We start from the raw sequence: 70,746 nt of genomic DNA, 5'->3' as shown, positions 1-70,746 counted from the left end.
GTGCCTGCGTGCACGTGCGCATGAAGAGAGAGAGAGAGAGAGGCAGGGGGGCGTGAGAGTTGGGAGGACAGACTGATGGACAGATGGATAGACAGGGATCAGGATCCATCTTTGCCATACAGTCTCACAGCCAAGACACACAAAGAGCCTCAGAAACAAATGACACAACAAACACTACATCATGCGTGTCTCCCTATTGTAACATAATGCTGCTCAGATAAATTAGCGTTGGTTATACCCGTCACCATCATTATGTTATCGACTTATCGAACAATATGTGGCCATGACCTTGAGGATTTTAGCTGACCTTGATTTTGCCCATTGTGTTACATGTGTGTTTTTCAAATAGTCCTTTTGACTTTGAACGTGATTGTTAGCTATAAATAAAATAAAATCATGTGATCTGTTCGACCAATCATTGGCATCTGGTATCTTTGTCATAGTCACCATAGTCACTGTACATGTAGTAGGACATAGTGGAGGTAACAGCCTATTTACGTTTCTCAACACACAGCCCCCAATTCACATATAGTGGTAAACAACATTCATGGATAATTATCGCTATCTGTTTATGTTTCAATCATTCATCTTGATAGCAGTCAATGCTACCCTATGCTAACCCTAAGCGAATGTTTTCTTGCACTTCAGTATGTGAACACGGGTTGCTTTTGATAACATGACAGTGTGCAGTTGTATCACAACACATTCAATTTGGAAACTAACTTTCTCAGAATAGATCTTTTCATTTTTAAGCGAGGAAAAGGCTTCACAACCTCTCCAAAACACGGATGTATTATAGAATGCACACCGTCTTATCCCCCTCATCCACATTTGCTTCCCTATTTTACAGCTCCATTGTAAATAATCCTCTAAATACATTCATACATCAAATATTTTGTGAAAGTACTAAGCACTACTTCACTACTTACTTGGGTGGAGGGTTGAATCTATCTGTCTTTTTCGCTAGCATGATTCGTTGGGTTTGATGCTGAATGGATGCGTTGTAAACGAGATACATAGTTGACGTGATTCTGTTTGTGGTTTATTCATTGCGTGCCTGATGTAAAAGGCAGTTAAGAGTGATAGTCGCCCACGTTGGCACAGCTTCTGTCAGGGGTCTGCTCTCTGTTTGGAGGCTGGGCTTCCGAGGCCCCTCCACACACACACACGCACACACACTTTGAAAGGATGTACTCATTATGCTATTATATTATCATATCAGTGGCATAAAATGGTCTTAAATGGTCTCAAATGCTATACCATACCATACTACACTACCCTGGACTGTACTATGCTGTACAGCCCTTTACTATTCATACACTGTAATATACTCTTCTATACTATACACTGTTACTAAACAATACTTTACTGTACTGTAGTATACTATACTACATATTACACTGTACTGTGCTATACTCCGCTACACTATACATTATACTATACTACACTGTTCTGTACTGTACTATGCTACTGTAACGGATGTTTGTATAATATAAATAAATATATATAGATATATACAACAAATATATTATAATTTGCACAGTTGGACCACGTCTTACTTCCCCTTGCCTTTCAAAATAAAGTGTAATCATAATGCTGCAGCTCCTCTAATGCAGATCCGTAGCACTCCTCTTGTGAGTGTGAACGGATGTGAATATGACATCAGGTCATGGGGCTGGTGCACCAGTAGCTCCACCTTCCTGGCTGGTAGGGTGCATTCACAGCTCTGTCCCGGGGAGAATATGTCCGCTCGCAAGGGTGATTACAGTCGTCATGGCGACAGACTCCGAAGCCCTTGTGGTGCCGACTCGTGTGTTTAACTAATTAATCAGCTCAGGTCAGCCCCTCTGTTTACGCAGCGTGTATGAGAAGGTGTGTGTGTGTGTGTGTGTGTGTGTGTTCATAAATGTGTATGTGTGTGTGTTTGGGTGTATGTTTATGTGTGTGTGTGTGTATTCATAAATATGTGTGTGTGTGTGTGTGTGTGTGTGTGTGTTTTTTCGTCTATAATAAAAGCCTGCCTCTTTGGTTTGATAATCCCCCCTCGACGAAGTTACCAGCTGCCTCACACTGGGAGCATTGCATTGTGGGTTAAAAATAGGCCGACGCCCTCTGCCTACGCTCTTGGTAACCGCTCGTACATGCTGGTGACACACGTGCACATCACACACACACACACACGCACACACACACACACACTTACAGATGAGCACACTCTGACAGATTGGGAGAGCAAGAGGCGAGCAGCGGAGGCGGCAGTCACGACAGATCAATATGTTTTAATGAGTCTGTGTGGTCATGATGTACTGTGTGGACATAGACTGTGGTCTTGTTCACTATTTACATTTGTACTCCAGTTCTGTCACCAATTAAGTGCATTAGCTTAGCCCCACACAGCGGACTAAGCAAACAGTGACACAGAGAGGCAGAGCGCGCGCGAGAGAGAAATATAGATAGATATTGAGATCAGGTTGTGTGCTTGAGGTTTGGTGAGTCTTGCAGCTGTCGCAGGAGCCTCTCCCCCCCGCTGTTATGGACCCAGCACAAGTACCCGGCCGCAAAGGTGTCCGCACCGCACAAAACAACTGAACAAACCAGTCTCAGACCTTTCAGTCAGGTTCCTAACCTACGAAGAAGAATGGACCTGTTCCTGCAACCGTAAATATGGTTTCACCCTCGTCCATTTCTGATCCCCCTCCCTGCCCGCCCTCTGTCTCAAACCCTTTTAGGGGAGTTGACCAGGAAGCATTTGATGGATCAGGATTAATATCAAATAGCCTCTCTTTTATGTAGCACTCCGACAATAGACCCTCCACTGACCACACAGATTGGTGTGTGTTCCAATCTCACCCGGGTATAACATCCCGCCTGTTGATCCATTTAGAGAGGGAGACGGCAGTTTGTGATTGACTTCTAGAATCAAGGGTAACCCAATAGGGGGGTGGCACCGCTTTGTATTGTACAAGCTATAGAACGGCGATTAGAAGGCCTCCGACTGGGCTGCCCTCGCCATGTGTTATGAGATACTGTTGTTTGTTGTGAATGAGCGAGAGAGTAAGAGGAGAAGGGATTAAGAGAATCAACCATGTAGCAGGATGAGGCTGGCTGACGGGGTATCCTGCGGAGGCACGCAAATGGAGGATTGAACATTGAAACTTGGCTCTGTTTGAAACCACACCTATTCCAGTGATCATCTCCAGTCCCCCTGGAAACCTTCAACCAAATCTTAGGGGGTCACATCTCAGCCCACACCCCTGCTCTGTACTTGTCTGCTGGGTATAGTGCGAGTATATCTTCGGTTCCCTAAAGCAATTGTAGGACGTATACTTGTATAAATCCTGTTGCTATGAGTGTATTTATGATTTTCAACTTCACACTAATATCAATACTTTTTTATTTACAAATGTGTATGAGAATGGCTGGATCATCTGGATGTAATGTTCATGTATATGTTCATGTGCGTGTGCATCATGTGGGTAGTGTGTGTGTGCGTGTGTGTGTGTATGTATGTGTGTTTGTGTGTGCAGGCAACCACCAATCACGCTCTCTAGATTACCAACGCAGATCCCCTCACTCTCAGAGAAGGAAAAACCGTTGGCTGAAATGTGCTGCTTGTTAAAAACAATAGCAAACATTCCCCTTTCCTCCCGCCACAGAGCGACAGAAAAACCCAAGTGGAAACCAGCTCTTTGTGTCATCTTTCCGTACGATTAAAGTCTTAGAGAGCGTAGCGCAGCGGGTCCTGGTGGAGGCTGGGGCCAGGTGGGGACCGGGGAGCCGGTGCCCCTGCCAGCACGCCTCGTTCTGGGGCTTCTCTCTTGAGGACGCAGGGCGTGGACCGGGAGGAACCCTGGAGGTCCCAGCGCAGCTTTAAAGGACAACATGTTGACTGGTGGAAATAAATCAGTGTGGGTGTGTCAGGTGGCGCACATGTGAGGAGAGGACGGGACGTGATCCAGTCCGTTGGTGTCTGTTGATTGCCTTTCATTTTGATTTGCTGATGTGAGGTTGCTTTTTGCGGGCGGTGGTTTGATTTGATGATGAGCGGTGTGGATGGCTGGTGGTCCTGGGTCCTGTGTGTCACCGGTCACGTGGTCTGTCGGTGTCAACGCTCGGACAGATGCTGATCGACTGGAAGCTCATACCAGCCAGCGCTCAATGCGGTGCCCTCATTCCCTTATGAGAGGTGGTGAAACATGTGTGTGCTTGTTTGTGTGTTTGTGTTTATGTGTCTGATTATGCACAAGCTCTGTGTGTGTGTGGGTGTGTGTGTGTGTGTGTGTGTGTGTGTGTGTGTGTGTGTGTGTGTGTGTGGGTGTGTGTGTGTGTGTGTGTGTGTGTGTGTGTGTGTGTGTGTGTGGGTGTGTTTGTGCGTATTTTACTCTTGTCAAACTCCACAGTGTTATCATTACAAAAAACTACAAACTGTGAAAAAGCCCACATCCCAACCCAGAGTTCCTACTCCACGCTCTCTGACTGTAACAGGGAGCTGGACTCTGCCTCCGCCGCCGCTGCTGCTGCTGCTGCTGTGTGGGGATAACCTACATACCACCAGGATCGTTAATAGAGACCCACTCGGACCACCGCTGTGCCCCCATGTCCTGCCCTGGTTTGTGGTTGGCTGCAGGGTGCTGTCCCCCCACGTTCAGCCTGGTTAAGCCTGTTCGACCCAGGCTCGTTCTTGTGTACTCCTTGGTGGGTTTAGTTTTCAGGAGAAAAAAAACAGAGGCAAACTACACACAAACACACACGCAAGCATGCATGCATGCACACACGTAAGCATACATACACGTACATACAGACACACACATAAACACACAGGAATGAACGCGCGCACACACACACACACACACATACACGCACACCACCACGACGCACATGATTCACTCGATGACTTTGTGAAAGTGACCTTTCACCAACTTCTCTATACGCCACTCTTTCTCAAACGCCACCGGTTGAATCTCGCTGACGGTGTGGGGAAAAGGTTCAGAGAAAGGGTTCGAAAAAGGGTTTAGAACCGAAAGGTTAAACGACCGCCCGACCTCGCAGTGCAACCCTGGAATATCCCTGCGAAAGGTTTCCATCCAATGACCGTCTCTTTCCAAAGAATGCGATCGCTCGACGGCGCGGTCCCATTATGTGCCGTACCCAAGGCCTCGTGAAGACGGCTGCGTGTCTTTACACGGCCCCAGCCAGTGGAAATATGGTGTGCTTGTCATTCCCCCTTTTCAGGCAAATCTGGTCCTGCCTGCTCCCTCTAAGTCTTTTCCACATGTTGTCTTCATTTGCTACTCTGAACAATCTCTCCCAGTCTTCTGGGTTTGCTTGCTTATACTGGCCTGCCGGAGTAAGATTATGTGTTGTTGTTTTTTTTATAAGCGCATATCTTGGTCGAGGAAGCTGTCAAACGTACATTATTATTATTCGAATTACTCCTTTTCCATTTTGACAGCGGACATGTTTATTATCACGCTAAACGTCCGTCGGGCCCCCCCGTTCCCTTCTGTGTCGCGTTACGGGAGGTTTCCTGACCTTTTCTTGATGTAATGGAGAGGTGATGCTAGCCAGTCACAGTAGATGTAAAATAGATCATTCTTGGAAATGGATGAATAGGAAAACCAGACTCCCTTTAATTATGCAAATGTGACAACTGACAGAATGAGTAAAACGCAGATCTGAGCTGTTGACACATTTTGCGCAATGGTACTCAGGGTGTGGGTTTCAAAAGAGAATGTACATGCTGTTGATCCACTTGTCAGGCTGTAGTGGTATGCATGGAGGTTATTACCTTGGTCACAGGAGGTAACACTAAACTCTCATGGTATAAGACTTCTCTCTCTATATCACCCTTGATGCCATTAAGCAACAACGCACTAAGAAGAAAGGACCTAATTCAGGTAAAATATAAAATTAACAAAAGACAGAATGAATGAATGAATATAAATAGTTTAAACTGTTGCACTACCTTCCTCTTAAATACAATAAAACCTAAACAAACTGGTTACACAAAATTAAAAGAAGGAAACCAGATGGAATAGAAAAATCTGTAGTACCTACAACTACTAATACCTAGTATAGTACCTACTTAATAAACAAGAAAAAGAAGAAAGACGCTATCGATAAGGTTCACAAAGTAACAGAGCCTACTTCATAAAAAGGAATATATTCAAATTAAGAAAATATGAATGTGAGAAAGAAGGAAGGAATACAAAAAGTCAGTGTTCTGGAGCAGGACTGGATGTGGGCTTCCAGCTACAGTCAGTGTTCTGCAGCAGGACTGGATGCGGGCTTCGAACAGACAGTAGTGTTCTGCAGCAGGACTGGACGTGGGCTTCCAACAGACAGTAGTGTTCTGCAGCAGGACTGGACGTGGGCTTCCAACAGACAGTAGTGTTCTGCAGCAGGACTGGACGTGGGCTTCCAACAGACAGTAGTGTTCTGCAGCAGGACTGGATGCGGGCTTCCAACAGACGGGCTTTAATCATAAACCAGCGACTTACATGTCGGAAGAAGGCCAGGAAAAAGTGAACAGCTCCCTTCTCAAGTCACAGCCACCACCAGCACTCGACTCATCTCTCTTGAGCCTTTTATTCTGCAGATTTCTGTCCCGAATCATTAAGTGAACGCAGCTGAATGCAGCTTATGTGAAGAGTCCTAGCAGACAGCGACAAACACCAGAATCGGGGCCATTGTGCCACGTACGCTTTAGGTTGACAAACATGTTCAATCTGCATTTGGCCATCTTCTGCCAAAGTTCTCTAGTTGGGTGTTAGTGTCTGTTGGCGTGCGGTGTGCACGCATCTTAAGGAGGCTAAGATGTTGTGCGTAACGCTTGTGCATCTCGGGGTGATGTATCTGAATGCATAATACAGGGGGGTTGAAACGTGTTGAGTAATAGTATTGATGTGAGTTTGTGGAAGTGCAGAAGTGTAGTGAGGGATACACGGGGAGACCCCTGCCAGTCATCCAGAGAGGATCTCCCTCATGCCCCAGCCACCACAACAGCCTCTGTTAGCCGGTAAGCACTGACTCACCATCCCCTGTGCGTCAGCAGGGGAAGGGTCTTTAGCGGTGCAAAACCTATTCTCTCTCTCACTCACTCACTCACTCACTCACTCACTCACTCACTCATTCACTCACTCACTCCCCCTCTCTTTCTCTCTCTCTCTCTCTCTCTCTCTCTCTCTCTCTCGCTGAATTGAATTCAATAAAGCTTAATTGGCTTGACATTTTGAATGAACAAAACGTGTTGCCAAAGCATGGAAATAGACTGAGTATATACGGAAATAAATGGTAATGCAAGGTAATGCATGAAACCCGTGCATTGTTAACAAATAACTTAAAATACAGAGATTAATTGTAGAATACAAAGAGACATACACAATCAATTCCATACATTAAATGAAAAAATATATATTTTTCTCTGTGACATGCCAACACAAACTCCCTAGCTAGTTGTGCTGTATTTACAATCTTGCCAAGTAGGAGTTAGTTATATCTGCTCTCTGTCTCTCTCTCTTTTTCACTCTCTCACTCACACACCTCTCATGTGTGTCTTCCTATGCTTGTGTCACTACATAGTTACTCGTAAAGGGTGGATGGGGTGACTGTTTTAGCTTCTCTCACTTTGACTATTCAACAGAGGTGTGATGTGTGAACAATCTTCTGTAATTTCAGTTTGTTGATGCTTTTTAACATAAGATGGTAGTCGGTAACATGGTTTAGTTTCATTGCTCTATATTCTTCTCTAGTTATTCGAATGTGCTCTCTTGAGTGGGTGTGTGTATGAGTAGATGTCTGCAGGTGCATGTGTGTATGTGTATTTGGGTTTGCTTGTGTGTGTGTGTTTGTGTGTGTGTGTGTGTGTGTGTGTGTGTGTGTGTGTGTGTGTGTGTGTGTGTGTTTTATTGTGCCGAAGGCCTTTATATGACAATGCATACTTTACTAATGGCAATGAGAGATGTTTGATTCATTATGATATTAAGTAAATGTATTGAGTCACAAATAAATACATTGTTGAGCCATGGATGTAAACACAGATAAGTTACAGATTTGTGTATGTAAATATTACAATATTTTTATATTTCAATACACAAATGTGTATTATATATTTATATTATAGCATATTTATATTTTGTTGCAATGGAAGAAAAGCAGAACAAATACACAACAGATACAATTGCCAGCTAGAAGCCTGGAGGGATCAAGACTTTGTGCGTGTGTGTGAGCGTGTGCGTGTGTGTTTGTGTGTACATGCATGTGTGTGAGGCTAGTTGACAGAGCAGAGGAAAAGCCTCCCACGCTAACAGGATGAGTGACAGCGGTCACAGAAGCTCTCTGTTCACAGACTGCCTTGGAAAATAAGTGATAAAACCTTTTTTTTCATGGGGGGGGGGGTGCTCTCTGCAAACACTGATAGACGTGTGCATATTCACTAGTACGTTCACATGTTTCACTAAATGATTATTAGTTATTGGTTAAAGTACTGATATGTTGTCATTTAGCTGCTGTCACTGAACAACACTGAGGGAAGTGTGCACATTCACTAGTATGGTCACATGTATGTTCATGTTGTCGTTCACATGTATTGTTTGTTTTTAGTTAATAAGTGATAAACCTTGCTTTTATTTTACTGCTGTCACCAATCAATGCTGCAATATGTGCAGCACACATTCACTACTATGTTGACTCGTATTGCTCACTAAATAACTATACATGTTTACATATGTGAGGCTGCAGAAATATATCATGTCATTTTGTGTCTAATTGTGCAGTTCAAATGTACAAGAGTGTTTGCTTAATCGAATACAACAATATCTTAGATCATATAATATTTATAATTTGAATGATTAGGGGTGGCTGAATAAAAAAAAAAGAAATATATATATATATACAGTATATATATATATATATATATATATATATACAACAAACCTCAGCTTGTTTTAAAGCAAGGCAGCATGAAACATCTATCACCTATCACTTTGCAGGCGTCTGAACTGTGACAATATAGTATCTATAGATTATATGAACATATACATATAGAAGTCAAGCCATGAATTGAATCGGCTTGTTTTTCTGACCCTTCCACCTTGTAATTCCCTCGTGTTGTTATTCACCATCCTAAGTGTTTGACGGTGAATACATGAATGGTTGTACTACTTCTACTTCTTGTGTGATCTGGCTCCCCCGGACAGAGCTGGCCGGTTACAGACAGTCTCCCCAGCCACTGGGAAACAAAGATTCCAGTGTTGGAGGCGGGCTGCCGACGTAAACACTCACTCTGTCATGTATCTGTTAGTCACCTAACACCAGCCCCATGCAGAGCTTTACCACCACCACACACCTCCCAATAAATACCATTACTTGTATATGGGCCTGTTTGATACGCTCGTAGCTGCTGATGAAGCAGCCCTAATGAACTGAAAGACAAGCTTAGGGGGAGTCTGGCTGGTGGCCAGCCATTAGGAGCCAGGGAGTTTATTTTGGACTGCAAAAAGAGTTTGATGGGGTACTATAATTAAGGAGGGAATCCTGACAAACATGGGACATTCAAGACAATGGAATGGTTGAGTTTAGGTTTTTAATTCGGGTGTGATTATATGTCTAATGACTGAACAGTACTTTTATAGTTTTTCCAGGGCTGTTGTTATTCAGGTCCTGTTCCATATAGCCCAACGTAAACTTCTTCACGTCGCTGGGAGGCAACTGCAGAGTGGTGCAACAGCGCCCTCTGCTGGATAGAACTAGGGACAGTCGCGTTTCTCCTTGTTTACCCTGAAACGTTCCTAACCAATAGAACCAACCAAAACAATCTTCTTCCCCTCTGCAATACAGACATCAGATCCACAACAAGTTCTTCCATCCAGATGCAAAAACAATATTAAAATGACACATTTCCAAAACACAAATCCGAGTACCTCATAGAGTCAAACAGTTCCACTTGTTGTCTCATGTCTATTCACGTGTTGAGTCAAACGTTGTTGCACTTGTACTTCTCTTTTTGTTCCTACATTGAGCTGATGAAGACGTGCCGCACTGAGAGCTAATTCCACCCCTGAAAGTGAAGAGCGACCAAAGTGCAGCCTCTCCAACGTCTCCCTCTGTCTCCCCTTGTGCTCCACAGTGAACGAGATCATCGGCAGGGACATGTCGGAGGCGCCCGGGGGGGCCCACGCGTCTCCAGACCCTCCGCACGGCCAGTCCTAGCTCCCCCGGCCCGCCCACCGCGCCGTGCAGCAAGGCAACACATCCTCCACCCCCTGCTCCCCAGCCAGACCCTGACCAGCCCTGTCCCCACCACCCCCCCCCCCCCCACACACACACACACACACACACACACACACACACAAAGACACACAGACTCCTCTACTCTCCGGGAAACCTGCCAGATGACCAGGAAGACGTAGCCCAGGGTCTTTCCTGCGAGAGCTCATCTGCACGGAGGGACACACCCACAACGCCCTTTTTGACCCCCCCCACGTGCACGTGCAGAGGAGGAGGAGGAGGAGGAGGAAGCTGCAGGCTGACAGACTGGGTGTTCATAGTATTATAGCTCTGATTATGTCTCCGTCTTCCTCTCTGTATCTGTCTCTCTCTCTCCACAGCTCTTCCTCAAGCCCGCGCCTTCACCGTATCACCACATTATGCAAGTCCCCGACGCCGCGCCAGCCCCCCCCCCTCCCCTATTCGCCATGTATGCAATGCAATCTCAATGTAAGCTCGGCCCAGGGTGGTCTACAGGGCAGCAGAACTGAGAACCCCCCCCCCCCCCCGCAATTGTGGACCTTCTGCTCTCTATGCAATTTAGATGTCTATTTTTTCGTTTTTACTTTTTTTTGGTGGACTACAATGAATCAGAAAGATCACATGCCAGGGACAGCACCAGTCCACCGAAACAACGGTTAGTTGTAACGGCTAACCTGATTGGGTGAAACTGTGCCATGTGAGCCCAGTAACCTGTGCTCGGTTGCTGTTCTGTGGGGTGGTGTTTTGGTGTCTGGCTAGTCATTCAGTAGCCACATACACACACAAACACACAGCTCACAGCACAAACACTAACTCCACCACAAACAGCACTGACCTTCAGCAGTCAAGACAGGTTTAACTGTTCATTTACGGGCCTTGGTTAACATGGCAGCCATCTAGGTTCCATCGTGGCTCCAAGCGCCAGCAGGGTGATGGAACTCAATCACCCAGCTGGTGTTTAGAGCGGGAGAGAGATGGCCACCAAGTGAATAAGGCCCGTGGATGTCCTTTTGGTTAACAATAGCTTCTGTTTCTAATGTATTGCACGCGGCTAGGGCTTTGCGTGCAAAACATTAAAACAGAACGTTGACGCGGAAGTGAGATTTCTGACTGATCCGGCTGAAACCCTTTGAGTTGAGTGAGTTTAGTGATCGTGACTCATGATGTATTTCCCCTGCGAAAGCGTCACCCCACTCAGGGCCTGAGCAGCACTGGCCCAGGGTGGCTTTCTGGTCTGGACTAGAATCCCTATGACAACGACATTCCACTACTTCTAGTGACCTCTCCTCCCCCCTCCATGTAGATACCTGTACATTAACACAACCTTCCCTCCAACCCCCTTTATACCGTTCTCCTCCTCTCCCCTTTCTCAAATCCCACATGTTTTTATTTTGATCCTCCATGTTTTGTAACTTTTCTTCAATTTTAAGCGAACAAATGCCTTATTAACACTTAGCAGCAGCAGCAGCGTTTGATGCTAGGTGCCAGACCACTGAGGGGCTAGGTGGAGTCCCCGGTGTGGACTGACTGTAGATGCTTCAAGAGCCTTCTAGTGTCTAGTTCATGTGTCGCTATTCCTGCCATAGATTGAATGGTTTGTGAGGCTTATAATCTCACAATAGATTGTATTTTAAATACGCCCTGAATTATGTGTTGAATATATAAAGTTTGTTTCGATTCTCTTTTGAATGGCCCAAACAGAGAGACAATCTCTCACACACCTCAACCCCCAAAAACTAAAAGATAAGATACTGTAATGATGACAGATGAGCGGTTTAGAAATTTCGCTTCGCAATATTCCCAACTTTGGGGGACAAAAAGGTATTTTTACAAAACTGAAATGTATTAATCCACTCATATTAATCGTATATTGAAAATCAAATAATTGACAAGTGAAGACAGGATCTTGAATGTGTTTTTCAGACAGGGTTAGAAAGTGCAAACAAACATGAACGGTAGATAGATATCGCTTCTCTGTGAGCCCTCTAACAACTCCTAACATTATATGGACGTTTTTTTTTATCTTAAACTTTGCTTACACTATAATACGCTTGCATGTGATTTATGTTACTTTACTTTACTTTAGTTGCTATGGACATGTCCAGGTAACAATGATGATTCTGCTATGCACTAAAACCTTTTGCCTTTAACATGAGAGAGGAGAGGGAGACCTCATTGCCTATAGATGTAGACTGTAAACATGCGTTTTGGGTCGGATTCAATGGAGTGATGGAGAAAGCTGCTGGCTACATAGGGATTGTTGCAGAGAGTGTGTGTGTGTGTGTGTGTGTGTGTGTGTGTGTGTGCACACGCAGGGTTTAATACCAAAATGTGCTGAAAAAAGAGAAAGGAAAAAAATACAAGAATTTTGACTGTGCCCAACCCCTTCCGTTAAACCAAGCACATTGAACGTTATTTTTTTTAGGCTATGCAAAACCACAAGAAGCCAGGGATGTCTGACATCGAATAAAAACTGTAAATATTCCTAATGAACTCCGTCGTGTATAAAGGATACACTTTAAAAGAGTATAAAGTGACGGTGTGTCTGCGTGGTCAGGTAGAATGCCTTAAATCCTTCCTTGTACAACAGTTCCCTGAAGTCTGTATTGTATTCCCTTCCCAGAGGACTTCCGTCTCAGAAATCATTCATTAGTAATAATACGAAACTTTGTAGGAATTTTAGGGATTTGTCTTTTTTGGGGAGGGGGGGGGGGGGGGGGGGGGTGACGTGGAGAAAGGTGTCTTTTCGGAATACGAGCTGGTGGTGTGATCTGAAAGACTTCAGGAATTAACGAATGAATCAATAATAATATTAACAACACCAGCATTCACAGGAAGCGCTTGCTGCCGAGCTATCCTCTGTTGTCACAACCAAAGATTGAACCTTTGTTCCCATTTGACACGATGGTAAGAACAGCAAAGACTGCAGAACTCTATTTTTGATATGTTTGAAATGGATGTCATTCCTAAAAAAAAGAAAAGAAAAGTTGGGGACATTTAAATATATAAATATATAAATATGTTTTTGTAAGATAAAAGGGAAATACAGGTTTAGCTGATGTTTACCAAGCCTTGTTTTTTTTTGTCATTTCTTGTACATTTTGTATTTTAAACATTTTTGTAATTTTTAAGACTGCAGTGCTTTTTTGAAAATATTCAAAATATGCATCATAGGCTGTTAAGTTGTGTATCAATAAAAAAAATAATGTTCATTGCTTTGTGTCGCCATTTTCATGCACTACATTACACACTGACTATTAGGGCTGGGCATCTTTGAATGGTATTGTTTTGTCATGAAATGAAGACATTCACTTATGATAGCCAGTTTTATATAATAAATGAATAATGTTGAAAAGATATGCCCTTAGATTGATCAAAATAGGTGTGAAACATTGGAAAACTAGTGTGATACCATACTTCAATGTAAGCCCCCCCACTCTTTAAAGCAGTGTTTTGAATCAATAGACATAATGCAACATTATCCTGTCGTGTTACATTCCCCATGATAAGTCATAATCCATTTGCTTATATCGTCCATCCCTACTATGTGTTGGAGATTTCAGACCAAAACCAGCCAACTTACCCACTCTCGTCTATGAACTGTTAAATATTCGGAGAAACCCATTAAAACGGCAGGCCAACCAGCTTCCCCCTACACTAAGGTCAGGGCGGCCTGGAACAGGTCCAACTGACTGAGCAAGGCAGCCCAATGCAAAATCTAATCTAATCACAATTGGGGTGTGGGTATAAGTGGTATACGGTATACAAGTGGGTATACCGTTCAGAAGGAACATTAATCCATGCGCACACACAAATAACGTTTTCAATTGATCCTCAACCGCTAGGCCAAAGACAGGTTGCACTTGAAATGGTTCTTTTGTGCCCTATGTAGGGCACCCTTTGGGGAGTCACCGTTTTGTAGTTGCATCTTAAATTTGAGTTGGCAACTCTGATTTCCTATATATACACACACACTGCGATACTCAACACCCATAATGCACTGAAACATACGTGTTCAACTGCTGCACTCATTTCCACACTTGATCTCAAGATGCATGGATCCAATAGTCAGTCATCCGAAAAGATGGTCGGCACATACATCTTCTGGCCACTCAACCGTCACAGAATGACTTACAGGTTTGTTGACCAGATTAACTGCCGTTTATTTTCTGTAGGTCGCATAATAAATGCATGAATTGCCACAATTTCCTGTCTTGCTTGTTTCACATGTAGTGTACCATGTAGTGTTCACTATTAAGGCCTTATCGAACATGTGAACCAACTCCAACACATCCAGTCTTGCAAAAACATGCATCTAAAACACATGTATATTGTATATTGTATAGATATAAGAAAGGGCTAAACAAAAAAATGGGTTCAAGAACAAAGAAATTGATCACATCTTTATTGTTAAATTTTTTTATACACTTATCTAAATTCTTATCTGAACAAGTCAAAAACTTGTGCCCAAGAAACAAAATCCACTCTCTCTTGCCACCAGAGGTCGGCCTGCCCGCATATGCGGGCCAGCACTGCACTCTGGGAATTGTAGTCACAGAAAAGACAAGGAAACAAAAAAATAAACATGAACTGCATCCTTGGAACACAACACTAGCATCATACACAGCTATACGCATGTTTTTTTGTTTTGCCAAAACGCAGATATGGATCTAGAGTGCGGTACAATCAGATTCTACATAAATAGACACCATGAACTGAAGAGGCGTGGCCAAGTTCAACCATCTCTGGATATGTCTCCGTACTTTCACATTTAAATAAACACAAAAACTCCACTTCTGCGAAGGACAATCCATTCAATAATAGAATCGATTGATTGCGCCATTTTAGTCGACACTTGGTTCCTTTTGTTTACAACTACAGTGCTTATTGGTCTAATTTGGATGGCAGTATGCCATACATCAATGCTTTTTACAACAAGCAGAACATAAAGAAACAAAAACAATTATACAGCAGTCAGACGCTCAACCCAATTGGAACAGGGCTAGGTGAACTTGAAGCTAGCTCAAGCCACTAGCATTCCCTCCGCTGGCTAGGTCAGTAGTACAAATCCGAAGTGGACGATATGGCTTTTTTCATTGGCTGTACAGGGAGTCCTTGCAGTACTTGTATCAAAATCGAAGGCACATAACTTTTATATATTAGCAAATTACAGGCACATACATGCAGCTCGAAGCTGGGAAGACAGAAAAAGAAATAAGTAGGCCTATAGCATTTTTTTTTTGTGTGGCCAATAGGGACACTACAAAACACTAACTAAAGATATGGCCTTTCAAAGCAGAGCGGCGGTTTCCAAAGGGACTATGGTTGTTTAATCATAATCTTGTCATATTTAAATCCTGAACGCTGACATCGGTCTCTAGTGTGCACCGCCAGTGAAATTCATGCAAATTGTCCTTTTGCCATAAGTTCTAAGCAACAGACAAAATGGCCACCGGTCACTTCCCCTCTCCGACCCCGAAGGGCAAGATAGCCAAAACTCTTGATATCGGACCAACGTGTTCACAGCGATGGCTGCGGTCGGGCTTTCAGCGAGTTCTGTGAGGCTGACATTTGATATTGAACAAAGCACTTTACGTACATCGTACACTGGGAGAAAGCCGACTAGGAGGGACAGCAGACGGGGCTCACGGGAAACCGCTGGATGGATCCCCTGGGCGATGATAGCTAGCGTGGGGGGTTAGGGGGTCCGTGGAAGGCTGGGGGGGGGGGGGGGGGGGGGGGGGGATCAGGTGCAGAAGGCCAGGCGGATGGGGTGGCCGTAGAGGAGGTGGTGGGAGCGCTCCAGCACAGCCTGCCCAGCCAGCTCCTCGCTAGGGAAGGCAACGAGTGCCTCGCCGCTGCACTGCCCACTGAGGTTGTACAGGACAATGACGCCCTCTGCTGGAAGCTGTTGACACAAAAAAAAAAACAGACACACCGCACACGAGGACGCACACCATCAATTGCAAGCTGCTCCATGGAAACATCCCAACACCAGGGGGCGCCAGAAGGCACAGAAGAAGCCTTGGGGTCAAGAGGGAAGGACTCTTAACCAGTATGCGTCTAGCACAATGGGGCAACGGTTTGGAGCCATTCACAGACATTGGTTTGCGTCACTATACGTTTGTGATTAAGTTCAATCGAAACCTCGGCATGTATAGTGTTATGTTTCAAGATCATGGGGGAAATGCAGTATTTGACGACACAGCGACCAAGTTCTAAGCAGGCATTACTGCAAAAAATATTAATAGTAAGAAAACCCATGTGCCCAATGCTTAGTGTACCACACCTAGGTCTACACATCCCAAGGATAACGTCCAAAACCCAATATGGAGTACAATATGCAATTTGTCTTGTCTTTTTTTCTGTGTGAAATGTGCTATAAAACACATGGTCACCGCACCGTAGCCTAAAGGCTACAGGGAGAGAGAAATGTCAGATTACATCTCAAAAAGCGACCCTTGCCTTTTCAGGGTGGGTGGCTTTAGGAGAAGGTAGGGGTGAGGCGCAGAGGTTTTTTTTAATTTTTTTTATCAAAACTGATTACTGAGACTGGAGCTAGCTCGAAATGGCAGACGTTGCATATTGTACCTTTAATTAGCGGCCAGGAGCCTGCATCATAACACTACACCTTTAACCCATCCCTGGGCTGTGTGGACCTAGTGGAACACCGCTGTGGTGCTCTAGGAAGCAAGGAGACGAGGAGGCTCCTCTTACCTTGGAAAGGGTGATGTGGGTGGGTGGGTGGGGGGGGGGGGGGGTCTAAAGACAGAGCCATTCTTTAGGCTGGATCAGACTCCGGGCCTGATCACTGAGCTGCCCCACGCCACCGAAGTCTTCGGGAGCATACTACACACACACACACACACACACACACAGTGACAGTCAGAATAACACACAGTGACACATTCATAGTGGCAGTCAGAATAACCCACTTAGTGGTGGTAGGCCCACACACACACACACACACACACACACACGTGAGTGCTTGAGGTGTAATGGAGACCCGCTGTGCTGGGAGAGAAGGTTTGTCACCCAGAGAGTGAGAAAGTCAGTGAGTGAGGGAGGTGCAGTCACAGCCAAGAAACACTGAGAAAGTGTTCCTAACTCACTCCGTCGCAGATAACGTTACCACGGCTCAGCCAACAGTCTCCCACGCACACACACACGCACACGCACACACACACACACACACACACACACACACACACACACACACTTCAAAAACAGTCCCACACTTCCTGCGGCTGCGGCTGTCCTCCATCGCCACGGTTACCGACCTGGTAGCCCTGGAAGAAGCTGAGGATGTCCTTGACGCCGGCGCTGTAGGGCAGGCCCTGCATGCGCACCAGGGAGCCGTGGGCCGACGCCATCATGGGGGAGGGGCCGGGGTGGGCGTGGTGGGCGTGGTGGGCGTGGGCGGCGGCGGCCGCGTGGGCGTGGTGGGCGTGGGCGGCGGCGGCGGCGCTGCCCGGGTGGTGGGACGGGGGCACCGCCGTCGCCATGGCGCCCGGGGGGGCAAAGTAGCCCACCGTGGAGGGGGAGACCGGGGGGCTGGAGGGGGGAGGAGGAGGAAAGAGAGAGAGAGCGGAGAAGGAAGGGAGGAACGGAAAATAGAAAAGAGACAGCTATGAAGTGCGAGGGCGGACGGTGGACGTCTGACTGACTTTCGCGGCGCTGCACTGGCTCTCTGACTAGCACAGCTGCTACGACTGCATTGGGTTCAAGAGAGAACCGCCGTCCTTGGGGTCCGAGTCATGGGGCTACGGTACGGTTCGCACCAGGTGTTTGGTCGGAAACTCGAAACTTGTTCGAGACCTGCAGTATTACGTTCAAGTTTATTATAGAGCCCTTTAAAAACAACAACGGTTGACCAAAGTGCTGTGCAATTCAACTCTCTGGTTATAAAACGAATAAAATAAAACCAATTAAAAGCACAAAAAGGGACACACTAGACAATAATACAACTTCTATGGAGTTAAACGAGCAAGAGACTATAAATTTGTTTTTAGGAGGGATTTGAAGATGGGCACTGATTAAAAGCTCTGCGGTTGCTCCGATATTATCAATATGTTTCCATTGTTCTCAGCATCCCCTGATGATGCTTTGGATAGGCTAGAAATGCTGAATAACAATAACAAACCTTACCAGCATAATGCAATGCATTCAAAAACGCAGGCCTAAAAAAGACCACTAAATCAAAAGACCACTAAATACTAAATAAATACACTAAATAAACTAATACAGGCATAAATGCCTGTATCGATTTATGACAGTTGCCCTACCATAACATGCATTGCATTAAGAAGCATGTCTGCACACACACACACACACACCTGGGATAGTAGGCAGTGTAGTTCATGTTCATGTAGAGGTGGGGCTGGGGGGGGTAGTAGGCCAGGGCGGGGGTGGGCGAGTGGCCGCTGTGCTGGGGCGGAGGCCGGGGGGACGCCAGCAGGGGGGGCTGGAAGAGCCCCGCCTCCGACAACATGGCCGGACTGGGGAAGGCTCCGTAGGCGGTGGGGGGAGAGAGACCTTGGGAGGGAGAGGGAGAGAGAGAGATGTTGACACGTTGTTGTGTAAAGGTCAGTATTACCTGAGTCATTTATCCAAAAATAATAAGTGATGTCCCTGAGCACGTTAACGTCATCACAAATAGGTGAGTCGATGTAACTACGTCTCCAACAAAGGGCACCATTTACACCTTCTGCCCGGGCTACGCGCTAGTGTCCTAACACGCATGGGAACCAAGGTAGTACTTCAAAATACGACTGGTCAATAAGTCAGTGGTGGTGGCCAGTACACCCAGCTGTCCTTGACACACACACACACACACACACACACACACACACACACACACACACACACACACACACACACACACACACACACACACACACACACACACACACACACACACACACACACACACACACACACACACACACACACACACACCTACCTTGTGTGGATCAGCCAAACTGGGATAAGTCAAACCAGCAGGAAAATAAAGGCCATTTTGCTGTAGATAAGGACTAACTGTTCAAACATGGCCCTCCCCTAAGAGGCAACATCTGACTTTCTCACATTCGTGTATTGATATAGTGCCACCGCATTTATAATTGGGTGATAAAATGGTGGCGTCCTATGCTATAAAACAGATTTTAATAAAGATGTTATACGACTTCAGCTACAATATTCGGCACATAAGTACATGCACTGCATGCAAATGTTTTACTGCCGTGTGTGCAAGAGGGATTCCGTTGGTCTGGAGGGGGGGTATATCTAATCATCCCTCCTGCTCTAGCGTTTAGAACGAGGGCATGTGAACGATGAGGTCATAAACAGCGCTCAAAAAGGGAACCAATGGGGAGAGGGGAAGGTGCTGCCCATTGGCTAATAAATCTAAATCTAATCTGGAATACAGGGAAGAGATAGGGGGTGCGCAGAAAGAGCAAAGTACAGCAGCCCAGCCGCTAACAGAAACTTTTGTTAACGCATGCGGCGATCGAAAGACCTTAACATGAATCCGATACCATTAGGTGGTACTATGCAGTACTACTGGCAATCAGACACAGTTTGAGTCTGTTGAAGTCATTCACAGAAGTTTGAAGATCAACCATAAAAGACACAGAACTACAACAGTGGGGGGGGGAGAGGAGGTAACCCACAGGGCAGGGGAGAGGAGGGTGAGGAGGGGAGAGGCGTGAGCAGGTAACCTACAGGGCAGCTTGCAGGGCGGGGGAGAGATGGGTGAGGAGAGGGTGAGGAGGTAACCTACAGGGCAGCTTGCAGGACGGGGGAGAGAGGAGAGGGTGAGGAGGTAACCTACAGGGCAGCTTGCAGGGCGGGGGAGAGAGGAGAGGGTGAGGAGAGGGTGAGCAGGTAACCTACAGGGCAGCTTGCAGGGCGGGGGAGAGAGGAGAGGGTGAGGAGAGGGTGAGCAGGTAACCTACAGGGCAGCTTGCAGGGCGGGGGAGAGAGGAGAGGGTGAGGAGAGGGTGAGCAGGTAACCTACAGGGCAGCTTGCAGGGCGGGGGAGAGAGGAGAGGGTGAGGAGAGGGTGAGCAGGTAACCTACAGGGCAGCTTGCAGGGCGGGGGAGAGAGCCCGCTGCGGTTGAGGGTTCCTCCCATCAGCACGATGCTCATCTCCTCCGTGGAGCACTGGAACACCTCCACGTAGCGGTCCTTCATGGTCTTTTTGTGGCACTTCTGGGCCACCATGAAGGCCTTGTCGGACGACTTCATCTGGATGAAGGCGTCGCCCGAGGGACGGCCCTGGGAGGGAGGGAGGGATGGTGAGTCGAATGCCTGTCCCATCTGACCACACCAGAGGTTCTGGGTTCGAAACCACACATCCAACTGTAGCTGTAACAGCTATATTGTAATAATAATAATAATAATAATAATATACGACATCTGCAAACGACACACCCGAGCAGTGGGGGATAACCTCCACCCACAATATCAGCATTCCACACTCATAGTTTAACACCAGCAGTTTGCTGTATTCATACGTCACTTCTGCTCTTTCTCGTCGTCTTTTGACTTCCGATTAGTTACTCATCTTGCAGCAATGTTGAACAGCTGAGGACGCCTGCAGTTCAAGCATTTCAAAGTCATGCATCGCTTTTAATCGTCACCTAATGTGCATATACACACACACACACACACAACCATCACATCCTCTAGCCCAGCGCATTGAGGGAGGGGGAGGGAGGGGTCAGGGGCTGACCTGCTGGTTGAGAACCATGTGGACTCCGTGCGGCTTGATGTCCGTCGTGTGCTCCCCCATGAACTCCAGGATGTCCTCGATGGCGGCCGTGTAGGGCAGGCCACGCAGTCGCACACAGTCCCGCGTGTTGGCCGTGGCCAGGAAGGGGGGCGTGGCCATGACCGGCACGATGGGCGCCGGCGGCAGGGTGGAGATCAGCGGCGCCGACATGTAGCGGTTCAGCACCTAGAGAGAGAGAGAGAGAGAGAGAGAGAGAGAGAGAGAGAGAGAGAGAGAGAGAGAGAGAGAGAGAGAGAGAGAGAGAGAGAGAGAGAGAGAGAGAGAGAGAGAGAGAGAGAATGGGTTTAATGTGATACATGTAGTGTTTCAGCACCTAGAGCGAGGAGGGTGTAATGGGTTGAATGTGATACATGTAGTGTATCCGTTTCATCACCAAGAGAGGGAGAGGATGTCATGGGTTTAATGTGATACATGTAGTAGTTCAGCACCGAGAGAGAATGGAGGAGAGAGGAAGATGTAATGCTGTGATGGTTTAATGGGATACATGTAGTGTAACTGTTTCATCACCAAGAGAGGGAGAGGATGTCATGGGTTTAATGTGATACATGTACTGTTTCATCACCAAGAGAGGGGACCATGTAATGGGTTTAACGTGATACATGGAGTGTTTCAGCACCTAGAGGGGACCATGTAATGGGTTTAATGAGTCTTACACGAGACATGTAGTTAAGCACCTTCAGAGAGGATGATATAATGCGTTGATTGCGATAAGGTGACACATGAAGTGGTTAAGCAGCTTCACAGAGTGGGAATCAACACATTTAATGCGATTAGTGTAGGCCAAGCCCTTCACAGGGGAGGCACAGAACAACCGAATGTGTTCAAAAACATGTGTTCATGCCAAAACGTTAAGCTTAAAAGGATTTGGCTGGTACTCCGAATAACCCTAACCCCAGGTCCAGTGTTGACATTGTCAATGTCGAGATGTAAACCAGCTGTGATTTCGGTTCAACCTCCTCTCCCGGCGAGGACTCGTTCCATAAACCGGCAGTTGGCAATCATGGACATCCATTATATTCCAAACTAATGTTTAGCAGCTCCAATAGCAGCATCTTTGATCCGTTTGAGTCTTTGAGCCAAGGCAAGTACATACAAACTGCCCTGGCTAGGTAGCTTTATCCAATAGTGCCCACAAACAAAACAAATCCACACCAAGTTTCAATTCTATGTTAGCTCGCCACTGCTCCTCCTCACGGACTTGAGAAAAGTCTGAGAGGCGGGCAAATAAAATTCTCGAGTGTTAAATATCCCGGTTATGAGCACTGTGGGAGATTTGGATCGAACTGTTGATTTGTTATCGCTGTGACCCACTGATTTCAATGGACTTACTTACTTTGTTCCATGTCTTACAACCTGGAACAGAGCACTTAATGAAATGTCGACTCTGAATCAGAATCATCTCACGGTCTATAAAGGCAGCCACCATCTTCACAGAAAACTCCAACCGTCACCTGAGTCAAGTGGGTTTATGTGGGTTTTTGGGCACTATTGAAGGAGTCTACTTGGGAAGCCTGGGAAGTTTGTATGCGCTTACCTTGGTTGGACAAATCAAGATCCAGCTATGGGAGCACTCGATGATGCCATGATAAATAAAATCATGGCTGATATACATCTGGACACAATGGCAACAATTAACCTGGGGTCTTTACACACCGGCCAAATCCTTCAATACCTGAAAAGTCAATTGTACTTCCTGTACACGTACACTTATGTTCAACTCAGTCCGGGAATCATGATACCTTGTATAAACTGATTTTCCCAGGCAGGCAAAGGAACCCTTCACACAGCAAACAGTGCCAAGACAAACATGAAGGGACTTCCCTGACTGATAAAACACAACCATTTGAGAACCATGGCCAATGATTCTTGAAAGGATTGGTCGTGTCTTTTTCTGCTTAAATAAAGAAAGTATATCTATGAACAAGTTTGCGGTTAATGGCATGTCAACAGTGGCATACGGCTGCTGTTGAAAGAGACACATGTGTGTGCTTGGTAGGGGGTCAGTTTCAAGTTTAGCTGTTCAAATATGAAACCTGCTGATAAGACTGCCACTAGGACTCTAGGTAGAAGGACCCTTTTCCATTTTCAAAACAGAGGACAGCGAGAGGCAGTGGTGGGCTCTGACTAGGATAACCAAAAGAATTAAAGTGTCTCTAGAGAACTAAAGAACAAACGACAAACACAATCTGACAACCCTGCTTATGATTTTACCTTTTAAACCCACATTACTACACCTCTCATGGTGCCTCTAGACATATTGTCCACTACCTTTGTAGTTTTAATTATGTGTCACTTCCGCTAGAGTACTGTGCTTTACATTGTCGTGTAAAGGACAGCTGAACGGTCCCGTCTGGGGTTAGTAAAAGGACCATCTTAAGCCACGTCTGGTGTTAGCAAAAACGACATCTTAAGTGACGTCTGGTGTTAGTGAAAACGACATCTTAAGTGACGTCTGGTGTTAGCAAAAACGACATCTTAAGTGACGTCGGGGGGGGGGGGGGGGAGCGAGCGACTCACCTGCTGCACCTCGGCGGCGGTGCTCCGGAACAGCTCGATGTACCTCTTCCCCAGGATCTGCTTGTGCTTGCGCAGGGCGTTCTGGGCGTACTCCTCGCAGGAGAACAGCACGAAGGCGTCGCCAGAGGGCCGGCCGTCGGGGTACTTGACGAAGAGCAGGCCCTCGGCGCCGTCCGTCACCGGGCTCTCGGGGCCCAGGAAGGAGAGCACCTCCTGGGGCGTGGCCGTGAAGGGGAGCCCCCGCATGCGGATGATCACCTGGTTCTCCTTGGACAGGAACTGGGCCACCTCGTTGGACGTGCCTGCGAGGGGGGCCAGCGGCGGACGCACGCGGCGGGTTTTAATTGGCTGGCCGTTACCTAGCCGTGCCAACAGAGCTCACCACCTTAACACTAACCACCGCCCCTCTCACCATGGTCACCATTGTATCACTAGCACTGATTTACAATAGTGAGTTTTAACAGCCATCATTTACTGCTGCGCCAGGGAGAGAAGACTACCGTTTGGAAAATGATCAAGTACAGACATGAGACATTTTACACAACCAACCACACAAGATGGGAATTATTCTTTCATACAGGTGAAAACATCTTCCGCACACATTGCTAAAGGGCAAATCTGTTAGGACTCCCCTAGCCCGTGGCCTGCCCAACCTGTTCTTAGAAAACAGCCCATGAACTAGACATGACTCAGTCGACGCAGAAAAATCACACAACATGGCTGCTCAACTTTGACAGAAAGGCTGCAGAGTCAAAATAAAAAGCCTGACGATCCAGTGAGTCAGTCGGGAGGATAATAGCTCGTCTCAGTCCGAGCGTACGTCTCCATCCACCGTCCGCCAGAGTCTATTTATCTGATGCGGCTGTCTTCCCTGTCATCTCACACGCGGCCTGGCAGGTTCCCCACTCTGCCGGCTGCCTGCGCCCGGGCCCAGAGGCCCCCGGGCCGCAGAGGCCCCCGGCCGCAGGGGGCCTTTGTCCCTTCACACCCCCTTTGTGTGAGCTCTGTGCTGGGCCATTCACTGGCCGCCCCCCCCCCCACAATGTCCCCCCCCCCCCTCCACCACCCCACCTCCACCTGGGGAAGGAAGCGTGTACCTGGAGAGAACAGGTGACTGGCTGTTGCCCAGGGGTCGAGTTTCCCTCCCTGCTGACCTACAGGGGCTGGGGGCTAAGGGGAGGGGGGGGGGGGAGCTGGTAGAGGAAGGGATTGAGGTGGTGTCGCGGTGGGAGGGAAGGGGGGGGGGGGGGTGTTGTCTGACAAAGCGTGCTTTCTGTCCCCGGGGGATAGAGTGCCAGGGAGACGAGTGGATTGGACCAGAGCAACAGGAAGGAGAGTGACGCTTCAATGGAGAACTACTCTCTTTAAAGGGCCGACGGAGAGGGGCTCGAGTGGGTTTTGAAACGAGGGGGAAAAACTGTAACTGAAGGCACAATGCCTTGACTCTTCCGGGGAAGAGAGATGAAAAGGGAGAGAGACATGTACATAGAGAGGGAGGGAGGGAGGGTGGGTGGGTAGAAAAAAAAAAAAAAAATACATGTGAAATCTGACCTCCAGCGATCTTAAGGAATTCCTCGCCGGTTGCCTTGTAGACCTGATGGGGGAACAGAGACAGAGAGAAAGTACAGTAAGACACCCGACAGCAGAACCAAACTCAACCCTTGTTCCTTTATAAACACTCCCCAGGGTCACAGCCTCTGACTTGAGCATAAGGTGGGGAAAACATTACGTTTGACTTGGATCCATCAATTCGTTAACCACTGAATTTCCTCTGCATCATACATTGTCCCCAAGAAGAAAGCGTGCATGGTCGTCGTTTGCAGACCACAAATGGCCTCAAATGACCTATGGCACATATCATGTAGTAGCAGTACTAATAGTATGTCTAGCAGTTCCATAATGTAGGAGTAATAGAACTGTCTCTGATATTTTGGGGTAAAGCAGTCGTGGCCGTAACTCGTCCACAGACCGAGCGGCTTCCTGTGGGCGGGCGGGCGTACCTCGATGTAGCGGCTGCCCATGTGGTGTTTGTGGCGCTCCAAGGCCAGGTCCCGGTGCTCCTGGTTCACAAAGTGAACCAACGCCTCGCCGTTCCTCCTGCCTTGTGCGTTCAGACACAGGGCCACGCCTCCTCTGAACAAACACACAGGATGCTCTTTGACCTTCACATTCAGGGTCATTTCGTTACCAGTTGGTGAGAATTAAAATCTGGTTGAATCCATGTTGACTTGCAAGTTGCAACAACAATTGCATGTTGACAGTCGTGGATTGATCGCCCATCTCTCTCTGTGAGGCTGGTCAATCATTCAATAGATTTTTTAAATATTACACCAACTAGACCACTTTAGGACTTTGACATTACAATTACAACACTTTTCTTTTAATGGATTGCATTTATGAAGTTCTACGAAAATAAACATCCGTTAGTCGTAAGCTCAATGACACATTGAGCACAAGAGGAACCTAGGATAAAACCAGTAACCTGCTGTCGTCCAGACAATCTTGAAATCTCGTTGATTTTCTTATAAATAAATGTCTAGTCATCTATCACTGAATGAGGCGACACAATGGTGATTAAGTCTCTGGCCCCCTAATGAAAACCCAGCATTTGCAGTATTATGAATGTTATGAACTGGGTGTCGGCGGCGACACCGTTTGCATCTCTGGTAAGAATTAGAGCAATCCCCAAAGGTGTCGGCAAAGAGAACGAGGCTGACATCTTCCGAGATTATCACATTATGGTATAACATACTTGGCGATGTTGAGGCCTTTGAAGAAGCGGGCAATGTCCTGGTCTGAGGACTGCCATGGAAGACCCCGCGCTCGGATCACAGTCTCACTGTCTACCGGCTCTGTCTTGCTGCTTGGCCATGAGTCAGAGAAAACAAACCAGGAAGAGAGAACTTAGAATACGTTAATCTGAACTACCGCAACCACAAGACCAATGATGAAACGGGGAGATTTCTCTGCCATCACATCTTAGGGAGGGGTAGTAGTAGGAGGGAGTAGTGGTTAGTTGTAGTTGTAGTAGTTTTAATGTCCCGAACAGCATTTAGATTGAAGTTTAAAATAATATTTTAACAATATGATTTCCTTAACACACTTAATTATAAAATGAAAGGCCTAACGCAACAGAATGAACATTTAAATAACTGTTTGCTCCACGTGCGGGAGTCAGCACATTGAGGTCAGCAGGTTGTGGTCCAAATCAATCGTTTGCTCAATGGCGACTAGAATCCCAGACAAAGTGCCCACATCGCAGGCCCGGGGACGCCCACAGAAGGGTATTTACAGCCCCTTGTAGAAGTGTGCTCCTTCTCTTAAAGGCCACGGGCTGCCTGCAAATGACCCGGCGACAGCAGAGCCCGCTAAGCGCTTGATGGCAAAGTTGGACGGCTTTTAATTACACACTTGTGGTTTCCTTGTTGCTGTAATCAATGCTAGGAGCCAGGAGCCTCAGGCCCAGGCGTCGAGGGGGATAATCAACCAGGCATGAGAAAGGTGGCGAGAGGGGCCCACCACACCGTGGTGTGCAAGCCAGCGTGGTCGGGTTTCACCGTGTCCCGGAGCAGAACCGCATACGTACCATGTGCCTGACTCAAACTTGTACTTCACAGACTCAAAGCAGGAGAATCTGTGGTCTGTAGGAGATGAATAAAACAAATGGGAAATAATGAAGGTCACATGCATAATTGTTCACGCGTGCAAATCATCGAATCATGTAAAGAGCCCATTTAAAAAACACAGATCGGGTTCCATAATAATCGTTGCAATAGCAACGATTGGTGGTTGGACTGCATTGTTGTCCGGAAATTGACACCACCGAGTTCTCCACCTAGCTGTTGTACAGGTTAGGCCAGTCTGCAGACTCCCTGCCACCTGTACTTTGGTGTTATACCCTACGAGATGAATGGTCACACTGGGTAATAAGGAGGTGGACAGACTGCAACCCTGACATTTACCCATTACGTCCCTCTAAAACACTGCCTGGCGTGGAGACAATGCGGCCCAGCCCTTGTCTTTGTAAAGTATTAAAGGGGTTTGTTTGTTGTACTTATTATTACTAGTGTAAGATTTCCCCATGGATTTTCCAAGCTTTTTTTTTTTTACCATTGTCATGAGCAGGACAATGGTACTTTCATCCTCCATAGCGGTAGTGTTTGAATTAAAGTTGTCCCTTTAAAGTGCAAGTAAAATATATACCGTATATTGAAACACATTACACCGAGTCAATTGAACATAATGTTTCCATTTCATTGAGTGGTCTCCCCGTTCCCGGACAGGGAGTTGGAGGAGTGAGTGCGGCAGGTACGTACTGAGAGGCTCTGCCAGGATGTGGAGTGCCAGCTGAACCATGTTCCTCACATCGAGCAGCCCGGACGCGTGCTCTGACACGGAAGAAAGACCCAGGTCTGCATTTTTACTGTTAAAGGCAAAGCACCAAACACAAAATTGGACTTGCCATTAAATCACACACACACACACACACACACACACACACACACACACACACACACACACACACACACACACACACACACACACACACACACACACACACACACACACACACACACACACACACACACACACACACTAAATAGAGTTGAGGACATGGGAAGGATACAGTCCAGCATGGAGGAGATGTTGAGGTCCTCCACAGGGCCGGCGTTTGGGCAGCATTTGTGAAACTCCTTCTGCAGGTCCACGAACGAAAAGAAACATTCCGGGAGCACGAGGTTCTGAAGGCAAAAGAGCCAAGTAGAAAAATGCATTAGTCATTCAAAATACACTAATGCATTTTAATACAAGAATATAACAGAATTATATAATTGCCATTGCCAGACTCAAAGTGCTTCACATATAAACATTGTCATACAATAAAATAAAATAATAGATTAATTAAAATTAATTCATATTAATGTTCTTTGCTCTTCAATGTTGGTAGTAAACCTGGAGTCACAGTCGGCAGTAATTATGTCTGGTTCACATTCATTTACAGCATTTTTAAGGAATTACAGATCACTATCTTGTATGATTCTTGTGTCAATTGTGTCATGGTTACGGAAATCAGCCAATAATCGAGCCATGCTGGGAGAGAAGCAAACACTGTAGCAATACTGAGAACGCTCTAGTGTAGCATCAGATCAGACGCTACAGTAGAATACGCCATGAAGACTGAAAGTGTAGCTTAACAATTTGTTTATCAATGTGTCATTCTGGAGAAAGTGTGTTCTGGTGGTGAAGGTCGTAGCGGTGTAGCTTGTACCTTTTTCGATGCTTCAGGGTGGAGGGCCTGTCGGATGACCTGGGGGCCGTCAACACAGAGTGTAAAGGAGTTCCTGCCAAGATCCTCCAACTCTGCCTGCACGGACTGCTGGAACTGCTCGAGGAACAGAGGAGAGGCAGGTTGGAGGGACAAAGACCAGGGTTAGGGCCCGTTCACACTGATTCCGGCGTTGTGACAGAAATACCAGCTCAAACACTCATTCGAATGGGGGTATTTGCTACGAGGTAGTTAAGCAGTCGCAAAAAATAAAGCTGCAGCGAAAATTTTAAACAGAATCAACTTTTGGAGAATCGGGTAAGCCTGCGATCAGACCAGAAGACGACCCTAGGGAACAAGAACCTTGTTTAGGTGAGATGGAAGAGGGACTGATTGCTGCCGTCTGGTTTTTCAGTACAACAGAGCAGTACAACCCCGTCATGAAGGAACGGTTTAAGTTCAGAACATGAAGGCACACAAACCTGCCATGAAGTGACACTTCCTAACGCCTTGATCCAGTGTGAATGAGCCCTAACAAAGATGCTTGCTGAATAAATTTAAAAAAAAAAAGTACCAGGCAACATTAAAAGGCAAACGCATTGTGTTTTTGCCTACTGTTCTAGGATTATGAAGGAACTTCAACATGAACAACAATAGCACATATCATTTTACAGCAGAAAATAAATCCCATAATAAACAGCGGCAGCCATATAGGATAAAAGATAAAATTGTACATATGAAAAAACGATAGTGAGGCATTGAGATATTGAAGACATTGGTAATTCAAGGCTAGAAAATATATAACGGTTCAAATAAATAATACAATATATATATAAAAACAAAGTAGTGTTTGGCCTTGGGTCCAGGCAATGACATAAGGCCAGTTTAGTTCCTCAGATAAAGAGCATGTTCAACAGGTTTAGTGTTTCCCCTTCGAGGGAGAGTCGTGGGTGTTTGTGTGTGCGTAACCTGTCAGACTACTCCTCCATCCATACACAATGTTGGCCAAATCAAGTGGAGCACAGAAGCCCATATTTTTCTGTGTTTAGCCTAAACGAGGCAGTTTTGAACGAGCCCCATTACCAGTGTTGTGTAAACCCCCCTAGTGGTGTTACACCATCAACAGAAAACGTCACCTCCACATCATCACTGTCCCCATATGACATTTGACACAGAAACTCGCCTAGCTTTTAGTTCACAGAGCAACCAAGCAAAAGATGTGTGAACAGGTTCATCTCAAATTCGCAATTCAACATATATCAGGCCCAAAATGACAGGATGATAAAGTGCATTTTAAGTTGGTTATACCACAGTCAACATCAACTGCCTAACAAGAACTTTTCAACAATATTGTGTGAGAAAAATATATTTTACCCTGTATATGTTTAATGTCGGACGTGTTCAATTTTGGAGAATTTATTTAAATACAAAATGACTGAATAAATGACATTTAAAAAAAGATTTCCTAGCAATGAATGTGATACAGTGGGGCACATAAAGGCCTTGTCAAAAAGGCAGCTTTTTGTACTCCGCTGTGCAGTGTATCGGCACACAGCGATACTCTGCAGACACTTTAATGATTGACAGATTGATGGGAGCATGGGGGTAATTTCAGAGGGCCATTGGCGATCTACCATCTATGACAGATTCCTCAGGCAGTCAGAGAGAGTATTATGTGTGCAGGTTGGAGCTTGCCGCTCCGAGAGACGCTGCAATGAAAGCGAGGCCCGTCGAGGGGGGGGGGGGGGGGGGGGGGGGGGGGGTGGGGGCCGCCTTCTACCTTCTCTGCAACAGGACAGCTGAGGTTGAACGATAACAACCCGGAGGAATATACCTGGGAAATTTATCCGCAACAACTTCTTGCAAAATGTTTCATTCACTACACCGCATCATTTAGATCAAATAACAGTGTTGGCAAATGATCCACCTTGAAAAGTATGGATGCCAAGGATGAAAGAAACTAAAGATTGCAGCACGACACGTCCCTGGTACAGAGCTCATCCTTAGTCCTCGTCCTCCAAGGTTGAAACGTGGAGCCAGAGTCGTCATCGATCCCTGGGGATCCCCTTCCCACTACAGCCATGCTGACCTTACAGTCACCACTGCCAGTGGATCACTTGGGCGTCTAAAAACACCACACTGGCCACCGGCCAAGGAATGGCAAACCTGTCGAGTCGTGTGTGTCCCTGTCTGTCCAATAACTAGTGGCCAGCATGATGGGAACCCAGACCAACCCCCTGTTCACTGACACGCAATACCACCGCGCGGTGTACTGGAACCCATATCAAAGCTTGAGAACCGGACGCATTCAAAACAGAACACGACATTCTGAAAGAAGGCATACCACCTTTTTGAGTGCGTGGTCTGTTTACCATCTACCTATTCCAAGAATTAACGACCCAAGCACTATAGATTAAAAGTGGCCAAGAGTATTAGGTATTTAACAATGGGCCGGTTAGTGCTAGGGTCATAAAGATCACCGTACCAAGAGTAAGACGGACAAGGAGGAGGCTTCCATTTAATGACCCAGGATTTCATAAACCCGCTCCCATTGACCTGGTAGGAGCACATTCTCTGCATGCATCAGAACTCGCTCACAAACATACAGTACTATGACCAATTCTCCCCTTACAAGCAATGCTTCAATTACCATTTAATTATTTAGCAGACACTTTAATCCAAAACGATTTCACGATTCAAGTCATTCAGGAGTAGGTGAGGGACGGAGTCGAGGCCTCTTGCTCAAGGATGCCTGCTTGTGGTCTGCAGACATTTGGGATCAAACCCTGTAGCACTTGGCTGGGTGTTGAACACCCTGAATGATCCATTTAAATCCTTTGACACACTGACTGCAATTGTCATTGTACTAACAAACTTATTCATTACGTCTGTCGGCCATAGATCTTTTTAAACAAGTTTTATACATGTCTCTACACATGTAGACGACAGGACCCTCTTATTCTGTTAAGGTAGCAGAGTGATCTGGAAACATTCAGACCCGAGATCAGTGTGGTGTTTGCATGCAACTGTGAACGCTGCCCCACCTTGTTCAAGCACTATAACCGGATTACCAACCGAAAGGTAAATGCTTTTGAAAAGGTTGCGACATGCCTCGTGTCTTTCTTGCTGTGTGTACGCCCGACCGCATAATAGAGCAGACAAACCATACATTATCCTGTTCTGCCCTTGTTAAATGTCCAACTGATGTCTTCCAGGTGCTGTAATTATTTCTCTCATTATTTGTAACCAAACCACAACTTGTTATTTCCCTCTACTAACAGTAGGTTATTGGAATCAAGTACATATATTCATTAACATTAGGGGTGTAACGATATACAAAAGTCACGATTCGGTACGTACCTCGGTTTTTAAGTCACGGTTTGGTATGTTTTTCGGTACAGCAGTTTTTATTATTATTATTAACCAATTGGATTTTGATTTGATTTATTATTATTTAATTGTATCAAAGAAATGCCTTACACAAATGGAAAGACATTAAATACAATTGAGGATAAAAACACAATAAAGTCCAGGACTTATTTTCCTTGTGGTCCTCAACACAAAACATCAGGACAAGACACTCTCAGAGTGTGTGATAATCCAAAAAAACGTACCGAAATGAAACGTGCATCGAACCGTTAGACCCGTACCGAAAAATTTCGGTACAAGTGAGTGTATCGTTACACCCCTAATTAACATACAACAATACTCCAGGGACCCTTGTTTGTTTGCCATGCCCAATCTAAAATGTAAAGTCACTAGGTAGGTTATCAATCTTGACCTTAAAAACTATCAAACCATTAACGGGGCATGGCGATTGCATCACTAGTAAGAAACAACCAACCTTTGTATATATACACAATTCTCTGGAAATGTCAAGTCGTCAAGTCAATAGAAGGCATGGATTTTGATGAGGAGGAAGACAGAGGTTGAATGTGGAGATCTTTGCTGGACAATAGGGCAGGGTTTTGGGCGATAACGGAAAGGGTGTGCCAAATGACTCACCATTTAATTTTGAAACTTGCTGCTTCAGAGAATTGAAATACGGTAACAGCAACTGTAGAGGGAATGTGAATCTGTGCAGGTAAAGAGAATTCTGTGATTGATGTGGTCCCAAAAATAGAAGCATGACATGTTTAAATTTCATAGCTGAACTTAAAAGTTGGTTAGTATTTAGGTGAATTTGGTCAGAAGTTAACCAAAATGTATTTTGGCCCTAAAGATAACTAATGACAATCTGCAATTTATGGCCAACAACAAGTCAGTTTATTGACCACAATAAAAGTTCCTTGTGAATACATCACCTTGGTGTATGTCCCAACAAAATGGTGTTTTACCATTTACAACTGATTGAAAAAACTGATATGTGTATTTCAGATGTCTGTCTCTTTAGTCTGGATTGGTTGCCTATTGTCATGTGCTACAGACAAGTTCTGGTCTGCAATGAAATTACTCTCCTAAATTAGCCTTTTTTTACATCCAATTAATTAAGTAAGGTTTGAAAATGTTGCTTTTGTTTTTATTAGTTTACGGTTAAAGTGTGATCCTGAAGATGATTTTCTTTCAGAGCTTTTGATACAGATATCGGAATGATGTGGCTCCTTCATAAATTAGAAACAAATAAAATACAAGGACTGAAGCCAGTAGTTAAGAATTAAGAACATGAAATGGAAGGAAAGATTACGGGAACCAGTCGAAAATCATTTCTATGACCTTCCGTGAGTCATGGGAGAAGCTTTGGATCAGGTGCATCGAGTCGCAGGCTGCAACATGCTGATGTTCTCGTGGCCTACAGCTAAAGTCAGCCGAAGCTCCACACTGATACACAGGTGAAAAGGGAGCCAGGCCCGCCCATGGAGCTCAGTACTACCCCACGATGTTACTGAGCTACAGTGGCCAGTGGCTCGGCCATGCTCGAAGCGGTCCACTTGTACCCTATAGAGTCCATATCTACAAATCTGGTGTTGATGTACGTCTGATGTACAAAGAACCAATGTGCACTTATTTCCCTACTATATCCCATGATGCATAGGGGTTTTTGTTGTCCTCGGAAGGCGATGGTCAGGGTCTTTATGAAATTAGTTGTCAAGTAAGACCGATATGATCCGACATGTGTTTGTTTATACGACCAAAACAAGTAACACTGATAAGATTTCTGGTGCATAATTAGTGTCTGAATCAACCTCATTTGGTACTTGACTTGATCCTTCAAATAGTGTACAGAGTGGCGTTTACTATAGAGGGATTGGGGAATGAACACGTTAACAAGTGAACTGATTCCAACACCCGATGGCCCTAGTCAATCCACACAACTATTTCCATCAGGTTAGCCATTCCTCCGACACTGCTTGCACATGCAAGCTTCAATGCAACACCACACCACCTGATTGGTGAAGTTTGACTAAATACCAGGAGTTATTATTCCTGGAGGGGTTGTATGCAGGTCTAGAGCCAACAAACAATCCCTCCCGTTGTCATACATTAATAAATCTTTTACTGAAGAAAGACAAACAAAATAACCACATTTAAGTCAACAACATGTGTGCAGCATGGCCTCTATCATGTCTGGGCTGTTCTCTTAAAGGACAATTACAGTATTTTAAACATTGAGCCCCCTTTCTGGTTTGTCTAGGATGAAATAGAGTGGTTGACACCGAAATATTGACTATTGGTCCTGTCTCGGGTATTTGGCTCATTTCAAATCTCCCCTGACTGCTTCAGAATGGCTGTCTATGGGCATTTACAAACCTGTCCTAAACGTTTGTTTTCAGAAATGTGCAACTCACCGAGTGGTTAGTGGTGTTTGTCGATGTTCCAAATCAAATATCGTAGCGAAATACAGTTTCTGTCATGTTTTATCTGGCATTTTGTAAATCCCATTGAAACGGAAACCGGACCGGAACCGGAAACTGAAATTTGGCTGTTTACGTTTGGTTGTAGTCTTTTCGCTCGGTTCTCCATATCAACAGTATGGCTATAACCAAGCGAAAAGACTACAACCAGCCCCTCTTTCCAGTCAACGTCAATGAGTCTTCCAACAGAAATCAATGGATTTACAAAATACCAAATAAAACACGACAGAAACTGTATTTCGCTACAATATTTGATTTGGAACATCAACAAACACCACTTACCACTCGGTGAGTTGCACATTTCTGAAAACAAATGTTTAGGGTTGTTTTAAGGACAGGTTTGTGAATGCCCATAGACAGCCATTCTGAAGCAGGCAGGGGCGATGATTGAAATGAGCCAAATACCTGAGACAGGACCAATAGTCAAAATTTCGGTGTCAACCACTCGCTTTCATCCTAGACAAACCAGAAAGGGGGCTCAATGTTCAAAATACCGGAATTGTCCTTTAAGATTCATTGAATAGGGAGCAGTCAAATCTGAAGAAGGTATTACCCACCATGGGGGGAGGGAACACATTCTTCTAAATGCATTGGCTGAGTTTCATTGGAACTTCAATTATAAACTCCAATGCCAAAGAGCCTGGATTCAAATATAGATTAACATCCTAATGCACATCCTCAAAGATTATTTAATTGTACATCATTACCCAACAATGCTTCATTCATTAAAAATACCATGTTCAAGGGAAAGTGGAAATGGCAGACAAAAGCATGAAGGATAAGAATTGATTACTTGGGTTAATATTTGAAGGGTCCGCAAACATAAACTCCTCCATGTTGGTTTGAAATGTCACGGTTTGAAATAGGTCTATGGCAGGAAACTGTCCCACCACAGTCCAGAAAAGAGGACAGATCATTTCATTGGAGCTTTTTCTTTTGCTTGACGAGCATATCAACCCAAAGAACACAATCAACCAAACGGTTGGACGGGATTCACACCTGCTCGCACATGTTCAAAATTAACAGCATAGATTGACTAATCTCAACCTTGAAATAACTCCCAAGTCATTCAAGATAATAACAGCATTTCAACAACTACCAAAACAATGGACGAGGCAGGGAAGATGCCTCCTCCATTGAGCCTATGAGTGTCAGCAAATAATGAGGTTAGGGTGGCGGAAAAACACGTTTGGTGACCTACCCAATTCTCTCAAAACAACCCAAGTCACAAGGAGGAACCAGTATCCACATCCTGGTCCCATCTTAAAGCGAGCATGTGAAACAACTCATTCTGCCTTTGGCAAAACATCTCAAAACCTACAACCACCTTGCTATATACAACAACCCCCCCCCCCCCCCCCCCCCCCCCCATGTACCTGAGGTCTATTCTTTCTATCGGTCTTTGCTTGGTGCGTTCCCAGGTCCCACTTCCCAGGCAAACATTCCGTCTTCCAGATGTCTGTAGCATGCATCAGTCTGGGGCAAGACTAGACCTGCTACTGCTCTCCCTCTATCTCCCTACAGCCCCAGGGCTAGCCCATCCTAGCTATTAAACCATTTTTAAACCGTCAGCAATGTTAAACCTAGGACAAATGCCTTATTCCATGCGTCCAATGCGTCTTAGTCCAGCCACATGGGTGGGACGATGGTTCTCAAGAAATAAACAAACGTTGCAAAGCAAAAAAACACGTGGGACAGATGGGTTTCATTTGAATACAACACAAATGCGTGCATTGGCATTTTGACATTGATTGAACGGTCTGGTGGGTGTAATTGGCAGTGGGTCTCACCTGTTGCAGAACCTTATCCAGGGAGTCGGCCTTGGTGAGGTCGTCCACGCTCAGGTCCGTCTCTTCCTTACACTCGTCTGTCAACTCCAAAGTGTCTGGCTTGACAAGACATCTATGAAGCTTGCCGACCTAAGAAGGGATTCGATTGATTCATGGAACGTAACAGCTTTGTTGTCCAAATGTTATATCCATATGTCATTATTCAATTTTTTATTGAATTAGGATACTACTATTACTACCGACCACCATTTTAGGAAATTGACTTTCCGGGTCAAACAATTGACAGTTGCAAAAAATAACTTAATTGTAAAAAGACACGTGGGGACATTTACCCAAAAAGGTATGCGTTCTTGTGAATTGTTCCAATATTATACCCCCCTACCATGAGTCTGAAACTATGTTACGGCACACCTGTAGAGGATGAGCGTTTTCAAAAAGCACCGACAGCACTGTGTGAAATCGAATGTGTGTAGCGTGCGGACAGTGTCAGAAAGCACACCTTGTTGAGTTAAAGTCATCTGTCAAACATATACATCCACATACAAGGCAGATAAGACAACAATGCCACAAACATTTAGCTACACAAGAGACCTGTACAAAGGGCCAGAAAGGTTCGTACCTTTTTCTCATGTAGATCCACAATTTGCCACACCAAGAGAATTATTTCCCTTTCATCCGAACCCAGTTTACCCCCATTTGCACCAGCTGTTGCCCCAAAGAACACCACCAGAGTATCACTGTGCGAAGCCATCAGGGACCACAAGGGTAAAAACTACAATTAAAGCAAAGATCAAATAAAAATAACACGAGGGTTCACCTTTTTCCAAGTGATAAGAAGAGCGAACAAAAGATCTGGAAACTCAATCGTAAGTAAACGGGAGAAAGAAAGATTATTTTTCAAAGGAGACACGAGAGTTTTCGTTCAAAGACTCTACCTGTTCCAAAACGTGTGAATGTTCTATCCAGAGATACTGGTTTAACTGGTAAAGAAGAAGGGTGGAAATCCGTGTTGCTTTTACACGCACTCCATAGCAAGCCCCGGAGGTTTTTTTCAACGCTTGCTATTTTTTTCCCTGAGTTACCTGTATGGCTCTGACTCCAATCGGAGAGCAGTCCCATGGGAGCCTGCCATTGGCTACTCTACAAAGGTGAGGGCGGGACACCGTGGTGTATAGAGCGCAGTCATTGGTCAGGTCTGTAATGTAGGAAGTAAAACAGGCCTATATGATCTTGTTAGTCCAACAGTAAACCCATGGGATACAATTCAATGTGCTACGAAAAAAAAAATTCATGTGTTTACATTTGAAGCGAATTTAAACTATTCGCTTCAAATGAATCAAGTGAATCAAGCATGTTACATTATTGTAGGACTGCATGGCTATATATAGCCTCAATGGGATTCATAACGATCGATCGCACATATCTTGATATTTTTACCATTTAAAGGGATTGAACTCAACCCTAGTCTGTTGCTGTCCTGCTTTACTCTGTTCAAAAGTATATAGCTTCTAAAGTGTGCTTTTCTCCTCTGACTTTGCATCAATTATCCGGGTAAATTCCGTGGTTAAGTATACCTAGGCCTATGCTGTCTCCTGATTTGAATATTGGTGTAGCTTCTGCTTTAGGGCAGTTCAGTGGCGACTTTCTGTTCAGTACTTGGTCTTAACACTTGGTGGCACTAGAAACTGAGTCTCTGTCCATAGGGCAAAGGCCTTGTTTGTTTACATACATAATAGCCTACAACCAAAATGTTAAACACCCTATACTTTAGTTAGTCACTGTTTAGAGGCCGATAGAGGCCTTCTATACATTTGTTTCAGAGTCCTAATTTACATAGCCTATATAAGTACGATTATAAAATACAACTGTGTGTGTGTGTGTGTGTGTGTGTGTGTGTGTGTGAGAGAGAGAGAGAGAGTTTGTATGGTATAAGTAACCTCCATCTTCTGATAATGTTTCGGTCTTTCTCAATGTTTCTCAATATTTCTCAATGTTGAATTCCCAAATAACTTGTGACTCGTGAGAGCCAACTTATACCTACAGGTATATGGAAAATAACTATTCAAACACATTGTGTTTGAATAGTTCTTCTTTTGAATAGTTCTTCTTTTGCATATATATAAAAGAATAACTTAGTAAAATACAACAGCAAGTGCTTGATGTAAAGAATAGTTCCACAGCTTTCCGAATGTCCTATCATGAAGCATTTTGCAGAAGATGTGTCCTGCAAAATATACCAGTATATTATAGTATAGTAAGGTTTAGTATAGTATAGTTTAGTATTTATAGTATAGTCAATTAAAGTTTTGTTTAGTTGAGTTTAGTATATTATGGTATATTATGCTATAGCATAGTATAGTATTGTAGTATGGTATTGAATAGTTTATTTCAGTATAGTAGGCTTTAGATAATTTAGTATTGTATAATATTGTATTGTATTGTGATATCGTATTGTATAATATTCTATAGTGAAGTATATCATAGTATTGTTTAGTATATCACATTGTACTAGGCTAAAGTGTAGTACAGTATACTATAGTTAAAGTATAATATAGTATAGTATAGTATTGTAGTGTCTTGAATAGTATAGTAGTAGAATATAGTATAGGCTATAATGTAGAATAGTATAGCAGGCCTGTTGTAAATAAAGTTAGGATTTTAATAATAATAATAATAATACATTTTATTTAAAGCGCTTTTCTAAATACTCAAAGACACTGTACAATACATGATAAAAGCAGTAAAAACAACATCAAGTGGTAAAAAAACAAAAAAAAAACACTAAAAACATATTAGACTAAGCTAAACATTAAAAGCAATTTTAAAAAGGTGAGTTTTTGTGAGAGATTTGAAATTTGAGAGGTCGGTGCAGTCGCGGATTTGTGTGGGGAGAGAGTTCCAGAGGGAGGGGGCAGCAACAGAGAAGGCTCTGTCGCCCCTTGTTCGGATTTTATTGCATTGTATTGGAAAATACTGATAAGATATGACATTGAGATTAATTTACAAACATCTTCAACTATCTTGTTTTAATAGGCAATAGGTAGAGTGGGATGTGCAGGAAACCAGCTCAAAGATTTTGGTGTGGGATTGGGTAATTCTGTGGCCACCAGTTTCAGACACAAGAACACATTTTTTTGTCATAACGTAAGGCCCCTTGTACAAAGTGAGAGACGTATCTGTTTGAGAGACCTTTAATATATTTGGTATGCTCAATATATGGTATATAATATATACAGACATAACACACAGTTATATGTGATCATGACTGATCTCCTTTTCTTCCAGTAAAGCACTTCTACCTGGGGTGTCTGAGATGGATGGTGGTTCTGCAGACCTTGGTTCATAGAACCGCAGGATTTGCCCTCGCTTCTTTTTTTATCTTGCACAGATGGTCGATGACTTCTGTTGTCCTGCAAGTTGTTTTTTCTCATGCTAAGGGTGGTTTCGTGCTGGGACAAGAAAACTATCAATTGGGAAATAACAGATGAAAACAATGCCATTGGCCATGCATAGATCTTAGTGGTTGAATAGCTGTCCTGCAATTCCCACCACAGGCCCTTTGCAAGCATTGTTGCCACATTGCTCCAGTGAACTTGGCTGGCTCATTGTCTGGCTTGCTGATGCAGACCATTACAGTTTTGAACAATGTGTAATCACCCAGCGGTGGATAGCAGAAGGTTAAGATGTTACTAGTACTAATAGTAGAATGGTATGGGAACAAACATAGAGGTCAGAAACACTTCTCTGATGTTGGAGATTAGACACAAACATACACATGTCACTGTTTTCCTACTTGACACTGTCCAAAAGGGTTATTAAGTGAAGTGAACAATTCTTAAAGAAGTTATATTTTGCATTATCATTACTTTTTTTTTCAAAATGTGCAGTTGTTTTAAACACCTTATTATTTGGTGTATTTCCTACTAATTAGACTATGACTATATTTTTCCATTTATTCCAAATATACGTTTAATTTTCCTCACATGACTGTGGCCAAGAGTTATGCATTATTCCGCTTTTTACTGCCCTCCAAAGGAAGGACAACCAGTCTTTCATTGGGCAATTTCAGCATGAAAGGAAGTAGAATACATGACTGTTGCTGTCCCTGTCACAGAAATGCAATCACGTTTCAACTTAACTTAACTTCAACTTAACAGCAGCATATTATTATTACTATACAAAAGAATAGTGCTTTTGCATATACAGAATAGCAAATGTCTTTCATATAAAATAATGATAAAACACTGTAAAAAAAAAACATTATAATAAACAATATGGCTGCTATAGCATGACATTGGATGGTATAGTTCCTCAAAACAAGAGCCTTGCAATAGGGTGATGACAGCCAAAGGAGTATAGAAATATAGCCTTAAATGCCACAATGAACCAACTCTTTGCAATATGTATTATTTTAAATTATAAACTTAAATTCAATTAAAAAATTAAATCAGTATATCAAAATGGCTACTTCTAAGATAAAGCATATAAATATAATATCCATTCACAAACAACTTCATTTCATCAAGGCTATTTACAAAAACAAAGGATTTCATTCATTCCCAATGCTTTCTTGTAAACTCTTTGTCGAGAACTACCAAAAAGGAATCCAAATAGCAATACCCCAAAAACACACACATAGACACATACTTTTTCACACATTTACATGTACGTCTACCTGTCGCTCCAGAGAACACTGAGAGCTGCTGGTCTGGTTGCTCTGTCTCTTGGATACAAAGGACATCTCTCGGTTGTTCTCCCCTGGGGACGTGCTGGAGATGTGGTGGAACAGCTTCTGGATGCCTGTGTCCCTCAGAGAGCTCCTGAACGATTGCGCCGCAAACATGTACAGCATGGGGTTGACCGTGCTGCTGATGAAGACCAAGGCTCCGGCCATGAAGGTCATGATGTTCCTGGCACTTTCCAGGCTCTTGGCCGCAGCCGGGTGGGACCCCTTGATGGCCAGCTCCACCAGTGTCAGGAAGTTGCCCACGTGATGTGGCGTCCAGCACACGGTGAACACCACCACCACGCTGCCGATCAGCAAGGTGGACTTGCGTTTGGACTTCAGGGTCATCTGAGCAATGCGGCTGCAGAGGCAGCTGTAGCAGACCACCAACACAGCAAGTGGCACCACGAAGCCCACCAGCGTCTCAAGCAGCAGGAAAAGAACCTCCTGGCTATCAGAGGTGTACTCCCGGTACAGACACTGCATCTGGCCTCGGTCCCCGTCCAAGACCTGGGTGGGGAGGACGGGCAAGCTCAGCAGGAAGGCAGCGGCCCAAAGCACCAGCAGCACTTTGCTCAGGGCTCTTTTCCTCTTCCAGTCAGCCGAGGCGAAAGGGTGGCGCACGGCTAGGAAACGCTCCACGCTCATGGTGGTGATGAGGAAGATGCTGCTGAACATGCAGGCGTTGATGACGAAGACCATGGCCTTGCAGGAAGCCTCGCCGAACACCCAGGAGAAGGCCAGGGAGTAGATCCACAAAGGGAGGGTGATGAGGATGAGCAGGTCCGCCACAGCCAAGTTGAGGATGAGGATGACGGTGTGCGAGCGCTTCTGGACATGCCTCAGGATGGTCCAGATGACCAGCAGGTTCCCCGGAGCCCCCACCAAGAAGGACAGGCCCAGGATCACACAGCACACGGTTGCTCCACTTGATAAATCCTCAGGTTCCATGTCTTCTGAAGAGGGCAAAGCCATCGCTTGTCTCAAGCTACATCTGTGTATAAATGTGTGTGTACGTGTGTGTACGCATGTGCGGTTTAGTGTCCTCATACAAAAAGTGCTGTCCAAGCAAGCCTCCACTTCCTTCTGAGCCTTGAGCGGACAGGAAGTAGGTGTTTCACAGGGCTTTTAGAGGCAGAGATCCAGTGACTCATCCATCAGGCTTTTGAGTCATGAAAAGGATAAATTGGAATGGAATGTTTAATTTACCTAAAAAACAAAGGTTAGCAAGTTCAATATGAGACATTCCTTTTAAGAATAGGTCAAAGAGTTCAAATAAAAAAAATCGAAATTCTATTTAAACATCCTGGCCTAGGATTGTACATGTGTTCCGGTTACGTTGAAGCTGGAAAATGACAAAAGCAAGGGTTTTTTCTACGGAATTATTTATTTGAGAAGACACGCCCAGTTCCAGCTGACAGTAATGGGCGTTGTAAGACATTTGTTATTTACAACACACAATATTAGGAAGTAACACATTCCAGAATGGAATAAAATACTTTTGAAAAAGTCAAAGTTCTTGAAGTACACCACTTCCTTCTTTCTCCCCTCAACAAAAATGAACTTGGCTTTTACAGAAACACTGTTATATGGCATGGCTACTTTAGTATATGGCACAGTAGAAAGAACATCTTTGATTCTCATTTCAATTGAGGTTACACAATCCTAACAATCCTAACAACTCTCTTTCTGATGGACAGTTAATTGGATGCATTGATACAGAATTTTTATCCTAATAAAATATAAATAGAACACATTTGAAAAATGTGTTCAAACAATGGTTACTACTATACATATAAATAAGAAACAGCATGAAAATAAGCACCACAATAAGAATCACATTCATGTTAGTTCAGGAAATTAAATCCTTGAATAAATATTTCACATATGGGACATCATATTCAACATGTTCACAGTTTAAACACTCACAAATATTGAAATGCTATACTTTTGAAGTCCTCTCTTAGTTTGGATTGTATCAAATATATATTATACTATACTATTATATTATTATATTAAATAATAGCAAAAATAGTAAATTGTTATTATTAGGTCATAGAATTACAATTTCACACGTCTCTTATTTTGAATGTGTCTGACAACGGTTGCTCCCTGTCTGTGGGTTCACATGCACTGTCTGCTTCGTTAAAACTAGTTCCCCTATAAGCTTTGGTGTGTGCAGCCACTTCCTGAAAATATCTGATGATTTTAAGCCCTCTTATGCGCACTTTGGATCTCCGGGCAGCAAAGGCATACAACACAGGGTTCACCGAACTGCTCACGAACACCAGAGCACCGGAGATAAAGGTTAAACTGTTAGAGCCACATGAGCTGTCCTCTGTTTCCATCATACACACCAGCTGAATGATGTTGTTGATGTGGTGAGGCAGCCAGCACAAGGTGAAGGCCAACATCAAGCTGGTTATCAGCACCATCACCCTTCTTTTGTCCTCAAAGCTCTTTTCTCTGAGCTGGCTGGCGACCAGACAGTAGCAGATACACATGATGGTGAAGGGTGCCACAAATCCTGCAATGGTCTCAAGAATAGTACATGTTATCTCTAGAGCCACAGAGCTGAACTCCCTGACGAGGCACTGTTTGACCCCTTTCACCTCGTCCACCTGCTGGGTCAGAATCACAGGTACCCCCAGGAGCAGCGCCAGGACCCAGGCGGCGATCAGGCTGACGTCCAGAACGGTCTGGGTTCTGGAGAACTGAATGACAAACGGGTAACGGACTGCCACAAAGCGCTCAATGCTCATGAGTGTGATGAGGAAGATGCTGCCGTACATGCACACGTGGATCACGTACACAACGGTCTTGCAGAAGACCTCTCCAAATACCCAGGAGTAGACCAGGGAGTAGATCCACAGAGGCAGGGTGATGAGGACCAGCAGGTCTGCGGCAGCCAGGTGGAGGATAAGCAGGATGGTGTGGGAGCGGGGCTTTATGTGCCTCCAGATGATCCAGATGACCAGCAGGTTCCCCGGGGCACCCAGCAGGAAGGACAGGCCCAGGAAGGTAGCTGAGACCGTTTGGCCCACCGAAGACTCCGGGGGTTCCATTAAGTTTTTGGCAGCGGGGTCTGTAGACGATGAGAGGTTCATCATCCTGAGAGTCAACCAAGAGACTGAAAGAGTGCAGTATGACAATAATGCAGCAAGAGTGGGTGTGGACTTCTGTTTTTACCAGACTTTGGTCAACTTCTCTTTCGCACTCAAAGTTCATGTTGAGTCATCAAATGGCTGTTAGGTTATAAAGCATTTTATCTCCTGAACTCTGACACTCTTTGTATGGTTTATTGGCTAGAAACAAACTGTGAGATTCAGCCATCAGTTTCAACTATATATATATATATATATATATATATATATATATATATATATATAGTCCATATATTCCATACATAAAACACACATGTAGTCCATTGTTGTGTAGTGGAACATCATACAAATCATATTATATAATAAAATAACTAAATTTAGTCAAGTGAATTGATATCAGTTCATGAACTTTCAACTGGTCACTAGTGTGGGAAAGAGTCTGGTATGGTGAAGTGAAAGTGAAAGCATTCTTCAAAAGTTTCAAATCAAACCAGTACTTAGTCGTATATTCTTGTTAGCTTTTTTTTTTTTTTTTAGATTTGCAGTAGAACCTCAATATTATAACACAGTGATTTCCAAACAGGGGAATGTGTTTCTTGGGTTTACATTAAAAGTTTTCAGGGGGTAAATAAATATGTTGATTTTGTTTTGTTATAACTAGAAAACAAATATCAATATATTTGTGAATTTGACAAATATTATGTGGATTGTTGCTCATCAATAAAGTTAAGATTATAAATAACAAAATGGGTACTGTTATACCTATTTTAAGGAGCCGCTACATGATAATAGTGTAGTATCAGTGTAATATCTGGCAATGTCTGGTTAGGTATCGATCTAGGGGTACTGATGAGGCTGTGGGGATACAGAGCAGACATGACCATCAGTTATTGTGATGATCTTCGCGCATGCGCAAAACACGCTATCGGCCCACTCACGTCACGTAACCATTAGGCTGAAATAAACATGACGACGGTGTAAACACGGATCTCTCTACTCGAATAGAGATAGGTGATTAAATATAGCAAACGGAGTGGCTACAACGGAAGCACTGGGGGAAACTGTAAGTGTACGTTTTATCGTGGGTGAATGCATCTGTCTGATCTTAAGAGTTACGTCAGCTAGCTGCGTAGCCTACATTAGCACTGCGGCTAACTTATGCTAGCCTTATAGGTACAGGACAACTGGGTTATGAGTATGGGGCGTGAGCTCCTATATTATCATTCAAAAAACTATTATGTTACGTTTTGTACACGTCAGACAGGTAACTTGTAGCGCCATGGCGTCTTGAAGGAACAGGGTTTTAACTTTAGAACAGACCCTGCTTGATTTAACGTTGTGTTTGTGTCTCACTGTCTGCAAGCTGTCATTAATTCAGTTGTTTTAGTCCCACAGAAAGGTCAATGTATGTGTATGTGGCTTAATCTCAGTCACAGTCTTAAAGGGCTTCACAGCCCATATTTTGCGGCAACCCCCTTAAAACCCCAATATCTTCCCAATGATATGTGGTGTAATGGCATATAATCCTGTATTCTTTAAATGTAAGACATTCAAGGACTTCCAATCGTATATTGGGCAATAGGCAGCACACGCACGGTGTAACATTGCAGTTGAATTTACACAAGTGTAGATCCAATTAAAACCTGCACATTAATATTATTCAACCCGCTTTTCTCCTTCAACAGGTTGCTGGCAGATCCAGGCTGGGGATTTTTTTCCGTTCTGTACTACCTTTGGGGGTTTCAGTGCAGATTGATAAACTTGTTGGGAGACGTAGGACACCAACATCGCAATGCCGCTCCTTTTCTTAGAGAGGTTTCCTTGGCCAAGCCTCCAGACTTACACAGCATTGAGTCTGGCTCTGCTGGCTGGCAGCATCTTCAGCGCCTACAACACAGTCACCGAACAAGGGTTTGGAGGCTTGGAGACCGATGAACCCCATAGCCCAGCCGCGTCTGAGGTGGAGAGTGAAGACACTGACAATGATATAGAAGGCTCCGAACTGGCTAGCACTGTGCTGTGGTATCTGGTCACGGACAGCTTCTTTGTATGGGTGAGTTGGTGTAAGACAGAGTGTTTGGTAAATGGAGTGTTCCTGGTTGGTAATAAACCTTGACTAATATTGCATTTGTTGTTTTTATTTGTCTCGTAGGTGTTGGTGAACACATTTTGCTGCTCACTGATGCTCATTGCAAAGATGATCCAATGTGTGGTGTTTGGGCCCTTGAGGGTCAGCGAGAAGCAGGTGCGTTAATTCTGCTTGCTGTACTTATTGGTTATGTGATCAGGAAACAGGCTACAGCCATCTACTGTCTCTTCACGGTCAAAATTGATCTCCATGCAACCTAAACTTTGAAGCTTACTGGTCTACTGTGTGTGTGTGTGTCTGTGTGTCTGTCTGTCTGTGTAAAAATATATTTTTATATATTATAGTATATTTAATTTTTATTGACCAGGTGAGGCAATATCTTCCCATGTCTTATACATTGTGTGACATGTCGTGTGTTCTGTCCGTGGCCTGCAGCACCTGAAGGATAAGTTCTGGAACTTCGTCTTCTACAAGTTCATCTTCATCTTCGGAGTGCTCAACGTGCAGACGGTTGAGGAGGTGGTCATGTGGTGCCTCTGGTTCTCTGCCCTGGTCTTCCTCCATCTCATGGTCCAGCTCTGCAAAGACCGCTTTGAATACGTATGTTTTCCGTCTCTCTCTCTTAATCTCCTTTCCCCTGTAGTCCCCCCTCTCTCTTGCTCTCCCTCCATCTATCGTGCTCCCACTTACTCTATCTAGCTGTCTCACTTTCATTCTCTCTTTTTACTACAATGGTCCTGGGAGGGACCAACTTCAGCCAGACATCTTTAGATAAGTTCCGATGGGTGCTTTATGTATCCTAATTTTGTAGTAGTACCGTAGTACCATGAATCCACCGTGAGTTTATACAAAGTTTATACAATTCATCGGAAACATTTGGTTAATTGGAGTTCGCACTTGCTCTACCTAACATTCATTGGCTATCTCATTTTGAAAGTGAAAATTGTTCAGCCTGAAATGAATAAGGGAAGTCATTGAGTAAAATTCCTGGTCATGGGTTTTGTGGAGGATCATCATCATTTCAAATTAATTCTTCAGGGTGACACATGATGGAATGACGTCCACTACATCAGAGTTGGTTAAGAAACATTATTTCATCATGACTCTTTTGAAATATAAATAAATATAAAAATGTGATGTTATGGGGAAATGGTCCTCTGCTCATATATCCAGTTAGTTAATTTTATTGTATGATCCAATATTATTGGATAAGTTGTTCATTATTAGTTTCAGATCACATCTCCCTCATGTTGTGGCTGTGGTTGGACCACCATGTTGTCTTTCAAGCTCTAATAATAGCATCCTGCGCTTGCTCAGTAACTGATGTCAGAGCTGCATCTCTTGCATACGTACGTATCGGATTGTGTTTTGGGGGGGAAGTTAAAATATTTCAAAGCAAAGTACATGTGGTTTAAAAAAACACATCCCAATTGAAGGTTTCTAGCGACCACACTGAGAGGGTGTGCATGCCCAGAATGGTTTAGTTTTTTTTTTTTCTATAGTTTTCTGTTAGTGTTTCTGTTAAAGGGAAGGTTTTTGTTTTTTCCTTTCCCCAGTTGAATCCCTTGTATGAACTATCTTTATAAAAACAGCCCCTCAAGCTAAGTATTTTCTGTCTGCAGAGCGTTTTTTTGCACAGCACTGTTCAGTTCATGATGCACTTGCACCAGACCCCTCTATCGATGTTTGTGTACGTCTTGATCATTGCACATTATTTATGGAAAGTAACATGTTAACAGATCACAAAGGTGTGTTTTGTGATGGTACACTTCCTAATTACCAGTACAGCATGGGTAATGATATCTCATTGATGGCATTAATCATAAGACTTCATGATAAAGAGCAACAGTTCCCCTGTTCTTGTGCTAACAAAGTGATCCATTTCATGTGGGGGGTAAAGGGGCGGTAAAGTGTACTGGGTTTGATCCCCCCCATATCTGCAGCCTAAGCTCTAGGCATCCTAGAGCCCTAGCCCCATACCTCTTAATGACATGCCTCTGCATTCTCCGTAAGTCGCTTTGGATACAAGCATAAATTAAGTTGTATTGGTAATTGTAGCAATGTTGTGTGTGTTTGGCTTCCCCACAGCTGTCCTTCTCCCCTACCACACCCATGAACAGCCACGTGCAGGTGCTGTCCCTGCTGGTGTCCCTGCTGCTGGGCTGCTGTGGCTTGGCTGTGGTCTGTGGCCTGCTGGGGGCCACACACGGCATGCACACACTCTCCTTCATGGCCGCAGAGGTGAGAGAGAGGGGTCGTATGTAGCCTTCTTGGGTTGTAGCCTTCATATGTTGTAGCCTTCATATGTTGCCTTGCTATATATTCTTTCTTTGTTGTCCCCATCGTATGTTGTAGCCTTCATATTAGGCTTATGCTAATTTGCGATCAGATTTGTATATTGACAATTAAAGAGATGATCAACAATTAGTTTTTGTCCTATGCCTATTTGAGAGTGATTTTATCCTGCTTACGTTCAAAACGTACTCCATAAAGAGTAGACTCTGTCCAGACATAGTGCTCTTCCTCCTTCAAATACTAATATAATATGATGTTTTCTTTCTCAGTGTCTACTGGTGACTGTGCGCACCGGTCATGTCATCATGAGGTAAGGCCTTTCTCTCTCTCTCTCTCTCTCTCTCCAACCCATGCGCTCATCACCAATGTGTGAAACGGATTGTTGTTCCAAAAAAGGGAGGAAGAAACATGAGCAAGCCGACGCTAATCAAGTAGAGAGTACATCAGAGTACACAGTGATTTTAAATCAATACTGCATGTTGTACTTGAGCTTCAGTCGCTTTTAGCATACTATTTCAGGCAGGGAGGTCAGCCAGTTAGTCGTATCGGATCACCACGTCTCCATATTAATCCTGACATCCGATCCAGTGGTTCTGGCTGATGTTGAACCCAGTGCAGATCAGGAACATGGGTGTGATAGTAGTATAGTAGATAGATGGATAGAAAGAAGGGTACTCTATTCATCCCGAGGGGAAATGTAGTCGTAACAGCAGCAGACACATTTTTTTTAAATAATAAGACATTTGAAAAAGACCAGTAGTGACACAGAAAGAATATAATAAAATTAGCAAATATACAATATTTGGAATTACAGTATTATCTGTACAATAATAATAAATGATGTATATCAAAGTACTGCAGTGCAACTCTACATTTCGATTTTAAGATCCCCAAGATCCTCCACTGACTGGGCCAGCCAGTGGAGGAGTTATACTGCACTACAGTGCATTGTCCTACTTCTTGCACTACTACTCGAAAATCAAGCCGTGGCTTGTATCCTGATTTTGTGAACCAAAACTGTTGTTCAGGCTTTTTTTCAAGAGTGGTTGAAAAGTAGATTTTGCAAACACAAATGCTTCAAAGAAAAATAATCTGCTCAGTTTTCAGTGATTTGCGTTTCAGTGATAAAACATAATGTAAATTCCATATGCTTATTTACGTTAGAGGTCTGTGAGTAAAGAATAACCTTGTAGAGAAATTAACATTGGCATCTCTTGATAACTGACTAAAAATCAAGGACGCCCGTTTTCGACCATGTGCTCTAGGTCCATGAACGATAATGCAAAGCCTCTGCGTACAAATGAATGACTCGCAAGATAAAAGATGCCTTGTTTTTCAAAATCGGTCAAAGACTGCAGGGTTTAAGTCAAGCTTTTGTCTGCATTCTCTCCATTTTCTCATGGATGCTTACTCAACCATCAGTTTGTGCTGTCGTGGCCTTTAAGGAATATCGTCCTATTAAACAATTTTGTTCCGGTTTCACATCAGCATCATGTGGTAGTATTTGGGTTGTGGGCAAAAATCTGTGATAAGATGCAGCTTATCCTACAGAGCAGCTTATTTGTTGTATTTTGATACAACCCTATTTTACCGCTCCTCCAGCTTATAGAAAAATGCTGCTTTATTTTTGGAAGATCTGGTATGTATTTGCTCTCCTCCCATCCAGATACTCCATACACCTGTGGGACCTCAACCACCCTGGGACCTGGGAGAGCAAGGGGACGTACGTGTACTACACAGACTTCATAATGGAACTGGCCATGCTCTTCCTGGACCTCATGCATCACATCCACATGCTGGTAAGGCCCAGAAAGCAGCACCCTGTAAACCAGTGTGAGCACCTTGGCTCAGTCAAGGAAGAAGCCCACTTTGGCTTCTTCCTTGACTTCCTTGGTTCTATATTTCCTGCACAGCATGTTATAATACCATGTTGCCTTCGGAAGATGAATTATGCCTTTTTACTGTAGGGTTATTTAAATAAGGTAACATAAGTGTGTTTCTATGCTTTTCTATATACCTCTTGCCTTCTGAAACAGAAAACACTACATATGACCAATTATATTCAGATATTTTGAGATTATTCAGATATGTTATTATCATTAGATGGTACATCTGACGGGGTTTATTGTAATACATTTGAATATACATATCTTTATACAACAAAAATGTTTATATTTAAAGCAGTGTTCATTATAAGAAATGCTACTCTTTCAGAAACTGATAGTTGTGGGGGGGGGGGGGGGGGGGGGGACCTCCCCTCTGCGCCCCCTATTCTCCTTATTTGACCCCCTGTTCTCCTCCTCCCTCTCCTCCTATGACCAGCTGTTTGGGAACATTTGGCTCTCCATGGCCAGTCTGGTGATCTTCATGCAGCTGCGCTACCTTTTCCACGAAGTGCAGCGCCGCATCCGCCGCCACAAGAACTACCTGCGCGTCATCGACAACATGGAGGCCAGGTGAATAGAGGCTCACGCGCACAACGCCTCCACTGGTGGACTTTAAACCAGGGGCCAGGGCACTGGTTCCACATCGGCGGTGTTTGAGTACTCACTGAAAGGCACTGGGTTTGATTTCCTATGTCATTTGCTTAACCTGTATGCACCCTTTGAACAAGACGCACTATCCCCTACCTTCTCCGTAATGACCTGGATTTGAATCTTCTATATGTCACTTTGGGGGGGAAAGAGCATCTTAACTTAATTTACTTAGCTTCAAAGTAATCAATAGTGCAGTAGTTGGGGTGTTCAACACTAAACTGAATGGCACTGGGTTCAAACCCCTAATGTTCGCAAACATACCCGACTGTACATACCCTGAGCAAAATGCCCTTTCCCCGCTCCAGGATAACATGCATCTGGAGTCACTTTTGATAAAAGCTCCTGCTAAATCCCTTAATGTAGTCTTGCACTGTTCAGCCCTGATCTACCACTGGGTTAGAAAAAAACGTCTTCTCCTGTCTCTCTGAACCAAGGTTTGCAGTGGCTACTGAGGAGGAGCTGGCAGTCAACAACGACGACTGCGCCATCTGCTGGGACGCCATGGTGACGGCGCGCAAGCTGCCCTGCGGACATCTGTTTCACAAGTAAGTCGAGGATCAGGGTCCGCTAAGGGCCGCTAGACTGTAGGGATACGGCCTACATTGTTGGACATTTTGCACCTGCAACAATGACAAAATTGAGAGGCTTTAGAGGTGGTTACTACACAGAATAAGATAGGATGGTACTTTATTGGACTTAATCTGGTGCTGGAGCATTCAGTATTCCGGCCAATGTGTATTTATCAGGGCCGTTGCTAGAACTAGCACTTTCGGACTCCTCGCAATGAATTCATATTAGAAATCACGTTAGTGTGTCACAGATTACACTGTGTGTTACAGCTCCTGCCTGCGCTCCTGGCTGGAGCAGGACACCTCGTGCCCCACCTGCCGCATGTCTCTGAACATCTACGGAGACGGGCCCCAGGCAGGCACCCCACAGCAGCCCCCAGCGGCCGCCCTGGGAGCCAACATGGGCCCCGGGGCCCCGCCGCCCGAGGCCAGACCACACGTCAACCAGCACAACCACTTCTTCCACTTTGACGGTGAGGCTGGACCACTGAAAGCTAAACAGCTATGCTGGAATCAAATGAATCCAGCTACTTTCAACAGGTTGCCCTCACAAAGTCACCCTGGCCAAAAACCTCACCTGAACAAACTCCTCCAGACTCAATGCCATCAATATCACCAACAGAAAGCACAGATTTTCTCTACACCTGCACTAGAGCAACCACGTTAAACATTTTCTTTCTCTACGATTTTCTATCGATATAAAATACAATAAAGAAATCAAAATCTGATTACGCTAATGGTATAGGCGCTTAATAATGATCATATTGACGATAGAAAATACAATTCTTGTGGACGTGACCACTCATCACAATAGTAGTCATATATATTCACATGAAAATGCTTTTGAAAAGAACATGAATGAACTGTCCTCCCAGGCTCCCGCATCGCCAGCTGGCTGCCCAGCTTCTCTGTTGAAGTGATGCACACCACCAACATCTTGGGCATCGCTCAGGCCAACAACTCCCAGCTCAACGCCATGGTCAGTCCTCCATGCCTCCACTCTCGGACGGTGCTCTCTGACATAGATCCATTTTGTTTGCTTTATGCTATTTCTATTCCCCATTCTTACTATAATGTTTTTGCTCTGAGCAGAGCACCTGTGACAGTGACAATATCCCTCGGGATCAATAAAGTACTCTATCCTCTCCCTGCTCCACCCTGCTTATCCTTCCCCACCCCCCGCCCTGTCCACCTCTCAGGCCCACCAGATCCAGGAGATGTTTCCCCAGGTGCCGTTCCACCTGGTGCTGCAGGACCTGCAGCTGACCCGCTCCGTGGAGCTGACCACTGACAACATACTGGAGGGACGCATCGTGGTGCCTTTCCCCACACAGGTAAGAAACGGCACATTCACCGTACATCATGACTTAAAGGCTGTCAAGTTCTGGTCAGTTGGTCGACATGCACTTTTTCGAAAAAATATAAATGAATCCATAAATCAATGTGTCCACCAACCACCTTCTTGTGTTGCCCCCCCCCCCCCCCCCCCATTGGCTGTGCTTTTCCTTTGAGACCAAACCTCAATGTAAAGGACACGGCAGTGTCTCGGGTCATCATGGTCATTGCTGTGTTCCCTCCGCAGGCTGCAGAGCGGGCCCCTTCCCAGGCAAACCCAACCTCAGAGGACCAGCCGGGGCCCAGCGGGTCAGCTGAGCCAGCGGCCCCTGAGCCGGACAACATGGAAATCCGCGGCAGCCGCTTCTCCAAGTCTGCGGACGAGAGGCAGTTGATGCTGAAGCAGAGGAAGGAGGAGTTGTTGCAGCAAGCACGCAGGTGTGGTGCAACAGTCACACATTGCATTCTTGTGTTAATTTGTCCTACTGTTGTGTGATTGTCGCGGTCTACAGTAGGGGCCACCAAACCTTTCGTGTAATGTCTCCCCCTGTGGAGGTACTTTGGGCCACAGGACCCACCAAATATTTTGTGCAGTAAAATAAGCAAATCATTTAAGTCTGATGTCAAGCAAGTGAGATCCTCCACTTGTGTCTATGTATATATTTCTGCAATACAGTATTCTCCATGTTATGTCTTTTAATATACTATTGGTCAAATGAAACTGACAACACATGTTGGCATCCCCTGCATATATTTTTTAAAATGTTTTCAAACCTGTGTATATTGCGCCCTTCCCACGACCCATTAATGGTTTGCGACCCACAGTTTGAATATGACTGGTCTACAGCCATTCCGTGCACCATGGGTTAACAGTCCTGTCCTTAACGTGTGTGTTGTGTGTGCGTGTGTGCGTGCGCGTGCGTGTGTCTTCAGGAGGTATAAGAAGAAGAGTCCCGAGGAGCAGGACGAGGAGCTCCCCCGTCTGGAGGACCTCGTCGCCAGCGTGGTGTCCGACCCGCTTGCCTTGCGTCGCCGGACCATGGCGGCGGCGGCGGCCGAGAGACGCATGCAGACCCACCAGGACCCCGCGCCCTGAGGACCCGAACCGGCCCACGCACATACCCACAACCCATCGGCACCACGCATCAACACCATCCACACCATCCGTCGACCACACCACCCGTGCATGGAACAGCCATGCCAATTAGTGGCGCAAGCATGGCCTTTGGCTGCTAATTAAGCTGTAGCAGGTTCCCCCCCCCCCCCTGCCACCCCGTCCTGAGAAGCGGCTCGGTGAACGGCGTTCAGTTTCAGAGCTGTGTTCTCTTATTTGAGGAAGTACTTCTTAACACAGCGAAACCACACGTTAAAAAGACCCTCAGAATACAGCGGGGCTAGGTTAGAGGATCTTGTTACTTGATCACAATTTGATTCACTTGTTTAATTATTTTTTTTCTGTTTTTCATCTAAAAAAAATCTATTTTTAATGATACTGATTGGGCGGGGAGGGGGATGTATAGTCAAGATTGACAAACTAATATATTTTTGTTGCGTTTTATTTTATGAGATGATTTTGAACTGTGAAACTGAACTTGGGTTGAAGGCGGTATCGCACGTTCCTCATTGATTGGTCGTCAGAGAGAGGCAGACCACGTCACTTTAGTATTTAGCTTTCAAATATGAATGTATATCAAGCGGATGCTGCAGAACTCAGTGTGTAACCCCAGTTTGTACTGGGTTTGTTTGTGGGCGTCCTTACATTTTTAAGGTAAAGCCCTTTTTTCATCTGCAATGATCTCTTCAGACAAAGTGATTTGAGGCTTGTGATGCCTAGTATTCCCACATTGGGGTATAGTCTACCCCCTCAACCATTTCTGATGTCTCATGCAGCACTGTTTTGAAGCAGACGTCAGTATTTTGTGGGGCAATGTGTAAATATGTGTGTGCGTGCACATGCATGCCTCATTTTGTCCACACATTCATTCTGTTCCTATAGTTGCTATGAATTTTCTATAGCCTTTAGTCATGTAAGATATTTGTCTTTCTCTGCTGACAAACTGTTGGTAATTGTGATTGTTGATGATTCTGTGAAAGTAACAACAGGTTGGCATGTTGAGAGATGGCTTGAGAGGGGAATCCTGCAATCGTACATACAGGTTTGTAATGGTGCGGAGGTTCACGTTTCTATGTCAACAATGTACATAACCCCCCCCACCCCCCTCCTGTGCTCAGGTCATCTCAATGGTTTATTTGCAAGGCATCTAGACAGACAGTCATGACCATGCCTAGGTTTTCAGTGTTGGGTGTTTGTGATTACAAGTACGCAACCCACCCTTTTTTGAGTTGTGTCAAATCCGAGAAACGTTTTTGTTTCAATACACTTTATCCCAAAGATATCTCACAGACTTCCTTGGAAGAGAAACATTTCTTGTTTTTGTCAAAATATGCAGGATTGCTATTCAGATTGGATACAATAATTGAAGATAGTTTTGGTGAAAGCGTATTTTCTTTGTTTCATATGTCCACCACAGTTTCCTTTTCGTTAGTTAATTGTTAAGCATTACATGTTTAATTTTGGACTTTGCTTTTTGCTATTTTGTGCCTAAAATCAAGAAAGGGGTCGTGTACGGATTACTGCTGTAAATACTGTAGTTTTTGTAAAGTGAAAAGTGTAAAGACTCAATAAAAACGAGTTCCTCTACAACTTTTTAACAAAACCCATCCAGTTGGTCCCACTTACTTTGTCTGCTGCACTAAACAACACCAAAACAGTGATTCCAGATGGGGGCAGATCATGTTGTGACTAGGATGCTTCGACTCCATCTGACAGGTAGGCCAACTAGGTTTCATACCAAATGTACTGCTCGAGCAAGATGCCAGGCCCAAACCCACTCCTTAATGACATCTGAATTCCCTATACAGAGTATGGATAAAAATGTTGATATATATTTAAATAGTATTGGGGAATTTAAATTCTGATGCTGGGAAATTTCGAATATTTTCATGTACATTTTATTATGAAATATGCAAAGGATAGCCTAAATAAAAATGTATTACAAACTGGAAACCAAATTGAATATTTAATTAAAATAACAACTAAAATTAAGAACCAAATCAAAGCCAGGTGATAAAAAAAAAACCCAAACATGATTAATATATTGCAAATATTAAAGTAGCTTTGAATTGAATACACTTTTTCCTAGCTGGCTGCGTCATTAAACCGCGCCCATTAGCCCTTCGGCAGCATGTCTGCCACGTCATATAGAAGGGCACAACTTGAAACCACGCCCCCTGGTTGCCGATATGATGTGTCAAACAACCTAATCGGCCAGGTTTTCATTCAATTATTGGCTGCTAATCCACTGTTAACGCAGTTAATACTACATCGCCTGATCTACACGTATCGGTAAGTAGAACGTACCTGTTTTAGCTTGCCCAGTGATGGTAATATTGAAGAAATACTGAAACAATACTCAAATAAAAAGCTCTTGGCAGCTTGATGGTATCTGGGAGTTTTACGCCAAAGAAAACAAGGTGCTGCATTAGCTATGAATCTGAATATGAACATACATATAAATTATTATGTGGTCGACAGATTGGATCATGAAGAATTGGAATACACAACTTGAAATGAAAATACAGAACGACAACGTTTAGAAATGTATGTAACGTTATGGTGTTGGTGTTTAAATCTGATGAATTGTCGAATCCGAAAGTAATAAGATAACTCTAAGATAATCTATAACCTTTGACACGTTGCTTCCGACAACACGGTTGAGATAGATCACAATCAAACACATTCGGGCCAAAGATCATATAACAAGGAAGTGATTATTACATTTGCTGGTAATGTAATAACATTAACGCAATATGGTTTAATTACGGTTATGTGTGTACTGTAACGTTCAAGTTACATTTAGGCTGTGCCTCCGTCTATCCTCCGTCGGTCCGATGATAGTTTAAACAAATGGGAATACTCTGTTTGCCTGGACAAAGTGCTATGTGACTCAAGCTAAAATAAACATTGGTTAGGTTATAAGCCACGTTGAGACCATGGGAGGGGGAAAGGTCCTTACTTTTGAGAAGGTCACAACATATGATTGTTTAAAATGTATAAAGAAGAATAGTGAAACAAATGTGTCAGGGGTTTATCCTGTAAATCTCTATGTCCCATTTAGGTTCACTGAGCACAGACTTAGAAATGCTGCTAGACGAGACTCCACTTTTTCTGCCCACTCTTCTTAATGAGTTGGACTGGAACACCAGCACTGTGTCTTTCTCGCCCCCCATCTCCCCCTCGAGCCCTGGGCAGGACCTGGTGCTCAGACCATTGTGTCTGGCAGACTTCAACAAAGGTACCGTTCACACACCCAATTTTAAGAAATCTGGATTAAGGTATCAGCGGTCCTTGATAACTATCATGTGTATTGTTTTGTCCTTTCTTTTTCAGGGTTCTACAAGGTGCTTTCCCAACTCACCTTGGCAGGTGATGTCACAGCAGAGCAGTTCATTAGTAAGTCATCGTTGGGGCTCAGCTAACTCACCATAAAATGTACCATAAAATCCAACTGTCCAAACTATAAAATAGCATCTCACTTTATTGTCCAACCGGGAATTAACATTTTTCTGATGTTTCCTGAAGTTTAAACAGATCAGATCTGTGCAAGTAATGTTTAGTAACCTATTTCAAACAAAACAAATTACTTTTAGTACACATTCAACAAAGACAAACAACGACATTCAGATCAAGGAACTTTAAAGATCTAAACTTAATACCTACACTTAATTACTGATCTAACATCTTTCCATTTCTAACAAATCATGATAACCGATGACCTCAATTTGTCCATGTAGTTGCATCCTTTAGATATAAAGGGCATCGAGGAGCAGTTAGGGGTATGGCATTTTTCTTAAGGATGCGGACAGATACAGGTAGTCTGCGAACATTGGGTATTGAACACTAGTACCTTTATTATTACCCCCACATTATCCTGGCTTTTTTATTCAAACCATTTAACATTTCTCTATCCATGCATCCATATGTCAACAAATTATATGGTTAATCATCACAGAAATCAAGAGCATGTGCTATTTGTTTCCACTCAGAACATTTTGAGCATATGAAGAAGACTGGAGACTATTACATCGTTGTGGTGGAAGACACCAGCCTTGGGCAGATTGTCGCCACGGCATCCTTGATAATTGAACACAAATTCATCCACTCCTGTGCAAAGGTACGCTCATGCTCATTGAATGGCCAATGTTAGTCAACCACATAATGTGGCAAAAAGGATAGTTTTAGTTAAAGACTACACCAGTTCAACTCAGTTCATGGCAGGTTTTAAACTCATGTTGAATGGATTGCACAATAACGTTCAAGACAGCAGATCACAGATCAACAGATCACACATTTGTGAGGTCAGGTAAATTACTTTTAATACTAAACTATTAAAAGGTATTCTACACATTTTTTAGTTAGTTATATTTACCATCATCTTTAATTGTTCTTAGCCTCACCTGTAAGTAACATATTATTTCCATAACTAAGCTTATGTAACCTTAAAGTAATCTCCTATAAGTAATCTTTTTTTATATACTCAAAAATGTACCATAACTTCTAATTGTTCCTAATATTAGCCTCACCTATGAATTACTGACTAGAATTTGCAATTGTGAACTCTGAATTAATCGTACTCTGATACTGAAAACTGTGTTGACCTTAAATTAGTAGAGATTTGTTCTCGCTCACAGTTTAAACTCTACTTATGATTTCTGAGGCAGGCGGATAAACTCTTTTTCATTAAACCATGGAGTTGACAGAGTGCTGTTTGATTGTTTCCAGAGAGGACGAGTGGAGGAAGTGGTAGTCAGTGACGTGTGCCGAGGCAAGCAGCTGGGGAAATTGTGAGTTTTAGACCAAAGGCTCGTCTTCCCGATCACAACTCGGTTGAACTGACATAATACCCCCCTGGATTTGAAGGATGCATCATAGCTGGATGTGTAACATGACACTCTGAAATAGCTTCATAATGTCCTTGCAATGCATTCAAATGGAGATAAGTGAATAAGTTCTCAAGGTAGGTAACTCTTTCTCACTCTCTCCACTCCAGGCTAGTTTCAACCCTGACTCTCCTCAGTAAGAAGCTGGACTGCTACAAAATCACGTTGGAATGCAGCCCCAAAAATGTCACTTTCTACCAAAAGTTTGGCTACTCTGCATCGGAGGACTCCTACATGCAGCATCGCTTCTTTGACTGAGTTTTTTTAAAAGGGTGGGGGGGCTTGATGCTGTCAACGCTAATTCATTCAGATGTAATCCTCACATCTGAGTTAATGCCTTCTGGTACTCAAAGAAAGATTGCCCCATTTTTTTCCTCAAACGGTGAGTGTCCCTGTCCATGGACCTAACACTTGAACTTTCCTGATTTCTCCGTCTGTCAGACCCTACATCCTGCCATGTCGGTTACCATGGTTACCTCGCTAGAGTTTTGAAGGAAAGAATGTGATTCACCTTGACTACACCGTGCTCTCGCTCTTATCCCAAATGCATCTCGCCATAGGGTAATTCTATGCAACTGAAAAACACTGCAGTTATTGATTGGGGAAACAAGAATGGCTGAAATGTCTTCAACTTTCTTGCTCTTCACTGTAGCTTATATACATCTATCAATAGCTGTGTCATTGTATATCAATATCCTATAGGGTCCTGTCCCTTTCTTAATGAAAAATGGTGGTGAGTTCACAAGCAAAAGCTGTTTACATTGATTATATTTATGTGTCAATTCAACATTTCTTTCAAATATATAGTATATTTCTCTTTATGGAAACGAGGAAATGCATCAGTTGACTGCAGAATAATTTTGAAGGATACGAAGATCTTTCACAACAAACTTGATCAAGACATTATTTTGTATTTATGCATATTTATTTTCTAAGTGTGGGTATTTGTCCTCTTGGTGGGTTGTTTCAGAAACCACATATTCAATGGTTCAAATATGTTTATAACATAACATAACATGTATTTCTTTCAGTTCAACCTCTTTTAATATATTTTATATTGTAGATACAAAAGTATATATTTTATAATATAGCTAAAAGCTATTAAGCTATAGCCTTTGGAATATCAATGAATGGTAAAATTAGATACATCATCACAATTGTGATCCGGATCAATGGTGTGGGTAAAGTTTCTTATGTTTTACAAATATGACTGCGGCCATTGGGCATGGATATCATATTTAATGTTATTTAATTACAAATAAATTGGGATTTGGTAGATGTGTACATCCTAAGGTTACGTTTTTCTTCTTTTGCAACCTGCATATACCAGCTTGGATTAGGTTTTAATGAGTTCAGACAGTCTGCTCTCTCCGAATCACAACTGCTTCACAATCTCCTAGCAATGTGTTTAACTAAAGTATGTTCTACAAAGATACTTAGGAAAATGTGAAACAATTTCAAGAAACTTTCTTTTAAGTGTTCAAATCTTGTCTACCAAATGGAAAAGTAAGTCAAACATTTGGGTTGGGTTGGGGTTTTATTCCTCAAATCTTGAATGATAGAATCACTTCTAATCACTCAGCCGTTGACTAAGAGTCTGGTCATTCCAGATGCAGTGCAAAAGGGGGGGGGGTAGGGTCGATCAAGATGAAAAACCCCATGTGGATCCAGGATCCGCCTTTGGATTTGGCAAGGAACTATGGTCAGCCGGGACCTACTCAGACTTTGTCACAGGCTCTTTTCTCAAACGGTTTATGTCCCTTCATCAGGCTGAGCTGTTTACTCATTGTGCAGTGACCCAACACTGACCTTTGGCAAAGGCACCCTGTGTCAAATACCAGCCTGGCTTGAATGAATATATTCTCATGTGTAACCCGTTTTCAATTGCCCCAATTGTGGGAACCGCATGGTTCATTCTGTTAAGCACACCAGCCACCAACTGAGTTCTCATTTTCAAGGTTTGAAAAAAAATAAAATTATGCTGAATGCTTTAATGACCCAAACGGTTATCTAGGACGAGGTTAAAACATGCCAATTATCTATGGTTTGTACTCAATTTGTTATGAGTATCTGTCTGGTTCCCATCTGGTCTGTTGTGATGCTTAGCACAGAAAATTTTCAAAATATATTTGTTTTGTTTAAAAAATAAAACACTCCATGGGTCTATATACAAATTAATACATAAGAAAATCACCATAAGGTCTGACATCATTTTATTAAGCAGTTGACATGTTCTTTTTTTATTATTAGTTTCTTACTTTGCCACAAAAAGCTGCATGTTAGTCTGTTACAACAACATTTCTGAAGCCGCTTGTGACGTTCCATTTAGTCCATCCTCCAGCCCTTTGCCTCCCCCCCCTCCCCCCTGTGGTAGACCACAATAATAATTCAAGTATTGAAAGTGCATTATTGCAATACTGTCCCGCTGCAAATGCAAAATGCTTTAAATACTATAAAACTGCAAAAAATCTCCCATCAGTGCATACAGCTCGAGGAAAACAACGAAAAAAAAGCAAGAAATAGAATTACAGAACAATGTTATCAAACCCCGTCAGCTGTGTCTCAGACATTACAGGCTGTCCTCCCCCCGCTCCCTCCCCACCCACCCCTTCCCGTTAGAAAATGATCAAATATTTACATTTTTAATCCCAATAAAAATGTAAAAAATAGAGTGCACTGGGCTTAGCTGACAGCGACGTGTCAGTAAAAGTCATCCATTCTGCGCTGCCGTGACCTGCATGCCTCCCAAGTCCTCGTCCTCCTCAAGACTCCGCTTACGCCCACCTGCATACCAGAACATCAACAACCAATCAGAAGTCACCAGGAAGACAATCAACACTGATTGGTGGGCCGGAGAAAATCTGGATTAAATTGTTCTACTGGACATGGACCAATGTGTTGGTCATCAAACACATCAGTTGGAAAATTGTAAAAAAACAACAACAACAACAATTTAATTTAAATAAGATATGCCAAATATCTTATTTAACATCTAATTCATCACATTGGTTTAACATTTAACATTTCATATAATAACATGCCCCCTGCTCCATCCCTCATCCCTCCATCCCTCAGCAAGTAGCAGTTTTACTTTAAACCTTGTCATTCACTAAGTAGGATATGATCTGAATACCAACTCATGTTGTCTTTACCAATAATTAAGTCTAGGTCGAAGACAGAGTTTGGCCTCTGGCCTCTGAAAGATGACTCATTTCAAGTAAAACCGGATATCAGGGTGGGACTGAACATAGCTCAAGAAGAGCCGATGTGTTTGCGTCACTCAGGAGCGGCCATTGTGAATCATGGAAAGTTTTAAAACGCAGGCTTGAGTAGTGTTTTGTGTTTGTTTGTTGCCAAACTTCCCCCCATCACAGATGAATGCAAGCATTCACGTTAACGCTATTAATATCAGAACCTATTCTCGGATACAGTACTGCTACTATTTTATAGCAGAACTTCTGGGGGAAGTATGTACATGCTTAATGATCCCTGTCTCCATCAACATGATTTGCCGAAACAATAACTTTTAGACCATTTCGGACATCAGGGATTGAACCCAGTAGGTTGTGGCTGGGAGTCTAACTTTCCTGCCTTAATGTTTAGCTTATCAGTATAGATACACATGGCTGTGCTCACCTTGTACCACAGAGAAGGACCTGCCCAGCTGCATCGGTGACATCATCTTAATGGTAAGCTTCGCAAGGTAGATAGCTTCGTATTCCTAGAAGAAAGCGATCAAACATGCGGGGGGACAATTAATACTCATTAACAGCAATACAAATGTTTAATCGAATCCACTTGCCATCAGTGCTTGAATTGGGCAGGAGCCCGTCATCAGTATGATATGAGCACTTCCAATCTTTGTAGCTACGCAAGTACTGCGTACCGCCACTTATTGGTGAATTTAGGGACACACGATGGTTACATTTCATGTTGTGGAATGCCAAAGGAAAGTGGCCATCAACGGTCACAACCGATTTAGATAACGCTACTACTGACAATCACGGAAATGAAAATCAACGTACCTACATGAGTGTGAGCATGTGGCCCTAATCACTTAAAGTTTAAACCAACCATCACCAAATGAGAGGCATTTGCAGATATGCTATGCTGATCAGAGATGGTTGTCTTGAGCAAGGCGCAAGTTGAGGAAACATAATTAAAGAAAACATTTGCGTGTTTTTTTTTAAATTAGCATTGTTTTCTTTTGTATAGAAAACTGGAAATAATGGCAGTATAGCTTAACCGTACTGGTTGGACACTTATCTAAGTAAACAAGCCAAAAACAGCCCTTATAAAAGCCATGCCTTGCAGATGCTGTTTTACAGTACTGGCACCTTTTGATACAAATTGAAGCACCGCTTGCAATCACTTCATATAAAATGGTTTCATGGGCCGCAAGCACCTGTTCCGGCATGTGCTGGTGGGATGATGTTATTTTTAAAGTATTTTTATGATAGCAGTCAAAAGCCCAGCATGCCTGTAAGAAAAACGTCCAAAATCTGTAGTTTGATACCCACTTCATAGGCCTACCTGTAACTGATGCACAAAGCCCACATTAGGGTTGATGCAGAACCTGCGCTCCTGGACATGACTGAAAGCATCCCTGCGGAACAGAACGGACCCTGTTACAATTACAACTACAGTGATATTTAATAGTGAAACATCAAACTTAAAAATGTATAATATGCAAGGATCCAGCCAGCTCCTCTTCATTTCGTAAAACGACCTCCCTCCCTACTCTCTCCAAACCCTTTCTCCCACCCTCAAAAAGCGAAAAGCAAAAAACCTAACCCTAACCGAAAAAAACCCCCCATAAGATTGCTTTACGCTGCTGCAGTCGAAGCTATTAACCTAGATCCATGTCGCCTTAAAGTTAGCATCTACATGATAGAATGTGTTTTAGAGCACATACAACAATAAGGTGTGATATCTCTAACACATAGACACTATGTAAAGTGCTTTGGGTACCTTCAAAAGTGTTTTACAAAAGAAATTAATTATAACTCATTTAACTTTTCTAACATCTGTTAATTAGCAACGATTGCAGAGACAAAATGGATGAAAAGGGTCTGCAAAAATATAAGCCTGCATAGTTGACCGTCCATATTTTAGTGAGGAAGACCAGTTTATGCTGTGATACAGGACTGGAGCTGAAGGTCATTCATCAAATGTTCTTTGAGAAATGTAAGTGACTTTAAGGAAACACACCTGTATTTCATCCCAAACGTCTCCATTAGGTATGCAATCACTAAGGCAGCACTGGAAAGGTCAAATAAAACAACTTTATAAATCCACTGCGCTGTTGACACATTTCAGTCAAGCAGGGATGTATTCCATGTTTATACATTAATGTTTAGTTTTTTTGGAATACACCATGTAAAACTAGTCATGTATCATGTACCAGACACTGGTACAAAATCAGCCTACTTGTTCTAGTTATTTGTTGTGGTGAGCACACAAAATATATTATTTCAAAGCAACATGTTTCTACACAAACAACCAGGAGACGACAGTAGAAGGAAGGCAGGGTACTCTACCTTCTTGATATCCCTGCGTTACCATGAACTAGTACTTTTCCTGTGGAGAACAACAGGTAACAAGTATTGACTTAACTGTGTACCAGTACCAAGGGCCCTCATAATAGTGATTAGATTAAGATTTTTCCGAAAATTGTTGCATCATTACCTCCAGTATCTATAGAGCTATCGATAAATTCTTTAGTCTGTTGAGGACAGAATCAAATTAATGTGTGTACATTGTTGAAAACGTTGATTGTAGTCTACAGCTATGTGGAAACCAGTCAACAAGTCAAACAACTCACCATAGGGAAAAATCGTATTATATTTTCCACTGGATTGTCAGCAATATCTAAGACAAGGTATCTGAAAGAAAAAAAAAAGGAATGCACATATGTCATATTGATTTGAAATAAACAAACAAGACATTTTATCTTCACTGCAAAACACATCAATTCACATCGATTAATAATAGAATGACACCATTTCTCGGTTATGTTCTTACCTAAATGTGTGTTGAAAATTAGGCTTAATAAAATTGGCTTCGATATCTTGGCGGACACATACAACATGCGTTACACCTTGACTCTCCAGATTTGGCAGCTGGACATATAGGAAAAATTAGATGGCATGAGGGTGAACAAGTACAATAACTAGGGCCATGTTGGTTGTTCTTGTGTAACTCGGAAAGGTATACGTTTTAAAATTGTGCCAAATATGTGTACCTTGCTCTTCATTGCAGCAGAGTAGGGTCCTAAAAATAAGCCTGGGAGTATCTCCTGTAAATGACACAATGTGGTATAAACATGAACAATATTATATACGGGATTAGGTTGTAGAATTCACTAACTTGGGATTGTGTTCAGTAATCAAAGATCATTCAAACATCTGAATAACTACTTTTAATAATATAACGTCAGGCACATTATATTTCAAGAAGTAATACCAATACCAACGACTCGTTGGTAAATAAACGGAAAATCAATAACATTTGCCATGCAAAGATTTGCGAATCACAGTATTTAATGCAGGTAAGCGTGAGTTTAACAGGATTTGGGAAGTACCTGCATCTCCCGCCTCATGGGGTAGGCCCAGTCCTGCAAGAGTGGAACATGAACGGGATGGGGGTGAGAAATACTTCAGTTAGTAATCTCCATGGAGGGTGTGTGTCGATATGCTATGTGGCTAATGTCTGCAGGCTACAACATTAGCATGCTATAGACTAGACACAAATCTCGCTGAATGCATCTCATCTCAATTTTAGAAAACATCAAAACAGTCCCAGGAATGTTCGGCTTTCGGCATTAACTTGTTGTTCTACGGCTACACTTGCAGGCAGCTAACATTAGCCACAGACACAGACACAGGGCATTCCCCCCCCCCATCATGCTACAGCTCCTGTCCACCCACTAGGATGTCCTCTTTGGACGACGGGAGAGACGGGAACCGAAGCTTGTTCTCCTCCTCCATCCTGGAGCTTGTTCGGGCGCCGGCGGCCCGGCTATACACACACGGTATGTTGTCGATGCTCCTGGTAGCCGATTAGCTGAAACACGGTTGCTGCTGCGACTTGTTTTGAGACTCCACATGTATGTCCGCCATGCTGTCCTCTGACAGCTGTGTCACGTGATCACTGATCAGTCCTCTCCGGCTCTCGACGAATGGTTGAGTAGCGCGTAGTGATGGCAATGCGATACCGAAGCTATGTGCTTTGAACCCTTCGCTATGAAGCACTGCTTCGGCGCTTGCTTCATGGAAATAAGCACGTGACGTATGACGTCCGAAGCAGAAACTGTTTCGTTTCCTCAATGAACGACCTGACTGGTTCACGATCCAATCAGCTGATCGACCCATTCTGACAGGCTGCGACGTTTTGAATTTGAGCGCCGACACGTTATGAGTGCTCTAAACCATGGATAATTTGTGTTATTCAATAACTTTGCTATTTCTATTGTTATTGCATTGTTACTTTTGCGTATTGGATCATTATATAATTCATCTTCATTCAATCTTTGAGTAATTCTCAGCCCCCTGCCCTGTCATAATTCGACAAGCACAAACAAGCCAGCCCCCTGTCATTCGGTTACGTCCGAGGTCGGCCTATCTCAGGCGGTAGAGCAGGTAGTCTAGAAATCGAAAGGTTGCTAGTTCGATCTCCGGCCATCGTATTGTCGATTGTCACAGTTTTACGAGCACACCCAAGCCAGCAACCTATGACATATTTTCCCAGCACTCTCCTCAATAAAACAACACACATTCATCAATCTTTATTTGTAAATATAACGTGTGTGCGCACATCAACTCATTTTCAAAGCAAACATACGTTAAATCCACTGCAACCTTGCACTTCGCCACAGGGGCGCAGATGGGATTTTTGAACTGGGGGGGACCAAGCTGTCAGCAAATAATTTCAACTCAATAAGTTATTTTTGTGTAATTTGGGCTTTAACTAGCGCTCAAGTACTTTCGTAATAGCCTATTGGCCAATAGTTTGCACTAAAAAGCCATTGGAGAATTCTTATTTGAAATCATGGATAAACAACAGTGAACACTAGCCGCGTTTACATGGACACTTCTGTTCCGAATAGATTTCTAATCGGAATAGATCTATTCCTGTCATGCGATCCGAACGTACTGTATACATGGCATTTCCAAAAGTGGTAAGCGAACGTTCTGTCTCTCGCGCACACCTGACACATCTGGACCGGCGGCGACTTAATGGACGTGTTATCACTATTTGGCATTTTTATGTATTTTGTTGGTTTTGTTTGTATCGTTTGTTGGTAAGGTTGGTCTGAAGCGCTCGTAGAAACTTCTTAGCTCTACCGTAGTGGTGATTCAGCTCCTGACGCATTCTCCGCCACTGTACAGTAACCTTTATAAATCCCCGTTGCGCATGGAACTGCCACATTGGCAGTGTTGTGTTTCACCAAAAAAAAAAAAAAAATTAACAAAACTGTCTTCTAAATTAATGAAATACTGGGAAACGAATAAACCATTATAAGCAACGAGTGAACTTAATAAGCGGTCGAAATATTTTTTTAAACCACCGCCTCTTTCCCTTGACGGTGCGCAAAGCCCGCATGGCGCACACAGACAGGTAGCAAAAAGCAAAGCAGTCTCAGCATAAACACACAGTTGTGCGTTAAATATGTCCATCGGGGGAACACGTCAATTCCTCTAATGCTGACGTTTAAAATATATCAGCACCTATTTACCTTGTTCTTCAGCTGTAGCCTTGCTGAACTCCCTGCATCCTCGCTGTCTTTATTCATTTTTTCCAGATTCGTATGGCGGTCTTATTATGGTAAACTAGCTCATTGGTGAACACCTCGTCAGGTTTTAAACAGCGACACGCACTCGGAGACAGTAGCCTAGGCCTAAAGAAAGACAGGTCCATAGCTGCTGCACAAAAATAATGCGTGCCAAGCAGTAGACCTAGTTGGTCTTAAAGGGGGGGAAAGCAAGTTCAAGTTTAACATCTATTTGCAGTGATCACTTGGCTGAAGGGTTTTATATGCATATTCATTACATAATTAGCGCATTTGAAACTTGTGTGAAACGAAAAAATAACTTCACACGGTGTGTGAAGTTGTGTGATAGTAATATATAGTAGTAATATAAAAACCATAGCAGTGCGAGGATAGAGTTTGAAAAAAAAAAAATAATAATAAATATGGGAATTATAATGAATAGTGTAAACAGTGGCAGAGACATAAATCAACAGTCAATATTAGAGTTCCATCTAGGTCTAGGTGGACACTCCCACTTATTACTATGCTTTATCACTTTTCTAATATGGTTGGGACGGGAATCAGACATAAGCAGACTTTATCTGGAGTTTCACAGGGAAGTGTATGTGTGAATGACGTTGTATAGCCTAACCCCATGGCATGCATATACCTCTGTTTAAGGCTTAAACAATCAAGCATCTAGAGTAGACAGACCCCAACACTCATAGAGCGATAAATAACTGGCAAAACAAAAATATTTATCTTTCTGCACTTAGTTCAGAAAAGTTATTTTTGCGTAAAAGTTCGAGTTGAACACACATGCAGTCATATTATAATATATAAACTGCCAGCATTTGTAGTGGCGGGATGGCCAATCAAATCTTTCTTGGGGGTGTGTCCCCTCTGAACACACCCCTGCCTCTAAATGCCATAGACCTCTGAAGAATAAGTCCCGCCTCCGAGGCTCCGGTTCCCTCGGTCAAATGTCTATGGGAAATAACATGGGGTTTTTGAATGATCGTACATAACAAACTCTGTAGGTGGCGAAGAAGTAGAATGGAAGAATGGAATCTTTCATCAGGCTGTTATGGTATAAGCAATGTCTATGAAACTGGATATAGCACTCTTGAATCTAAGCAATTCATATGAAAGTTTCGGAAATAGGCACAATACATACAAATGCATGCAATGAAAAATGTATGCTGTATGTATGTGGAGGACAGTTTGTATTAATGCAATTCATACATCAGAACATGAAACTTATTGTATGCTGTAGCAGCAATAACTTGAAGTGGAAAATATATAATCAGTGGGGTCAGTAAACTACCAATCTAATTTATTTCCTAGATAATCACAGATTTCCACTCTTTCATGATGTTTCACTGGAAAGGACTAGCATTTATAATCTTTATATTATTTCAAACATCAATTGACCCATTGTTTATTTGCTCTTCCCCCCCAGTTTCCATGACAACAGACTTCCACAGCTACTTCTGGAAGCATTGAGTAGATCCCTGTAGCCAACCCTTATACTTAATACAATTAAGAAAGACAGACAGGGAGCTGTTTTATCTTTTCTGTCACTTACTTTAGAAATTATGAACATTTATTAATTGTTGTTCCCATACATTCTCATGCACATATATAGAAATGGACAGTGTAGTGGTTCGAAAGGGTTCGAAAGGGTTTGGGTTTGGAGAAAAATGTTTGTACATCCTTGAGCAAGATGGCCCCCATCCGTACCTATAGGTACAGGTGGGGGCCGTGTCCTACAACGACTATAGTCCTTATAATACTTTGTATTACTGGTTGGACTGTTGGTTGGTAATAGTTATATTCATCACTGCTTTACTCAATATAGTCATCCTGTGTTTATTGCAACCATAACAATCTCAGTGCCTAAGCTAACAGCAAACAAAGAAAGTTTAGATATAAAGATATCTATTTATTAAATAATCCTAGCTCCGCATAAAGATATTTAAAACAAATAAATGTATCTTGGGAAGGAGACTAGTAGACTAGTAGGAGACTAGTATCTTATTTGCATACATTCTGGATGATTTGCATAAAACCATTGAAAAACCATTAAATCATTAAAACCATCTAAATAAACAATATTAAAATGTTATTTAAAGTTGCAAGGAGCATAATGTAAAGTGAAGCTACCCCTCACCCCTGGAAGCGTTATTAAATGCAAATGAAACACAAGTGAACACAAATATATATATACTGTGTACAATTCAAAACAAAGGACATGGGTGCATACAAATGAATGACAAAAGTGTGTGTAAATTCATTTACTAAATAATTAAACAATAAAAAAAAGGATGCAGATGCATTTTGGTTATGGAACATGAGCATAATTTTAATTGATTTAATGAATTGCATTTAAACAGATGCGATGTTCGACACCAGATGGCAGTCAAACATCACATTTGAACGCCTTGGAACCACAGGCTATGGGTTGGGTCCTTAGGACCAGACTGTTAAAAAAAGCTTGGGGCTGGACATTGGACTATTGAAGTCATGGATAATAAATCATGGATTTATTTTAATTACAGTGTCCAATAGTGATAATGTACAGCAACATTTGCTTTAAACTTTAAAGCTCACTGTAACCACAGTGTTGGTCACATCAGTTTATTAAAGCCTTTAGGCTTTAAGGGATGTTTATGTACAGTTTCCTTTTTATAGCCTACAAACAACTTCCATATCAGCAATTCCATTTTCTTATTCAGTGTTTACAATAAATGCACCTTTTATGAGTTCTTTCCAAAGGCAGGACCTGACCGTTTTGAAGGTATTTTTCTGATTAAATCTGAAAGGATGATTAAGTCCTAACAAATTGTAAGAAAATGATTTCACGTTGG

At 43.4% G+C, this 70,746-nt stretch overlaps 7 protein-coding genes across 8 annotated transcripts in view; 3 read left to right on the top strand and 4 right to left on the bottom strand.

The window, feature by feature from the left end:
- Nucleotides 1-13,463, top strand: part of nfatc3a (nuclear factor of activated T cells 3a) — a 66,910-nt gene extending 53,447 nt beyond the window's left edge. For both annotated transcript variants that reach the window (XM_084476248.1, XM_084476249.1), the window contains exon 10: nt 10,127-13,463. In XM_084476248.1, the coding sequence (XP_084332374.1) occupies nt 10,127-10,209 (83 nt within the window). In that variant the 3' untranslated portion in view covers nt 10,210-13,463. The remainder of the gene's footprint in view (nt 1-10,126) is intronic.
- Nucleotides 13,464-15,996: 2,533 nt separating this feature from the next.
- Nucleotides 15,997-37,538, bottom strand: esrp2 (epithelial splicing regulatory protein 2). The gene is made up of 17 exons (XM_084476237.1): nt 37,405-37,538; nt 37,089-37,241; nt 36,470-36,598; nt 28,831-28,944; nt 28,189-28,303; nt 27,878-27,973; nt 27,148-27,202; nt 26,314-26,421; nt 25,562-25,694; nt 25,113-25,155; nt 23,562-23,863; nt 20,985-21,209; nt 20,329-20,527; nt 18,585-18,783; nt 17,529-17,802; nt 16,966-17,097; nt 15,997-16,156 (listed from the first exon to the last, which is right to left on the bottom strand). The coding sequence occupies exons 2-16, from the start codon at nt 37,218-37,220 to the stop codon at nt 17,011-17,013; spliced, it is 2,211 nt and encodes a 736-aa protein (XP_084332363.1). The 5' UTR covers nt 37,221-37,241; nt 37,405-37,538; the 3' UTR covers nt 15,997-16,156; nt 16,966-17,010.
- A 1,639-nt stretch (nt 37,539-39,177) lies between these two features.
- Nucleotides 39,178-42,256, bottom strand: LOC311356252 (leukotriene B4 receptor 1). Its single transcript, XM_084476020.1, has one exon. The coding sequence runs from the start codon at nt 42,243-42,245 to the stop codon at nt 41,121-41,123; it is 1,125 nt and encodes a 374-aa protein (XP_084332146.1). The 5' UTR covers nt 42,246-42,256; the 3' UTR covers nt 39,178-41,120.
- A 277-nt stretch (nt 42,257-42,533) lies between these two features.
- LOC311356294 (leukotriene B4 receptor 1-like) lies at nt 42,534-44,305 on the bottom strand (the record flags this gene model as incomplete). The annotated part of the gene is made up of 1 exon (XM_084476062.1): nt 42,534-44,305. One exon carries the CDS (start codon nt 44,303-44,305, stop codon nt 43,265-43,267), a length of 1,041 nt encoding a protein of 346 aa, XP_084332188.1. The 3' UTR covers nt 42,534-43,264.
- A 921-nt stretch (nt 44,306-45,226) lies between these two features.
- Nucleotides 45,227-55,836, top strand: LOC311356758 (E3 ubiquitin-protein ligase AMFR-like). Its single transcript, XM_084476613.1, has 14 exons — nt 45,227-45,362; nt 45,985-46,352; nt 46,452-46,544; nt 46,824-46,988; nt 48,477-48,629; nt 48,953-48,993; nt 50,350-50,482; nt 51,006-51,139; nt 51,655-51,765; nt 52,060-52,262; nt 52,665-52,768; nt 52,989-53,123; nt 53,372-53,562; nt 54,058-55,836. Exons 2-14 carry the CDS (start codon nt 46,092-46,094, stop codon nt 54,218-54,220), a joined length of 1,887 nt encoding a protein of 628 aa, XP_084332739.1. The 5' UTR covers nt 45,227-45,362; nt 45,985-46,091; the 3' UTR covers nt 54,221-55,836.
- A 558-nt stretch (nt 55,837-56,394) lies between these two features.
- gnpnat1 (glucosamine-phosphate N-acetyltransferase 1) lies at nt 56,395-60,382 on the top strand. The gene is made up of 6 exons (XM_084475964.1): nt 56,395-56,530; nt 57,303-57,479; nt 57,575-57,637; nt 58,231-58,358; nt 58,967-59,028; nt 59,235-60,382. The coding sequence occupies exons 2-6, from the start codon at nt 57,326-57,328 to the stop codon at nt 59,380-59,382; spliced, it is 555 nt and encodes a 184-aa protein (XP_084332090.1). The 5' UTR covers nt 56,395-56,530; nt 57,303-57,325; the 3' UTR covers nt 59,383-60,382.
- Nucleotides 60,383-61,333: 951 nt separating this feature from the next.
- styx (serine/threonine/tyrosine interacting protein) lies at nt 61,334-66,320 on the bottom strand. Its single transcript, XM_084476119.1, has 11 exons — nt 66,054-66,320; nt 65,708-65,740; nt 65,369-65,422; nt 65,149-65,246; nt 64,949-65,009; nt 64,813-64,849; nt 64,665-64,704; nt 64,336-64,386; nt 63,658-63,730; nt 62,761-62,845; nt 61,334-61,908 (listed from the first exon to the last, which is right to left on the bottom strand). The coding sequence occupies exons 1-11, from the start codon at nt 66,111-66,113 to the stop codon at nt 61,835-61,837; spliced, it is 666 nt and encodes a 221-aa protein (XP_084332245.1). The 5' UTR covers nt 66,114-66,320; the 3' UTR covers nt 61,334-61,834.
- Between the last annotated feature and the right edge of the window lie 4,426 nt (nt 66,321-70,746).

The sequence above is a fragment of the Micromesistius poutassou genome (assembly GCF_964030765.1).
Source record: "Micromesistius poutassou genome assembly, chromosome: 12".
Lineage (NCBI taxonomy): Eukaryota > Metazoa > Chordata > Actinopteri > Gadiformes > Gadidae > Micromesistius > Micromesistius poutassou.
This window is presented reverse-complemented; position numbering and strand designations above follow the sequence as displayed.

Excerpts from the sequence above, each read along its gene's own strand:
- esrp2 (XM_084476237.1), bottom strand. The coding sequence starts at position 37,220 with ATGGCTTCGCACAGTGATACTCTGGTGGTGTTCTTTGGGGCAACAGCT. Across the intron at positions 25,156-25,561 it reads TGGGCAGCCGCTACATCGAG|GTCTACAAGGCAACCGGCGA; the intron begins GTACGCCCGCCC and ends TTCCCCCATCAG. Across the intron at positions 17,098-17,528 it reads GCTTCTTCCAGGGCTACCAG|TATGCTCCCGAAGACTTCGG; the intron begins GTCGGTAACCGT and ends GTGTGTGTGTAG.
- LOC311356252 (XM_084476020.1), bottom strand. The coding sequence starts at position 42,245 with ATGAGGACACTAAACCGCACATGCGTACACACACGTACACACACATTT.
- LOC311356758 (XM_084476613.1), top strand. The coding sequence starts at position 46,092 with ATGCCGCTCCTTTTCTTAGAGAGGTTTCCTTGGCCAAGCCTCCAGACT. Across the intron at positions 50,483-51,005 it reads TGCATCACATCCACATGCTG|CTGTTTGGGAACATTTGGCT; the intron begins GTAAGGCCCAGA and ends TCCTATGACCAG. Across the intron at positions 51,766-52,059 it reads TGCGGACATCTGTTTCACAA|CTCCTGCCTGCGCTCCTGGC; the intron begins GTAAGTCGAGGA and ends TGTGTGTTACAG.
- gnpnat1 (XM_084475964.1), top strand. The coding sequence starts at position 57,326 with ATGCTGCTAGACGAGACTCCACTTTTTCTGCCCACTCTTCTTAATGAG. Across the intron at positions 57,638-58,230 it reads CACAGCAGAGCAGTTCATTA|AACATTTTGAGCATATGAAG; the intron begins GTAAGTCATCGT and ends GTTTCCACTCAG. Across the intron at positions 58,359-58,966 it reads TCATCCACTCCTGTGCAAAG|AGAGGACGAGTGGAGGAAGT; the intron begins GTACGCTCATGC and ends GATTGTTTCCAG.
- styx (XM_084476119.1), bottom strand. The coding sequence starts at position 66,113 with ATGGAGGAGGAGAACAAGCTTCGGTTCCCGTCTCTCCCGTCGTCCAAA. Across the intron at positions 64,705-64,812 it reads TAGCTCTATAGATACTGGAG|GAAAAGTACTAGTTCATGGT; the intron begins GTAATGATGCAA and ends TGTTCTCCACAG. Across the intron at positions 61,909-62,760 it reads GTCCTTCTCTGTGGTACAAG|GTGGGCGTAAGCGGAGTCTT; the intron begins GTGAGCACAGCC and ends TCTGGTATGCAG.